General features: G+C 42.3%; 3 protein-coding genes across 3 annotated transcripts in view; 1 reads left to right on the top strand and 2 right to left on the bottom strand.

Moving 5' to 3' along the window:
- Positions 1–13,570: 13,570 nt before the first annotated feature.
- col2a1b (collagen, type II, alpha 1b) lies at positions 13,571–52,466 on the top strand. The gene is made up of 54 exons (XM_053411378.1): positions 13,571–13,906; positions 17,245–17,454; positions 18,822–18,838; positions 19,230–19,262; positions 20,111–20,143; positions 20,405–20,458; positions 21,810–21,911; positions 22,966–23,043; positions 24,935–24,979; positions 26,356–26,409; positions 27,915–27,968; positions 28,532–28,585; positions 28,969–29,022; positions 29,125–29,178; positions 29,307–29,351; positions 29,450–29,503; positions 29,747–29,791; positions 29,991–30,044; positions 32,806–32,904; positions 33,122–33,166; positions 33,410–33,508; positions 33,652–33,705; positions 33,969–34,076; positions 34,340–34,393; positions 35,029–35,127; positions 36,410–36,463; positions 37,282–37,380; positions 37,576–37,629; positions 38,056–38,109; positions 38,634–38,687; positions 38,990–39,043; positions 39,275–39,319; positions 39,414–39,512; positions 41,207–41,314; positions 41,452–41,505; positions 41,706–41,759; positions 41,969–42,022; positions 42,243–42,296; positions 43,968–44,075; positions 44,205–44,258; positions 44,358–44,411; positions 45,501–45,662; positions 46,951–47,058; positions 48,070–48,177; positions 48,393–48,446; positions 48,782–48,889; positions 49,229–49,282; positions 49,443–49,550; positions 49,660–49,713; positions 49,826–49,933; positions 50,315–50,603; positions 50,884–51,071; positions 51,631–51,873; positions 52,050–52,466. The coding sequence occupies exons 1-54, from the start codon at positions 13,816–13,818 to the stop codon at positions 52,194–52,196; spliced, it is 4,473 nt and encodes a 1,490-aa protein (XP_053267353.1). The 5' UTR covers positions 13,571–13,815; the 3' UTR covers positions 52,197–52,466.
- A 4,427-nt stretch (positions 52,467–56,893) lies between these two features.
- On the bottom strand, positions 56,894–57,751 carry LOC128456875 (leucine-rich repeat-containing protein 3-like). Its single transcript, XM_053441280.1, has one exon. It carries the CDS (start codon positions 57,749–57,751, stop codon positions 56,894–56,896), a length of 858 nt encoding a protein of 285 aa, XP_053297255.1.
- A 6,949-nt stretch (positions 57,752–64,700) lies between these two features.
- myg1 (myg1 exonuclease) overlaps positions 64,701–72,089 on the bottom strand; it is a 16,133-nt gene continuing 8,744 nt past the window's right edge. The window contains exon 7 of the mRNA XM_053411547.1: positions 64,701–65,177. Within this exon, the coding sequence (XP_053267522.1) occupies positions 64,988–65,177 (190 nt within the window). The 3' untranslated portion in view covers positions 64,701–64,987. The remainder of the gene's footprint in view (positions 65,178–72,089) is intronic.

The following is a 72,089-nucleotide window of genomic DNA, read 5'->3' as shown; positions in this document are numbered from 1 at the left end:
CAACAGGCCGTACAGCGGTGGTCCTCTAACCAGTAGGTCAGCGGTTCAATCCCAGTCTTCCCTATTTGCTTGTCTCAGTGTCCTTGGGCAAGACACTGAACCCTGAATGGCCCCTTCTTATAGAAAAAAGTGCTGCACATAGATGCACTGCATGAATGTGTGTGTGTGAATGGCAATACAACTGTACTGTAAAGGGGTGAAAGTGGTCATCAAGACTAGAAAATGGTTATATAAATACAGAGCATTTACCAGTTTGATCTCCTTCACTGTCTTTTCTCCTCAGACCTGCAGGGGCACAGCCAACTGCTCTGTGCCACAGCTCTTTAACAGAGTGATTCCAGCTGGAAGTCAAGATGAGCTGAGGTGGGAAGATGCTTTGCAGATTTTCACGGGGAATGGCAGCTCAGACCTGGAGAGCTGCGGTGATCCGCTGCCCACTCAGTTAATGTGGGCGTCTACAAAGAGTGCAAGATGGGAAGAAAGAGAGAGAAAACAAACAGACAAACAGACAACAACAAAAAACTGGGGAATAAACTAGAGTTTGTTTACTGATCACAAAACCCTCTCAGCCAATCCAGGTGCAGCGACACTGAAGATGTCCCACAAAGGACAGAGAGCATCCACCACTCTTCTGTTTTTCATTAACACTCAAGGTTACCTTTTTTCTGTGAGTATCATATAGCCCAGCTTGAGGCACCAGTTCATCTTTCTTGTGCTCAATGCGTCTTTGTTTTCCAGCGGAGAACTGTCCCCATTTCCCTGGACTGTTTCTTTTGGACCATGTCCCTCAAATCAATGACCATTTCAAAGCTGACACTCGAACTGTCCCACGGGCTGATCCATTTTCCACAACACCTTTGACAATTCGAAATAACAGCTATTTACTCTCCTCTCTCCGTTTCTCTCGCTCTTCACCGATCCCCTTTTTTCTCTCCCTGTCTTTCCTCCTGGATGTGTGACGATCCCATGATTCATGGTTTTTGGCCAGGAGCTGTAGCTGTGCAGTTATATGTGGAACATTCCGTTTACAGCAGCGAACTGCACTGGGATTATGCAACTCTTATATCAACCAAAATAGCTGCTCCTTAAAGTGATGAATATTATATAATACTTATCAGCATTTTTGATAAAGTTGTACTGCTTCAGATAATTTGTTATTGGTCATCCAATCCTGTTTATTGCAAGCAAATAGAAAAGTGATTAAGCATTACTTAAAATGTTCAAAAAATCTATCAGCATCTACTTTATAACACTTACAGCTAGAGGCTATTTATCTTAGCTTAGCACTAAGGCAGAAAACAAGAGGAAACCTGTCGGATAATAAAAATTAAAGTTTACTAGGACTACATATGCCAACCAACTACAATAAGTCAAATCTCTTTTAGCTCTGTTTCAGTCCCCTCTTTTTCGATGATTTTAAAGACGTGATTGTTTGCCAGGTAACCAATGGGGACACCAGAATGTTAATATGGAGACACAAAGGCCAAACCAACATGTGGTGATCTGGTCTAGGATTTCCTATTTGCATCACCATTGTCTCACCCTTACTGAGCTATTTTGAATATTTCCTGCTACTAATCGCAGCTTGGTTGCCGTGTAGTCAGATAAAAGATAAGTAATATAACCCCTTTGGTTTTTAACTTTTCATTGATTGAAGCCTGATAACTACAACTACAAATGTACTCTGCAAAGAATCCTGGGATACCTTGGCGAGAGAAGGATCACCCATTCCAACCTTTGTTCCTTGGGAATAGAAAGAGACATTTTCGGAGCATTTTGGATCTTTAAAGTGAGACAGCATAATTGTGCCTCTGCGACACAACTGGTCCTCAAAACCAGCCTCAAATGGATGTAGCCCTTTAAGTTGGGACACAGCTACAGTCTGGCACATTACTCCATGGGAGTTCAATACAGTTTCCCAGCACAGTCCGTTTACACGTCTTGTTTATACCTACTGAATATATAAAAAAGTTAAAGATGGAAGCACAGATAAAGGGCTACCTGCTAGACATCGCTGTCTGACTCACCCGGAACATCTCACGGTGGTGGAGCAATGGCAGGGACGTCTCCCTCCCGCCGCTGAAGGACCCTTGCCTTCCCCATGGCCGGTCCTTTCTTCTCAGCCAAAGCCCGGAGCTCCCTTGTTCTGCTTCCTCGGACAATTTTTCTCAAATCATGTTACACGAGTCAATTGGGTCAACAAGTTGGAAAAAGAAAGTTTGGAGTCAGAAGAGGCTACAGAACATTGTTAACTTCCCCATTCCCTCTCTGTCTGAAGCTAAAAGCTACGAGCTACATCAGCTGCCAGTAACATAACATGTCGGTAACTCTGACAGAACTGTCAGGGGTCAAGCTTGTGAGTAATGTAGGCATTCATTTTGACAAGGCAGATGAACGTGTAGAGGAAAGCAGGTGACTTAACATTCTTGAGAAATGTTAAATCGGTAACCATTGCACAGAGCCAGGGTCGCTGCTTCCGTTTGCTTCCAGTCTTTATGCTAAGCTAAGCTCACCGGCTGACTCATCAAATAAGCATTTTCTAAAATAGCGAAATATTAAAGAACCACATTTTGGTGTATTTTTGGAGTCGTTTTTTTATTTGAGAAATGATATTTTGGGATTTATATTCTTGCCAAAACTGAGTTTATAAAATTGGCACATTTATAATTGTACAACTAGTCGAGACAAAGTTGTTTCCACAGAGCCCCATTTAAAGAACATGGCATTGACTGAATAACCCCCCCCCCACACACACACACACACACACACACGCACACACGCGCGCGCACGCACACATACGCTTCAAGGAGGAAAGAAACACAGGCACACTTTGACTTAATGGCATGTTTTCGGTCAAATGTCTGTCATCTGTAGTGCTGGCGTGCGTTAACCCCACTATTACCCCACTAAAAAGGAGACTCTGTGATTGGTGGATTACCCGACCTACTGTGGCTGCTGCATGACCCTATTATCAAAATATACAAGGGTTTGACTCACTGCGTTGGACGACACTTCAAGAAAAGTTTTTACTGTATGTGAACAGTACATAGCGTGTGTGCGTGTGTGTGTGTGTGCGTGTGTGCGTGTGTGTGTGTGTGTGTGTGAATGATGGAACTACAGAGAGACAGATGAAAGGAGACAGTGTGGGAGGATCTGAATCTGTATCCATGCTTACTGTATGTTCCCTGCAACTTGAAACCAATTAATTTGAATGATGGCCTTTTAATTATTACCAAATGTAGGTGTGACAAAATCTCGGCGGCGTCTTCCTCACATATGATGGGTAATTTTCTGGCTACAGACGCGGTGGTGGTCTCACTTTGATATGTTTCCGTTTCAACACTGTAATTAACAGTTTCAGAATGATCAACAGCTCGGAGATCAAAGTCACACAGAAGACGGATCCATACTTCAGATTATTAAAAAAGAGAAATGAGATATAGGGCAAGAATGTCATTTTTCTTCAGCTGTTAAACTCCACTGACTTGATCTTCTTCTCTGTGACCCTGCTCAAAGTTTATCGCTGCAACCTGCGAGAGGTGTGGAGGTCCAACATCGGTTAAGAGAACCTGGCTTGGTCGGATCTGCAGATTCAGCTGTTGCTGTGAAAAGGAGGGGAGGGACCAGGCAGAGCTTCTGCAGGGGTTCCTGAGGGCAAGAATGTGGAAGACAGAAAAGTGTGCTCGGCGACACAGCTGAGTTCAGCACCAGACCGCAGCTGCCCTTCTTCTCTGATTCTACCTGACCTTCACACAACAGCACTGAACGTATAATTGTCACTGACTGTATCTTGGCTTTGGTCTTTTTTTCCCATCTGCAGCCTTGTGTGCTACTGACTGAAGCAATTCATGAATTTATCAGTTAGTTGCCAATGACTCACAGGCAAGCAACACAATTGATAACCACGATTTAGCTGCTTTCATACAAGCACTGAACTCTGAGTATTCCACTGAATCCGTTGTCTTTTTTTGCTTGTTTATTATGTTTTTATTTTTATATATCTTATGCTCTCTTAACTTTCTTTTATTGTTCTCTGTTAGATTACTGATTGCTCGGTTGTATCTAAATCCGAACGATTCACTGATTTTTTATTTATTTATTTTCAACATCCTCCATCACCCGTTAAGCACATTGAAATGTATCTGATTTGTTTAAAAGGTGCAACATAAATAAAGTATGATTGATTGATCACTTCAATGCATTAAATAAGTATTGATCTGTCAGTTCTGTGTTGTGTATGATAGTGTAAATGCACTGCTGTCTCCCACTCAACGTACCACATATGGAGATTCTATAATTTTCAATAAATCTCTCGACCAATCAACTCCCAGAGTGTTGCAATATTCTCAATTGGACCCATTGTTTGCACAGTGAGCAACACAAACTGCCTCTTCTCGCATGAAATCCCTCTTTTCACCACCCTCGGGATTTCTCCACCTACAGTTCCATCTACACGACCGCTCAGCTCCCATAAATAGGCCTATTCATGGCTCTAACCTACACTGACACACTGCAGGAAATGAGCTCCATACGTGCAGGCCACCGGGACTCCACAATACAGTACCCCTCCCTCACAAATATGGCCCCCGGTGTTTTGTCTGTGTCCCAGCCGTCAATTATGAGACGCACAACGAGCAGGACATGTTTATAATGAGGCGCAGTGTGTTTCTTCCCATAGGGAAACATCATCTGAAACACGCATAATAGGAGAAGAAGGCTGGATTCATTAGTGACATGATCTTTTTCTGTTTGTTTATTTGACCTACACTCAGCTGGTAGGAAAGTCAACACTTAAGGAATTCATTCATTCAGTTGTGTGTCTCTCTAAGAACATCAGTCATGAATGTGTTTCATTCTTGGGGAAAAAGAACTAACTCACGTTGATTGGAGAGTACTTGAGGGAGGTTTACAGAACCCATGATGACACAGTCGCAGTATACTTCATTTAACGGCACTGATTGAGGTTTTCAAACTGAACGGTGAAAAGTATTTGATGAGGGAAGACATCCATGAGGACAATAAATGCGCAACCAGCATCTCTTTAAGTCGAGTGAATCACTTCCAGACGAATCTGGACGGATCACAATGAGGCTGTTTGTCGCTCGCTCCTCCTGGCTGCCTTTCTTCTGATTGTTTGTTTGGCCTATTAAACTGGAGATTGCACATTTTAGCACAGTCGGCCTCTACACATAAACCTTCATGGCACAGTCGGTGGGTGTAGCTGAGGAACTTTAGTAAGAGATAACACTAACAGAAACGTTAATCTTTTGATTTCTATGCCTCCGTAGAAGTTCAACTGGAATAAATTGTCTGTGAAAACACATCGTAAAAGGTTTTAAAAATTGTAAACCTATAAGTTTCAAGCAAATTATGAAAAGACAATGCAAATCCACACGGGTAACCATCCACTACTGCCTCATATGTCAATATAAACAGATGCTGACATACATGAAAAAGTAAATCAAACCTCAAACAAATGAAAACATGATGGAAATAGATGTTTTTGTCTGCCATTATAAATAAAGTGTTTAGGTAACATGGTGCATGAACATCATGGTTTATTCATTACCTCAGTTTCCTTTTGCACTTTGTTAAAGTTTCCTTCATTGAAGGTTTCTTATGTGCTTAAATCCGGGCGCTAAAACAAAGGGAAAGACTTTTTCACAGCTCTCGATTTAAGCCTGCCACTCAGGTAGCATCTCCCAGCTCTCTTCTCTTTATCTGAGTACTGAGACTTGCTTGGGGAGTCAACTTCTCCTCCCCAGTTCAGTTTAAAAGCTTTCTAGAGACTCGTAAACCTCTTTCTCAAGTATTAGATTTTTCCAATAATGTTTTTAATGCACAACTTAAAAATGCACGCAGAACTTTTAAACTGTTCAGTCTAAAACGGTTGGCAAAACAAGTCATTTGATTAACTGCACTTAAAGTAACGATGGAGGACAAAGCAGAAAGGGAAAGGAAGCGAGCAGAGGGCAGTTTGAGGCTCAGCAGGTTTCCAGGTGGGTCCTGTTGGAAATTTCAAGAAGCCAGAGCAGATGTGAGTGTGAGACTGTGGGTTTTCACGGATAGTTGAACTGTCAAGTATCTTTCAGCAACTAACTCTGATGCCCTCCACCATAATGGATCCCACAGAAGCAGGAGAAGCAACACAAATGATACACATCTTTACATTTTAGTTTCACCGCAATTCAGTAAACCAACACAGACCGTTCAAATGAGAAATATACATTAACATATAAGAATTGTAGAGAAGCTTTTTATTTCTCAGGCATCAGTCTCAGTTATCTTTGGCCCGACATGTCATTGTTGCAACAGGATACAATGTTCAGAGAACCTGCCGATGAAAAATGTTGGATTCTTTTTGGATGTGTTGGACATATTGAGAACTGCTCGAAGGATCGTCGACAGACCTGCCCAAAGAAAAAAACCTTCCCAAGGAAAAAACTTTCCCAAATCTCAGAGCATGGGCCCGTTAGAGGTGGAAACATTGATCACACTGATAGACAAACCAGAAACATTCAGAGAAAAGGGGACAGAACTGAGAAACAGAAGAAGGAGCAGAGCTGCAGAGAAAACCAAAATGATTAATCAAAGCTTCATGTTTTTCTTGATGTTGAAAACTGTATTTTTCTTTTCACTCTCATACCTGGAGTGTTTACTACGGCTGACGGCCAGTACTACCTTCAAATACACAAATCCGCTCCTAAATTACAGTGTAAGTGCATCGGTTTATCCACCAATACCATCCAGATCAATATTACACTGAATATCCAACTATGAAATGCTTAGGAAAATACATTCTTTTAAAAAAATATGTGAAGCAGTTCAGTTATGTGGACGTCAGCTTTCACAAATGCTCATGAAGTTTCCACTCCCCCCCCCCCCATCATCGTGGCTCCCCTCTCTCTGTCTCTCTCGGTGTGTGACACAGTGGAGGAGTCTTAAAAACACGTGCCCGGACCACTGCAACCAAGCTCTTCCAGATATTTGGACTATTTCAGTGCGCTCCCCAACCCCCCGACTCCTTGAAGAGATTTCCACAGGCGCTGCCACATTCTACCTCTTTACACTCTTTTCCTCTCACTTGCTGACTCTGTCTTTCTATCTCTTCCGTACAGTTATTGAGGTCAACACCTGAAATCTGTCTCTATATTTTCAATTCAAAGTTTACGCCTGAACTAAAGTAGAAATTGTCTTTTTTTCTTGTAGCGAGCGTAAGGGTTTTATCATTTTTCTTTTTTGGACTGGGGCTCACGCTTTGGTGTCAAATGCTGCTAATTCAAATAGTGAGGGCTTTGTGCGAAACGCTCATTGACTTATGCAAACATAATTGGGCCGTGCTATTGACTGATGTGCTCAGAGCCAGACAGAGGGGTGTCTCTGTGTCTGAATCACCAGGTACACAGAGGTGGCCTCGCAAAAACACACACAAATGTGCAAAGACCTCATTCACAGCCAAACACACATACATACAGGTAAAGTGATGAAAAACCAATGAAAAGGTGATTTATTATTGCTTCAGTGCATATTGTGATGATAACCTTACATCACATCACACACTGTTGGAAAGTTTAATCCTGATATTGAAAATCAAATCTGGAAATAGTCAAATATCCTAAATATGTTTTTCAGAGTCATTATTGCACTTGTTCCCATGTTGAAGCCAAAGTGAGACCTTTCTGATATCTGCATCGGAATATTAAACAATAAAAACGCTGGAAGTTTTGATTTGGACGAAACACGATACATTTCCACACGCTAATATCCACATCAGGGCAGTAGAAGGATCTCAACATCCTGTTCTCTCATGGCAATGTTCGAAATCAATACACCATAGTTTGTTTGGAGGCTACCGTTTATTTAGCCAAGCTGGAAACACATCAGGCAGCTAGTTCCCAGACTTTTTTTCACCCACATCAATAAACATCCAAGTTCTTAAGTCGAGGTCGTGGATTTATTGTCACTCATTACTAGTTACTGGCTGATGTAGACATGATGTAAGTTGTGGTGCAACAACCAAAAGGCCATCGCTTGTCAATGTTAGTCTGAAATGGGGTAAATAGTAAGTCTAGTGATGTTATTCTTAGAGTCTAACAATCCTCCAAAAAGCCCAAAACCTGCATTTGATACAATCATTGATCTAAGTAACTCCAATGTTGCCAAAGCCGTTTATTTATCTGTGCCCTAGAGCTTTACAGTTGTCCAACCGTTTAAGGCTTTGGGGTCAAGAGCGAGCTGGATCCAGTCCCAGCTGACCACCGGTCGAGAGGTACACACTGGGCAGGTCACCAGCCTATCACAGGGCCAAGGAAGAGAGAAAAGCATCCATTCAAACTCACATTCAGATATCAATTTGACCAATGAGTACCCGGAGAAATCAAAGGGGAGAAGATGCAGGCTGGCCGAACCAGGATTCAAAATGAGAACGTTCGTCACTGCTGATCATTGCACCACCGTGCCACCCTCCGTAAAACAGTCAGTGTTCTGAACCATGGTTACAATCTTTTCATTTTGATTTAATTTGACTGACCTTGGAATGATAACTCTATAGTTTCAGCTTTTTCCCAACTTTAGTGCTTTGCTTCATTGTCACTGCTCTCGTAGCTTATTTTTAGCCAAAGCTAGCAGGAGTTTAGCAGCTATAAAGCCAGATGTTTTCGTATGGAGTTGGTAGCTTATATATATAAGTTCTAATTTGGCGGTAAAACATAATGACAGACAGCAGAGACTGACTTGGTGTTTAGACAGGATCTCGATACAGCAGCTCCATGCCCCCTGATCACTACTGCCCAGATATTTTGGCTTCATTCTTGGATAGTCGGAAGAAATGGAGACACATCATCCATCTTTATATACAGTCAATGTTTCATCACATTGGCTTAAACGGTGATGATATGTGAGTGCTAGTAAATTTAGGTTATCCCCATTTGGCCCAGTAGTAGAAACCAGACTATTTGAAGTAACGTTATTATGGTGGTACACAGTCTGACGGCAGCTTCTCTCAAGTCCAACCCATCCGTGACGTCATGACTTTTTGTGATGTCATGGACTCAGTTAGAGCTCTCCCTGTTGTGTGCACACCTCTCTCTCTCCATTATCCATCTCCTTTCCAGCCTCCGGGTCCCACCCTCTCCTCCTCTTTCAGCTGTCCCCTCCCTCACTCCTGCATTCCATCTTCCCCACCTCCCTCTACCTCTTTTTCTATTTTTCTGCAACTCCCATCTCAGTCCGCCTCCCGCTCTCTCTCTCTCTCTCTCTCTCTGTCTCTCTCTCTGTCTCTCTCTCTCTCTCTCTCTCTCTCTCTCTCTCTCTCTCTCTCTCTCTCTCTCTCTCTGTCTCTTATTTTTTTCCCATACTCTCTTATTATCTTACCAGACACTCTTCATTCCTAAACAGCTACAGACCTATATTCACAGACTCTTCCCATAATTTTCTGCCTCTTCAAAGCACAGGTCTTTGGCGTGCATCCTGTACGAGGCGAATCAGACTGAACTTCCTGTAGCTGTAGATTTTCACCACATCAGAATTGCACTGAAAATGTTTCAGTACAATTCAATCAGTGTTTATAAAAGTAAAACTTCCTAAAAGTATAGTGAGTTAAGGACATGAGGAGAAAGTTGTTAAATGTTACTGTTGTCCTGTGTATGAATGGAAAGCCCTGAATTATTCCTGATCTCAGGGCTTTCCATGACACACATTCGATACCTCCTGTGCCGGTGTTTATTATCTCTATCTCTCTGCAGCTTCGGGGACTCTGTCACCTTTAACCCCACACCCTGTTGGAGAAGGGGACATGACTGTCAGTGCAGCACAGAGAGGCTCTGAAGAAGTACTCACAGTCCAGCCACAGGACACTGCAGTCTTGTCTGGACTTACCTACAGTGATCCTAAATGCTTAAACCCTCCGTGCACACGCACCGACACCGAGATGAAAATGAGGAACTTGTCAAAGACGCAATGTGTCATTTCCTTGGGAGTCGTCCTCAAAGGCGTCTTTGGTATAAGCATATACTGAAAGAGATTCTACACACATACAGGGCAACACCTATGCTCAACAATACCTCACACATTCATGCACTAGGACCATGAATCGGCAACATGCACTCTTGTCAAGCGGCAGTACGTTATTGGCCTTACAGCTGCTGACAAATATACAGTCCACTAAACTAGAAGCTACAGCTGATTTTCAGTCCCCCGCCTATGAATAGATAATTGGTAGTTTAGTGATCCAGGGTGTTTGATCCCTGGGCTGCACAGAGTTTAAGGCCGAGCCACAGGATCACAAAAAGAAAACGATTATGATTTGCAAGGAATTTTCATAGTTCTATTCATAGTCAGACATGAGCTTTATGTGCAACAGCAACCGCATGAAATGTGTGAGACGGCAAAATGACAAGTTGTTACAAGTTTCATGTAAGATTGTAGAGTCAGAGTTATATGAAAACACAACGCTGATTTCAAATGTGTATGAAAACAAACACATGTACATGGTTTATGAATAAATGGAAATGAAAGGACCATAATTAAATATGACTCAGTTTTACTTTTGACCACGTTTGACTCATAGCTGAACGAGTATTTGAGTCAAGTCATCATTCTGTATCCAAAATATACTTTTTACACTGCACACTTTATGTTGCAGTGTTGAAATTTGCAGGTGTCTGTGTGTAATTTCCAATTTTTTGTATGAAAAACAGGATTTACCTCTGATCAGAGATCAACTCTGATTCAATGAATGAGCCTCACAAACATACTAACTCACAGAGATGGACACAGTTCCCCACAGACGACGGACAGACAGAGAATGGCACAAATACTGCATGCTCAGGACGCACCAGCTGCTCCAGTTTCCAATAAAGTGTGAAGGGGACAAAGGTCAAAGCTCACAGGTCAAAACCTGCTGAGGGGTGAGGACCCTAAATAAATGATGCAACCAAACTGCCACTTGCCATTTAAATATAGTAAGAGCTGTAGCTGCAGCATGTGAGTGGCTCCGCATGGCATGAGCACTGAGGTACTGTAGCTGCTGTGAGTTATAACCTCAGCTACATGTGACGGGGTTAGAGCAGGGGCAGGTGTCATGTGGACTCTGTGACAGCTCGGATGAGAGGATCAAGGCTTCTTGGTTTGGTCCTGGGTTTCCTCGTCTGGTCCATTAGATTATTAAAGGTACTGCAGCTACTGCTGCAGCTGTCACAGTTTAAAGTTTTGTTTTGAAAAGGAGAATAAAGATCAGTGGTGGAATATAACTAGTAGCATTTACTCAAACACTGTACTGTGGAGGTACTGCACTTCAGCATTTACATTTTCTGTCACTTTATGCGGCTACTACTTTTCAGAGGGAAATATTACACTTGTTATTCCACTACAATAATCTGACTCCCATGTTCGTTACAGACTACATTTCATATTAAATATGATGGTTTGCTTTTAAACCAGTCAGTCTTGTTATTATCCATTATTACTGAAAATAAAGTGTGAAAAAGGAGGGGGTGGACCACAGAAAAGCACCTGCATTCTCTAATTTTCTACCTAACTTTATATGAGTAGCTTCATCAGTAAAATGCTTTATTTTAGATTATAGGATAAGATGGTGAATGTCGTTTATACAGCAGTAATACAAATCTACTATTAGCTGATATATTTTGACACTTCCTCCATCACTTCTAAGAATAAGAATAATCCATCTCAGTCAGAGGGGGGAGCTTTTGAAAATCTTCTCTTTGCTATTTAACATTTCTTTACAATTAAAATGAGTTTATTATGAGTTGACCATGAAGCTGAGGTTTGAGGTGACACTGCCGTGGTTCTGGTTCCAGTATTAACATTGGACAGACTACGAAGTGTCTAAAATTACCTAAATTAAAACATTAAACATTTAACTGTGGTCAAAGCAAAGTTTTTATCAAATCAAGAGTTTCTGAGCCATAGATCTGCTGCAACTGTAATGGTTCTGAACAGTTAGTCATTCTCTCTGCACATCATGTTAACACAGAAATGTACGTTTACTTTGCCAGCTTTATCTCATTATACACAGTATGTGTACTAATATATGAAACAAGTTATTGTTAAATGATTGCTTATCACTGTTAGTGAAAGAAAGCAATCCTAATACACCCCTGTTTGAAATGAGAGTGAAACTGACAACTGAACAAAATTAAGCGCTTCTAATAAACGTCCCTCCTTGTAATTTTAACACATTAGTTCTCACTGGGTTCTCTTCCAAAGAATGTAGCACACTGCACCAACACACACATCCACCATTAACAAACTGCATAGAACCTCTTTAATCCCTATCTGACCTTGGTGATTGGATAATATCGTGCAGTGCTTACATTAACTTTCTATCATTCCTGAAGGCAGTCAGAAGTTCAGGAGAGAATCTGGTTTATTAATAAAACACATAAAAGTGGAATCTTTTTACCTCATATCTTGAATCTCAGATGGATTATGAAGCTGACGGGTGTGAGAGCAGTGATCTATGTGCTGGTTGTGCAAATGCTAAATGAATAGAATCACAAGCCATTCTTTTTTATTGCATTTACTTTCACAGACAGGTCCATTACGGCAAATGATTATACTAACTGTCAGTTAATCTGCTAACTATTATCTGTATTAATCATTAACTGAGTCTGTACAATATAAAAAAAATGCCCAATTTACCATAGCCCAAAATAACATCTTCAAATAGCTTGTTTTGTCCAAACAGTAAAATTAACCTTATCTATATATACAAAAGAAATATAAGTCTTAACCCATAAATTGATGGAGCATTAAGTGATGAGTAAGTAAGAATGCTAAAAGTATAACGATATTGGATTGTGGGACTTCATGATACATTTTAAATTTATATCATATACATCATTGTGACTTATGCAGTTCATTTTTGGCTCAATGAGAAGAAAATATATGAATTTTTTGTTCCACTTTTTTATATTCCACACTTGCCTCCTTGTGGGTGGTCACAGTATAAATCAATATTTTGTTATGTTGTTATTTAAAGATCAGGAGAATCTTTGAGTGCCAGTTATATTGAATGAGTTTATTTTACCAGAGTATAATCTTGTCCACTCTGAGTTTCACTACAGGACCTCTATCTTAACAATATACCCAATATATGAGAGTGACTCTGTAGTACACACCTTTACTGGTTATTAGTTAATATATTAATAAATCATATTATCCTGGGACATCATTTCTCTTAAGTTTCCCTGCAGGTGTCACATTGTAATTCATCAGAGACACATGAAACATGGAGCTGAAGTGAAACTCTCCTCAGGACAACTTTTCTGTGAGACTTCACCTGGCAGCATCCAGAAGAAGACCGAGCGACCCTGCCATCCCTGCGCTTTCGAACAAGGCAGGCGAGGGGGGGGCACCACCGAGAGAGGGTGGAGGAAGAAGAGGGTCTGAAGTTTTTTGGGCTCAGGAGCAGCACGTGGAGAAGGGAGTGGTCTGGGATAATGGAACCTGGGAGACAGAATGGGAGGGAGACGGGGCTCAGGTTTCAGCCTGACAGGGGGTAAGGGGCCGGCCTGATATTTGGGAATATACGAAGATTCATTGAAGGCAACGGGACACATATAAAACTACAGCGTCTGGCCTGGAGGCGGTCGGTGCTGAGTTTCTGCTGCAGGTCCGGGTCCTGCCGCTGGATTGCCCCATCGGTCCTTTCGTGTTTTTTTTGGAAAGGGTGAATGTCGAGTGGTTTGGCTTTTGCAACTGGGGACACACGCACCAAACACTGAGAGAAGCCTCCGCTACCTTCGCACCCGTATTTCTCCCCCAAGGGCCCTGCATGTCTAATATTTAGACATGTTCAGCTTTATGGATTCCAGGACTGTACTGCTGCTTGTAGCAACCCAAGTCTGTCTATTAGCCGTTGTGAGATGTCAGGAGGACGACCGTAAGTGATACGTTTTGTTTTTATCCCAGAGCTATAATAAAACAAATGTTAAAGTTATCGTAAGATGCATGTGGAGAGCTTGTGTTCTCACATTGATCCGAATGTGTTCGGATCTCGAGGCATAGCACGTGAACTTTGATCGGTATTAAAGCTGCTCTGGTGCCACTCTGCAACTTTTACGCACAGAAAGTTCAACTCTGTGCAGCAAACCTGTTGCAGGTAAAGTTGTCTGATTGATGATACGTTGTGGACGGTGTGTCCGTCGGAAATACAGATGATACTGTGTCCAAAAGATGCGATGAAACTCAGTGTGTCAGAGCTGTGGACGTGCGTAAAAAGGTGGAATGGATCGTGGGAGGCTGTGGGTCGAAATACGGTTCATTTGTTTTCTTTGGGGCGCAAAGTTATTTTGTATCCAGATTCATTGTGATGACAGCTGTGTTTATTCATTCTTGTCAAAGTTTGAATTCTCAGTCATAGTTTGAATAGGGGGAAATCACAAGAATCAGATTTCGATCCACTCTAGTGGAGCTCTGTGCCTTATAGCCTAAACCTCCCCTTTCTCGACACCTGTGGGCCCTTTAGGGGCCTTTAACTGCAGATTCACTTAACACAGAGGGGAAGGGGGGGAGGGAACGGATAAAAAGTGAAAGGTGGTCAGGCTCAAGGGCCTTCGGTGAAAAGTGCTCACATTCCTTTGCTGTCAGAGGGCATCCAGGCATCTCCTGGCTTGTTGAGGGGATAAGGTGCACAAATAACCAACATTTGCATAAAAATAACCCCAAGAATCGGTTGACCCTTCAAATATCTTCATACCTGCAGAGTCTCATACTCTCTGACTGTAGTTTGGTCTGAGGTTATCCATCATCACTATTGATTTGAGTATCCACTGGAGACACGTGAGAGTGAAGGTGTGCCAACAGAATTTGGAGCCAGAAATAATGTTCCATATGATTTCAGGGTTTCCATCTGCTCTAAAGATTACCCAGAAAGCAGTGACAGTCAGCCCAGAGTGAGAGAGAGAGACAGAGCCAGGGTGCAAGGGAGAGGTGACTGGAAAAATATAAGACGGAAGAAGAAAACTTTACTGATGTAATTCTGAGTAGTGAAGTCTTTTCTCAGTATGAAATAAGGCATGCTTCCTAACCTTTCAGAGCAAAGGAAAGGTGGGTGTTTTTTTTAGAGGAATGAGAAGAAAAAAAAGGGTGGAGGGGTGCTCATGCCAAAGAATCTTAGTCTCAGGTTACCCTTTCCCAGACGAAAGCCCCTGGTTATAATGCAAATCCTTTCCTCTGCGCTAACTGGAGGCAAGGTTGTTTTTTCTCTGGGAGACGCTCAAGTGGTGAAGAGGTCTGATTGTGACCTCAGCGCCACAGGTTCGATGGCCCAGAGACACTCAGATGGCCCAGAGCTCAGTTCTTCAGTCAGAGGCCGCTGACTGACCTGTTAATTTAGGTGACTGGGCCAGAAAACTAATCAGACACTGGTCAGAGTTAGATCGAGGTCTAAAAGTAGAAAAATACAGTGAAATCAGATTTGATCCTACTGTCCTCGACGTACACCTGGGTTCACTTTAAAATGCTCATTGTTCACTTTACTCCCCCTGGAAAACAGGACGTCTGCCAACACATGGGAAAGGAGACGTACAAATGATCTCCAGTGATGAAAAGCCAGCTTTCTATCAGCTCTGCAGCAGATAGAGGAGCCCTTGTCCCTGAATATCCAGTATCAGAGGAATCTTTCATATCAGAGTCAGTGAAAGGACAGGTGCAGGCCTTTGACAGAGCGTCCAGGCCTGCAGAACTACACGTCAAAACCGCCAAGTATGTGCATGAAAGCTGTCCATTTTCCTCCTCTTTTTTGGGGGTGGATGTGTTTGAACTGGCATCTGACACTGCTATGGCTTCCAGATGGGGTTTAAAATGCTTCCCCCGTGTTTATACAAGGCAATGGTTTGTGAATTGCCCACTCTGTCCCCTTCCAGAAAGACCTCATTCATTGCCCCTGAGGTCCGTTAGGTTACCTAGCGTTGAGGTAAATATAGCTACTGTACTCGCTCCCTCTCCCCACACCGCACACTCTCGGCCTTGCGCACCTTGAGGCCTCTCTCCTGGCGGGTGGCACACTCTCAGCCCTCAGTGCAGGTTCACTGGCTCCAATCAGAGCATCTCTTTGAGCTCCTGATTGCAAAGTAAAGTGCCAGACTGGCAAACAGACTGGAGTATGGCTAATGACCTGCGTCTATTGTTAGGTTTTCTTGAAGTGGGGTAATTTAGGCAGCGTACAGTAGCTGTATTGAAACCCCCCCACCTCCATCACGTGATCCTCAGCTCTATTTGCAAAGCAGTGGTCCGAGAATTCAAAAAAATTCATTCACTGAAAGCAGAGTCTGTCTGCATAGCAGTTGATGAGGGTGTCTCCTACAATGTAAACTGGCCCTATATTTATCTGGTCGAGGAATTCGGGGACATGGTCTCCAGCTCCTGTTCAGTTATTGGAAGTTTCTTACAGGTCTCAGTCAGATTCACTGTGAACATGTGATGTTACACTGCCGCCCTGTGGCTCCAGGAGAGGTTGCATCGATCAATAACAGGACTTGATGTTGTTAATGATAAGAGATGATTTCACTTTTGTTGTTGTTGTTATTTGAAGCTTATTTTTGGATCCAGACAATATGTTTTTTAAACACTTTTGTCAACTGTTAAGAGGCAGATAAAAAGAGTTCTATTGTTTTGTTTTATCCTAATAAATAAGACACTCTCAACCAATCGTCTGTAGCCGACATTAGTTTATAAGGATCAATAAGGATGTTTTGTTCGGAAATAAGATAACATACATTTTGGATATGATAAGTTTGTATAAGATAAGATAAGATACATTTGGAAAAGATAAGATAAGTTAAGTTAAGATAAGTTAAGATAAGTTAAGATAAAGTAAGATAAGATGTGATAATTATCTTTTTATAGAAGCAGATGCAATGGACTAAACAAGAAAACACATGGAAGAATAAAATAGAATAAAAAGTTGAAATAATAATATGCACCTTCACGACAGGTGGAATGTTACTTGCAGAGAAACTTACTTAATTCAGTGGCACAGGATGATTGCATGAAGATCAATACTGTATTTGTGAGTTCTGTATATGAGATTTAGAAACTATATATTCCTGTTATTGTACTGCATATGTGTTTTGCATGATTTTCTTCCCATTCATAACTTAAAGTAAAACTTGTTTTGTTACACATTGCTGTGATTTCTATTCACACCTGATGCCTAATCCTTTTTTTCCCCTCCCATCGTCCACCTGCCTGTGTGCCTCACTGTAATCTCACGCACAGAGGAGGACCCTATTAGCTGTCTACAAGACGGACAGAGCTATAATGACAAGGACGTATGGAAACCAGAGCCGTGTCGCATCTGTGTGTGCGACACCGGAACCGTCCTGTGCGACGAAATTGTCTGCGAGGACCTAAAAGACTGCCCCAAACCCGAGATCCCATTCGGAGAGTGTTGCCCCATCTGCGCAGCCGAACCGTCCACGCCCATCGGTTGTAATTTATTTATCTCACACCTCTCATAAATAAATTACTGTGCCACGTCATGTTGTTTACTTTGGGGGAGGAGAAGGACACATGGACAGTTTTGGTGTCAATCAAAGGTCGATTCATCAGGCCTGGACTGCATGTCGCCCTTTGATTTGATCCGGTGTCCTGTCCCCAAAGCAAACAAATGATAACAAATGAACGACAGCAGTGACACTTCTGACCTCACTTCAGTGAAATGCTACCTCATCCTCACTTGTCTTCTATATAGCTGGCTCACCTTGGCCCCATCTTGTTTGAATACACTGTCCCTCCCAGAGTATCATGAAGACATATGGGAGTCATTAAGGAAATACCTCAGTCAAGCAGACATGGCCTCACATTTCTACACTATATCCTCTCTGTGGACTTCCACAGATCAGATGGCAAGAAAAGACTACTGAGGCTCTTTCAAGGAGTCTCTGGCCACATTTTAAAACTGCCACTGGCCTCATGATGAGCAGGCACCTCATTGGTCAGCTCTGGAAATGAATTTGGATGAGGAGCATTGGATGGAATCAGAAGTCTCACTGTTTGCAATGCATGCTTATTGATCAAAATGCTTTATAAACTGCTTATCCTACATTCATGGCAAAGATCAGTGCTTAGTAGTAGTTTATAACATTGAGATCATCATTTTAAGTTATTAACCACCTACAAATAGGGCTGGTAATGACTGAAATGTGTCTGACTCACCTTTTATCAGGTCAGTTAAACTGTCATTAAATCCAGAATCTAAAAAAAAAATTAAATTGTATACAATTTTATGAAGCTATATCTTTTATGGCCATTAACAGTTGGAGAAGATTTGATTTTAGTTGTTCATTGTTATGGAATCAGGACTTTGTAGAAGGGATCCTATTGGAAGTTACACCCAAAACTAAATTTGTTTCATTTCAGTGATCAGCCCAGACTAAAAAGGATTTTTTTTTATATTGATACTTGCTTAGTGCTTATTATTGCTTATTAAAATGCTTTGAAATATGACAAATACAACCCAGCTTGGGCCTATATTTAATACTGTGATGAAAATATATACAGTATATATAACACAGTCTACTTCAGTACCTCTGCTTCCTACTGTTCTCTCTGCTTTGCCTCTGCTTTGAGCTCTTAAAAGATGGTGATTCAACACTTTCTCAATCCAGATGGGCTCTTTGGGCTCCAGGAGTGTTGGTGGTGGTCTTCAGAGTCCTTTCATTTAGGTTGTCAGCCTGTATGGATCCTAATGGGCCTGTGGAAAACACTGTGCACCCTTGATGGATTGTTTCTGTGTCGGCCAGTTGCTAACCATGATCTGTTTTTCCCCTCTACCCATCCTGACCACATGACAGGAACACCTGGAGCTAGGGTGAGACCACATATCTTATATTAGTGTGTGTGTGTGTGTGTGTGTGTGTGTGTGTGTGTGTGTGTGTGCATGTGTGTGTGTTTGTGTGTTTTTGTGTTTTTGTGTGCGACCTGAAGCTCCCCAGCACCTGCAGTTAAAGTTGTATCTGTCCCAGGCTCAGTGCTGAGTGTCCCTGTAGTTTATGGATTTGAAAGACACTTTGATGTGAAAAAGCTTTTGCCAGAAGGATAACAGTCACATCCTGCCCCACACTCTGTGCAGCATGAATGTGTTTTCAGCAATATTTTGCTGCAGTTTCCTGATAAAATAGCAGAATTTGCCATCACAAGCTTTTAGAAACTGTAGCTCTAATGTTAATTGCTGTTTTTACGCTTTATCTTTTCAATAACAGGGGCAGAAAGGCGAGCCCGGAGACATTACCGATGTAAGTTGACATCACACCACTGCAAACTACAACTCTTTTCATTTGAAGATGCTCGATAAACTGGTTTTATCGAAGAGATCACTTTCAACCTCACATGGAAAACGTCTACAGTTTAAATGCACAAAATGTAAAATGTCCACTGGGACTGACTGTATGCAATAGAAAGTTTATTTCCCCATAAAATACAGTCTCAACCGGAGTAGAAGGAGCATTAATTGTAAAAACTTAAGTGAAACTCTTGAATAAATGTACTATATTCTCCCACATTATCCCAGTCTGTGGATGTGTTTAATAGATTTCCCAAACTACTGAACTAGATACCATCACGTAGTCTGATGAAATAACAGAAGAATTTAAGGATTGTTTGGCCAGTCTGAGAAAGAAAGAAGAAATTTGAGTGAGGAGAGAAGGCAGCTCTGTTTGCCCACGCAGCAGGAGGACGACCGAGCAACGGCTTCCATACAATCCTCCATACAGTTTGTCAGAGCCGAGAGAGAGAGAGAGAAAACTCAGTGCTGCACCTGGAAATGCTTTACCCATCTGAGGGAATACAACTTCACGGCAGGAAATAAAGAAGCCATTGTTTATTGCACGTTCCTCATCATGCTTTGCCCGATGAGATCGGCAATTAACAAGTCTGCTCTGATGGGAGCGAGATAATGTTTCCCCCTCGACTGGGAGGAAATCTAAACCTCACGTGTGCAAGAGCATCTGGGAAATGTACATTGTAGTGGTTGTGTTCAGTTTTAGCTCTGCAGCATTCCTTCATATGCCACATTAAACATTGATGGTAGCATTCAATACTAATATCTTCATATTTTCCTCTTTTTTCTTTTCTCTACCTGCAGGTTGTAGGACCGAGAGGACCATCTGGCCCTATGGTATGCACCTATTTCTGGATTTGTACATTTGTCCCTTTCCTGAGCTGCTGTATGAGAAGATTGTTTTGTACTTTCAAGAGTCTGCATTCACAGCCTCCGTATAAGTGTTAAATTGATAAACCAGTCGCAGCGACAGGAAATAGAAAGGTATCCGACCTCAACAGTAGCATAGTTCACAGGCTGCAGCTGTTTCCTCAACTCTCCTGTGCTGAGGTAAACGCCTGAAGTCACTGACTGCTTCACCTTCTCTCGTTTACCCAGGGCCCACCAGGAGAACAAGGAGCCCGCGGATCAAGAGGAGACAAGGGAGATAAGGTCAGTGTGAAAACTCTTCGTCTTACTCTCGCCCAGGACCCTTGAACTCTACACGCACACTCCGCTCCTTTAAGAGGCACAGTGCGCCCTATTGAATGTGAGAGCTTTGGGTCTTTGGGGAGGGCGGCAGAGAGAGAGAGAGGGGGGGGGGGGGGGGGTGTACCTGCTATACTATGCAGCTTTGCAGAATGGCAGCCTTTCAGCGAGCTGCTCGGTCTGACTAGTCATGTGTCGTTTCCATTAGGCGGTGTGGTCTGGGTTGTTTAACAGATGTGGGACTGTCGGAGTCTCATAACGTAAAAATCTGATGCTCTCCGAGGCCTCACACTCAGAAATCAACGTCGTCACGTTCGCCAGGCTTTGATCATCCCATTAAGTGATCCAGTTTGTTCCTTGTAGTCGTCTTGTGTTTTGGAGAGTCGAGCACAGGGAGGATAACAACTTTTGGCTAGCAGAGGTTGAATAGTCTTCGAGGTGTTCAGCACATTCTTTGTTCAGGTTCCCCTTGCAGGGTAGTTTGTCACTACATGCACAGAGGTATGCCAGGTAGTCCGGGCTGATAAATCATCAGCATTCACAACAGCCTCTCAGGGGAAGAATTATGCAATTGTGTTTTTGAAAAAAAAAGTTGATCCTACTTGTGAAGTTTATTTTATCTTTAAATGTCCGTTCATAAAAGCAAACTTCACTTCTGATGGAGCTGGGTTTAATACCAGCTGCTCAGGTGCAGTCACGTTGGAGAAGGTTCAACTCAACATTAAGCTCCTGTCAACAGTATCTGCAGAGAAACGCGTGTCGTCTGCCAACAACTGTGCAATGATTTATTCAAAAGGACTTCTAAGTTGAAATATTGGCAACATGAATTAATGCTAAATGGTGATGGCCAAGGTTATTGGATAAGTGGATTTGCAGTCGTAAACAATGTGGTCAGAACAAAGGGGGAAGATTTTTCACATGTATGCATTTTGTTGTCAAAGAGGCCACTGCCGAAAGTGAGAGCAGCGACCAGAGCAAATTGATTTTAGGTTAAGACAGAAAATATATTTTCTTCTATAAAGTGAACATAAATTCTCAGAATCCAACATCTCAAATGTTGACATTTGCTTCTTTTCCCCATTTTCTTTCATAAGAAGTTAAATGATTTAAATTTTTTGAAAGCTAGTTGGACAAATTAAACATTAGAATATGTCAACATAAGCTTGTCGAAATTGTTATGGCAACTTTTACCACATTTGATGGATCAAATTATTAGGCAAATGATGGAGATTCATTAGTAAACGACCCTCAGTTGCAGTGGTTGCCTGTGGTTGATTTTAAATTAACTCCCGTTCTCTTTTTTTAACTGTTCCAGGGACAGCATGGTCCCCGTGGCAGAGATGGTGAGCCTGGCACCCCCGGAAACCCCGGCCCCCCTGGACCTGCAGGACCGAACGGACCCCCTGGCCTTGGAGGAGTAAGTGTCCCGTGACGAGCAGGGGCGGTGGACTTGCATTCACTGCAGACGTAGGAGCTGACGGTCGAACACTGTTGCAGGAGCCAAATGTGGGCTCACTTTGAATGGCGCGGCATAAGCAGAGAAAATCAGGGAAGAATTTAAGAGCACAAAAGATGTGGGGAATCACTGTGAAAATGGGAGGAGGCAGAAAGACAACAGCGAATGGATGCAGAGAGAGAGAGAGAATAGATCGAATGCCTCCGATTCTTTGCAGGAGAAAAGACGGGAGGAGGTGGGCTGCGGGGAGTGGGAGGTGGACGGGCAGGAGGTATTATGATAGACTCGAGGAGGGGAAGGGAAGGAGCTTTTCTGGTTGGGGGTGGGGGCGAGGACACAAGGAGAGTCTTTGTGAAGGAGAGAGAGATGAAAACTCTTCTCATGCCTCTCCGTCTCGACTGCCGTCTGGGTCAGGCTCCGCGTGAAGAACTTGGATCATCTGTTAAAACGCTGATCCTCTCCTGACAAAATGTCACTGCATCATTCAAAAGTCTGCAACAAAAACCTTTCACAACTCAAGATACACATTTAAAGTTAACATCACAAACTCTAGAATAGCCAAGCCTCAGATTTTTCATATAGAATATTTGTCAACATTTTCTTTTCATTATTTCCAGTCTGATCTAAATGACTTCAGGGCAAAGTTGTTGGCTGATAACTTTAAAAGCTTGATTCCACTTAGACTTAATGATGAATATAATAAATTAGATATATACACATATCCCCTTTAAGTTTTTTATTATTCCATCTTCATCAGTTTATCTTTTTTTTCTGGTGTGTTTCCTAATTCCAAATGTATAAGATTTACAATAGTGTTTCCTCACTCCCTGTTGATATTGTCTTGCTTTGTGTGTGGATGGAGGTGGGTGGAGGGGTGGACGTTCATTCTTACTGATTTTATAGTTTCTAATGCTTTTATTCTGTAAAGCTCTTTGGTTTATATGGAAAGGTCTTGATAAATAACGTCTGATTGATTGGACAAACTCTTACGCTCTCTGTCCTCTGCCTCTTTCAGAACTTTGCAGCTCAGATGGCCGGTGGCTTCGACGAGAAGTCCGGCGGCGCACAGATGGGCGTGATGCAGGGACCGATGGTGAGCGAGCGATGATGAGCCGAGACCTGCTGCTGCTCCCATGTTCACTTGTCTCACACTGGGCTGCTTATGAATCTGCTAGGACGCAACAGTTTGATCAGGAGCAGAGTGTTAAGAAGAAGAATTCTCCATCAGCCCGACATCTGCATCTCTGCTTTAAGTGTCGGGAGTGAAATACTGAATCCCCAGCTACCTCCAAAGTTTTTTTTAATGGCTGATTCTGCACGGAGAAACAACTTCCTCAAGTGCACGAGAGAAGCATCCCACTTTTATTAAATGTGTTTAATGTGGACACATCATCAGCATCGTTCCTCACCAGGAGAGAAAATACCCATGTAGGATTTAAAACCGGAGAAAAGAAACGACACATTCCTGCATCCCGAAGGAAAATCTACGCCTCACTTGGAGTACAGAGCAGTCATTTCTATAAATTGAGGAAACAGCCATTGAAGGTGATTATACTCGAAGCCAATGAAAACCCACCACCGCTGCCGTCAGTTAGCATGGCAGCGTGCCTGTGATGGAGGAAGGAGCACACTGGATGCTATTTTGGTCTAGAGAGCCACAGAGAAGCTTGGCAGCCTCTCAGGCCCGCGGAGGTTTGAGACACCGCCGATCAGATCCGCCACAGCTGGCAGCAGCGTGTGTGTGTCTGTGTGACGTGTGTGTGTGTGTGTGTGTGTGTGTGTTTGGCATCACTCCTCCTGACTGACTGTCCCTTCACAAGTCTGAGAGCACTCCACATCACTGGGACCTTTTGAAGCCAGCTCATTTTTAATTCGGGAGCTTGTCGGGGGAGGGACTGACTGCACTGATGTTAAATCACAAGTCAAGCACACAACCCACTCATATACACACACACGCATGTCCCTTAAACACACATTCTCAGATCCTGGACGTATAGAGCTCCATTGATAAGATCCTACCGACCTTGGTGAAGGCTTTCCAATCCCACTGAAAGGTGACTTTCATTCCCCTTCTGAGGACCACTGTGCCGGGCGGTGACATTTTCTTTGGCTGCCATCCCTGAATCATATTTTTTTTTAAAGCATAACCATGAAGCTGAAATGAAGGTTTACACAGGAGAGCCCACTGAGAGAAATATGTATTTTACCCAGGAGGAAAGCTGCCACAACCAATCAAGTGTATTCCCGAAGAACTTGGAATCTTGTCAAACTTTATTGTGAAGCCTCATTATTCCTTTTACAGCTAATTTATATACTTGTGTGTGTGTGTGGGAGTGTGTGAGAGTGTGTGAGTGTGTGAGAGAGAAAAGCAATTAAGATTTGGCTCATCACCTCCGCAGAATGTGATTTTTCTCTTGTGGAGCACCGATGCATGAAGTTTAAGCAGAAATGACTCAGGCATGTGACTCCAGCCGGAAGCACTGGCTGAGGCGATTAGGGTTCAGCCAGAGGAACATTTACTTTCAGAAATCTCCCCTCGTCCTGTTGTGATGACGTCTCACAACCCTACTGAACCCAGACAGTTCAGTACTGATGCTGTTTTCCCATCCCTTGTCAGAGTGTAAGAAGTCATGTGGCGTCCAAGCTACTGCTGAGGACCTTTGAACTATAGAAACACACAGCACGTGGGATAAGAGCAGAAGAAGAAGAAGGGATGAACAGAGAGAGGGATGGAGAGTGAATGCTGCTGAGGAATTTGAAAACGATTTATGGATTTGACAGGAGGAGATGATGAGTTTTGTTTAGCTTGAGGGCAAAGCAGGTGAAATCACAGAGTTCCAGTGGACAAGACTCAAACAGAATTGCTAAATGTGTAAAATAATTGTGCACCAGCCTGTTTTAGGCCTTTGTGTGGTTTTAACAGTGATAACAGGATGTGACAACACGTTGTTAGCCTGATGTTGTTTCTCTTTTCTTCCCCCCAGGGCCCCATGGGACCCAGAGGACCACCTGGCCCCAGTGGATCACCTGTAAGTACCTCCTCTACTCCCTAGACAACACACGAGCCAGACACACCTGCAGACGACATCCTGTGCGACAGGATGCAGAAAACTAAACATTATAATTGTTACGTGCTCGATGGCACATTGTCTACTTCCTCTGCGTGTGAGGATTTATTATTTATTCTCAGATAGATAACCGTAATGACTCCAGAGAGAAGGTCAGGCTCTGTCAGGGATAGATGTGAACACACGGCTCAGGTTCTAGTGTTTTTCGGAGGAAGGTGGCACACAGAGTATAAGCCTGTGGGGTATTTTCCTGTATGCCACAACCCAGATGTACCGTGGAACACCTGTCAGGCTTTCACAGAGCCCACCAGGTTTAACCCTCCAGCCCTGATCTCCTCGCATATTTTCTGTTCCTGCCCGCAGCCGAGATCCCACAAGCTCTTAAGTTGTAGGCGATGCCAGCCGACTTGTCTCAACTCGATGGTTGATGGTTTAATCACCCTGAGCCCTCTCAGTTTCTTTTCACACATGTGTGGCTGCTAAGATCACATTCAAACACATTACCTGACATTTGTAAAGAAAAGGCTCAGTTTACAAATCTGCAGTTTGTAATCAAGACAAAAAAACAAATACAAAGTAGCTTTGTAATGATTTTTTCATATAGATTTACTCATTAAAGGTGTATATGAAGAGGATATACCTGAATATAGAGATGTGCTCTGTATTACAAGCCTTGTTTTAAGATTTGAAATTAGATTGAAAGTGATATCTGCTACAAATCACAACACAAAGCAATTAGTTGATTAATTGGTCATAAGAAAAACAATCAACAACTAGTTTGATGATCAATTGATTATTTCAGTCATTTTTTAAGGTAAAGTATTGAAAAGAAAAGCTTCACATTCTTGGTTTCAGGTTCTCCAGAGTGAGAACTGGCTCCTAAACTAAAAACAATTTTGTTTGTTTTTTTTGGACAGACAAAACGGAGCGGAGCAGATTTTTGGGTGTTGTAATGAGCATTTCTCACTATAATTTGAAGTATCTCAGACTAAACTAGACTGAGTTTATCGAAAAATATCTCAAGACGAATAATGAAACTTTTACAGCCATACAAATGACAACGATTTAGAAAAATCCAAATCAATCCAAACAACGCCGCCTCAAACTAAGAGTTAAATATATTTAGATTCAAATTCAAATCATTTTGAATATGTCAAGAAATGTTTAATATCAAAGCTTAAATCAGAAAATGAAATCTTAAACTACAGTTATTCCATTATTAAAGTAGTTCAGGTTTAATTAGATGTTGAATACCTGTTTTTTAGCCTTTTCTTTGCCACTGTTTATGTAAAAGAAGTTTTTCACTCATCAATCTCTCTCTTTTTTCTTCATCTCAGGGCCCACAAGGTTTCCAGGGTAACCCAGGAGAGGCTGGAGAGCCCGGTCAATCTGTGAGTGTCCCACAGAGAACGATTCGTCCTCCCCTCCACTTTACATGCTGTCTTATAAATCCTTGCTCTATTTGCCTTTTTCATAAACTCCTCAGATGCCCCCCCCCCCCCCATCCTCCAGCGTTATATAAGCCTTTTCTTCTTCTTTTCCTTTTTCATACTCCTTCGTGGACTCATGTCTGACTTTTTATAAAGGATTTCATCGTCGACAATTACATTTCTTTGTTTTAAATGACTTTAACAGACGATATAAAGTATATATTATATCGTTCATACAGTATCGTAAAATAACTAAAACAACAGTTTAACTGAACTGAATATCAATCAGTTCAACCTCATCCTGCTCAGTTTTACTACCTCATTCTGAAACTTCATCCACAGCTCCTCCTTTGTAACTTCACTTCACCTCCATTAACACTTTCTAACCTTTCAATGCAGACCACTCACTTTATTTACAAGCATTTGTTCTTCTGATTTCATCTCTTTCCTCGCTGCACCCACTTTACCCTTTCTTAAACCCCTCCAGTTGTTTTCCAAACTCCAGACTGTCCCCTCCTTTGCTTCCCGTTCCCTCAGCAGGTAGAAAACACAGGGTCTCCCCACTGCTGTGTTAATCTGCCCCTGTGGAGTTCAGATAAGCTGAGGTGCCCTCTCTGTTCGAACATGTGCCGGTCCATCATTAAGCGTGATTAAAATCAAGCTTCTCACTAGAAAAGAACTTGACAGTCGGGGAAGGGTCACGGTGTCAGTGCAGTGTTTGTAGAGCGCAGAGAAAAAAAACTTTTTATTTATACTCCTAAAATAAAAACAACTTATATTATTACAGGTCAGTGTTTCCAACAAGGATGAAAGTTTTATTTTGTCTGTAGATTCGCTTCATTAGTCAAGACACAGTAATACAGAGAGATTAAGAGAGAGAGAGAGAGAGAGAGAGAGAGAGAGAGAGAGAGAGAGAGAGAGAGAGAGAGAGAGAGAGAGAGAGAGAGAGAGAGAGAGAGGTAATTTAAAAGGAAAAACTGTATTAGGACCAATGATAATGTCATAACACATTAAGTTCATAGCCTAATGGAGAAACTGGCAGAAAGAGAGAAAGATTGAAAACAGCTGAACTTTATAAAAAGGATAATCAGGTATTTGTTCCGTCTCTTTGGCAGAATCATAATTATTATTGTTTAGAAATGTAAATTCTTGTTTGTGTATTGTACTTGTATACAAATAGTTACTTACATTGATTAGACTGCAAAGATCAGCGAGATAATAGGATCTGATTAACAACTGTTTTTGATCCGCTGCTCTGTAAACACATTGTTAATGGCAGCTTATCTCAGCAGGCTCCATGTTGAAGTGGGTCTTTTATGATTGATCAAATTGTAAATTGAGAATAGGAGTCTTCACCACAAGCTTTGAGTTAGCGTATGACCCAAATTCCAAAATGTTGCCCCCTGTTGGTTTAACCCAGTAACTGTGTCTCACCTTGGGTTGTTTTTTTCTCTTCACTAATATAGGGCCCCATGGGCCCCCGTGGCCCCACTGGACCTTCTGGAAAACCCGGAGATGATGTAAGTTTCTCACACCTTCATAAAACAATAAATATACATTTATAACAACAGTTACTCTGAGGAGGATGCTTGTTAAACTGGTGTCCTCCGTGTTTACTATTGTGTATTGTGAAAGATAGTGTCAACCTCTCTACTGGATGTGCTTTCAATTTGGTCTGAAATAAATTAAAATCATGTCCTCACGTGTGATTGTGTGGATGTTAAACTTTTTTTTAATTTGTCTTAATACTCTGAGAAGTGATTATCGGCCAGCCTGCACTTTGAATAATGTAAAATAATGAAATAAAACGGGATATATTCTGATATTTGATATCCATATGTTTTTATCCGTCAAAAACTTTATCACAGATTTTATCCACCTGCCTATATTTCAGACTTTAGAATGTAATTCCTTCTTTTAGCCACATGATGGCAGCAGACATGACATACCCCGTCTATTCCACTAGGAGCGCTCACTCTCACATCTACAACTAACCAACTGTACGCTGTAATACATATTTAAAAGTGCTATAAACATGAAGTTTGACATATTTTCTTAATTTCATCATGTTTTTTTGTTTCAGGGTGAAGCTGGAAAACCTGGCAAATCAGGCGAGCGTGGACCTTCTGGACCTCAGGTGAGATTCCTCCGGCTGTCCACTCAGTGTTTTTTCATTCTGGGCATTTTACTGGTGGGAGATATCACTTGATAAACTTCCACCAGCCTGGTATCGACTTTTATACTCAAGTTGTGTTTTTGTAATTTACTTTATATTGTTTAAATGGCAGCATCCAGACACAGAGAAAAAAACATCATAGATAATGTATGGATTAATATTGATTATGCAATCAAATGTATATCTACATGACTGACTGCTGCATCTATATTTTAGGTGCTCAGAATATGAAAGTGACTTTAATGATGTTTAGATTTTGTTGAGATAAAATCATTCATCATCTCATACCCAGAATCGGAAAATAAAAAAATAAAAATCTATATATATGCATCATATCTCTGCAGGGAACTCGTGGATTCCCAGGAACTCCCGGCCTGCCCGGCATCAAGGGCCACAGGGTGAGTGTTTGTTGTCTGCAGATGGAGAATGGCTGCTTGTCGTTTTTTTGCTCTTAATGTCGGTTTCCTGACTCTGCGCTGTTTCTCCTTGTTATCGTTCAGGGTTATTCAGGTCTTGATGGTGCAAAGGGAGAGACCGGATCTGTCGGTTCTAAGGTAGGATTTTATTTCTGTACACGAACAACATCTTAGGTCACAAGTGGTTTAATATATCCCCCAGAAGGTTTTGCCAAGGGATCAAGTTTGACTTGCCACACTAACAGCTCAATCTGTCCTCTCTGTAGGGTGAGTCTGGAGCTCCCGGAGAGAATGGCGCCCCTGGACCTATGGTGTGTATATCTGGACGTCACAACAACCAAACCTCACAGCGGAAAAGATGATCAATGTGATTGTTAAGCTTTATTTTTCCTCTCTCTTGTCTGCGTAGGGACCTCGTGGCCTGCCCGGCGAGAGAGGTCGTCCTGGATCCAGTGGAGTCGCCGTGAGTCTTAAAAACTCTTATTGGACAATACATTAATAACTGGTTCATAAAAGATAACACTTACCTGTTTTAGTTTAGTTTCTACTACATAGACGGTAAGTATACTATTAGAGCCAAACAGGAGTTAACTTCAATTTACAGCTTTGATAATTTTAAAAGCGCGTGTGAAACTATTTATGTCTCATTTGTTTGTGTAACGTTTTTTCTGTTATATGCTGACGATACTCTACTTTCTTTGTCCAGGGAGCTCGTGGAAATGATGGCTTGGCCGGCCCTGCTGGTCCTCCAGTGAGTCTCATCTAATTCATTCTCAACCTTTAGTTTGAGATTTATTAGTGTATAAAGTATAAAAACACCATGAAACCCGGTTGTTCTCTTCCTCTCACTTTTCCACGTCCACTCCTGTGCAGTGTGAGCCTATCTCCCTGCAGCTGGAAGTCTCATTGATTAATAGCTGAGCTGACAGCCTGTCTTTTCCTTTCTGCAGGGCCCAGTCGGTCCTTCTGGAGCTCCTGGCTTCCCTGGCTCTCCTGGTACAAAGGTAGGTTTGTCTGTTGTCACCGTTTCCTCTCTCTCTTCACCGCTGTTGTGTTTGAGAGAATACGTCAGTGTTGTCTCTGTGTGCGTCCCCTTTTTCTTTCTGTTAGAGATCAAACCTAAATTAGTGAACTTGCAGCTACTCAATTTTTCGGATTTTTCCTCAATAAAAATAAAAGCTGTTTGTATAAAACAGAGCTTTGTGATCTCTGTGAGGTTCCAATAAGACTTTATAAATCAAATCAAAAAGTTTATATCTAAAAAAATGGCAGCATGAAGCTCAGGGAGGATTTGAAATGCTTTGGTGAAATCAGAGAAGGCTGTGCTGCATTGAAAAGTGCTTTAAGCCTCCATCTGTGTGGAAAATTAGGAAGGAGGGGGTTTAGAGTGTTATTCCCCCTCACTCGCTCCCTCATGCTGTCTCTTTCTTCTTTTCCTTCTCTGCTTTGCATTTGATTTATGCCTCCTGCATGGCAGACAGACTCAGATCTGTGATCGAGGGCCCATGCTGAGGGTTCGCTTTCTTCTCGGAGCCCCTCCGTAGTTTGGGAAATCTTTCAGGAATTGCAGGCGGAGGATTTCTTTTAAAGTCCAGGAGTTTCCCGTGAAATTATCACGGCAAACTAGGCTCACAGTGTGAATTTGTGTGAACTTGTGGTTTTGTCTTGGTTCAGGTTACATCCATGAACACACATAGTGCAATTTAATATGTGCCTGCAGGAGAGTATGTCTGCCTCTAGATAATGTGTGTGTTTGTGGGACCCACGGTGAGAAACATTAAGAATCTCATATTATGTTATTGTGCTCTACCTTCAGTTTAGTTCATTTTATGGACCTTATGAGAAATGCTCTGCACTTTTAAAGAGGCCCGACACTCACGCTAATAACCTTTGCATAAACTGCTTATATAAGAAAGTCTAATTGGGACAATATAAACCCAAATCACACTAGTGATTTAACTTTAAAGTTTTATTTTGCAACCTCAAAGCAACTGCCTCTAAAAATACTGAGAATTTTTTCCATAAGCAAGAAAACAGATTTTCCTCCTTTTGTCCCAGTTTCACCTCCGTGTCAGAGCCAGCAGAATATTGGCCTTGTCTCATTATGTGTGGGCTCAGTAAGAAGAACTCATCAGTCTACTGCATCACCGTCTTTGTAAACAATTACAAACTCTATTATGTCATACTGAGGAGAAGGCCGGGTTTATACAAGGCTGCAGCAATAGCAGAGGAATTCCATTCACCAGCACAAGGCTGCATACCATCAGTGTGGTCACATCTCTGGCAGGGAAGCAAAGTATGGACTTGAGTTTCTCTGAGGCCTAACTCACTTTTTATACTGAATCACAATATGTCAAAAACATTATGCACTTGGTTTTAAATAACAAACCTCAAAGAGACAAAGAACAGACTGCAAACTGATAATTTTCTTCATTCAAACGCTGCCATTTGGTAAATCGTCCACTTTAAGTGTAGCTTTCTGTTTCACTAACAAATCCAGACAGTAAGGAAATAAGAAACTGCTTTTTTCAACCAATCAAAAAAGTGAATAATGTTCAGTATAGAGAGAGTTAATATTTGGTTTCTGAGCACTGACCTCATCAGATTAACTCAATAAACTGAGATGGAGCTAAACCCAGTTTTCATCCTGATATTCATCAGCAGGTGGAGAAAAAACTGATAATTGTTCACTTAAAACTCAGTTTATCTTAAAAGCAGCAGATGGCAACAGACAGAAGCTTCAGTCATAAAACACAGATTAGCATATTTTAGATTTACTGTAATTTAGCTATAAAAAATAAACAGATTAACTGAAGTTTTCGCTGATTCACTGTTTATGAAGCACTGTGATTTTTGGACTTCTCATTTTAGAGTTTAATATTGAGTCACTATTACAGGAAAGTAATTATGAGAATAAATTAGTTGTATACAACACACGTCATGTTACAATCCTTTAAAACAAAGCAACAAAACAAAACATACATGGCCAACAGCACTTCTAATAATAATCTAATAATATAAAGAATATTTCATCACTATGTGAACAGACAGTATAGGAGAGTGTACACCAAATACTATCATTGTAGGTAAACAACAACCTCATAAAGTTATTAAATTATAGCTAGCTGAAGAAGCTATCACCCACAACAGAGGACAATACGAAAGAAAATATATATATACCTGTACATGTAGTTCCACAACGACCACAAGGGGCAACAATGAGCCCATTACACACAAAAACAAACGTAGACTAGTGTCGCAAAAGTGTAAGTATTTACAAATATATATATACATATTATTTATATTAGAAGAGAAAGTACGATCAAGGTGATTTGGCAAATTAACCTTTAGTTTGCTACACAACCAAAAGATTGAGCTTTATATTGATTTCATTCATATCACCCTAACTGCTCCTCTGTCACAGGTGATCATTTTCTACACACAAATTTCTTTGTTACATTATTGGTCTGTTGTGATTATGACTCAAACAAGCCTCATGCTAATCCACAAAAACTGACAGCATGTAAATCCAGTTCATCTTCTGGTTGAATCCATCTTCTGGCCTTGCTCTTGTGTAGATTTAAAGTGTGTATGAGACGTTTGTGGCCTCTCACAGTGCTCCAGTTGTTTCTACAGCTTGTTTCCTGTTGGATTTCTCTGCTTATTTAGCTGATTGACAGTATATGTTTTTACACTTCTAACGATCTTCGGCAGTATATTAATACATTTATCATCTTCTTCATTGTCCTCTGTGCTGCTGACCAGGGAGAAGCTGGTCCCACTGGTGCTCGTGGACCTGAGGGTGCTCAAGGACCTCGTGGAGAGTCAGGTACACCTGGATCTTCTGGACCTTCTGGTGCTTCTGTAAGTGATGCTCTAAACATTTATTTTTTGACATTGTTTTGAGGAGGTTCTGATCATTTGACTCAACACTCTGCATTTAATAAAATTTTTTATAACAGACCTACTTAATATATCTATATTTTCAATACTGTGATAAGACCATCAGTCCAAGAACACTCACTGAGTCTGGATCTGTTATTGCAGTGTGTTAATTGACTTTGTCTTTGTCTCTTTACAGGGAAACCCTGGTACTGATGGTATCGGTGGATCTAAAGGATCAGCTGTAAGTGATGTTTACCCAATTAGCAACACAAGTAATTTACACTGAGCTTTCTATTGCATCTTAAATACATGAGACAAGATCACAATTGTAGCCATTGACACAGTTGCTTGTTTAGTGCAGAATTTATATCTATATCATCCATCAGTTATTGATGTCTAAATGTACATCCAGTTAGATGGATGGTTACGTGTCCAATCATCTGACAGACTTCCTTTCTATCTCTCCCCCTCTCTCTCTCTGTAGGGAGCTCCTGGTATTGCTGGTGCTCCTGGTTTCCCAGGACCTCGTGGACCTCCCGGGCCTCAGGGAGCAACTGGACCACTCGGGCCCAAAGGAACATCTGTAAGTACTCACTGAATCATTAAGTGAGCTAAAAAAAAAGAAGAAATACGGAACATTTAAATGACAATTAAAAAATAAAACCAATGTGCTGTACAGCTCTATCTCTCATTCTCCCTTTCTCTTTTCTGTCTGGTGTTGTTTAGGGGGACCCAGGTATTCCAGGTTTCAAGGGAGAGGCTGGACCCAAAGGAGAACTCGTGAGTTTTGTTTTTCATTTAATTCTCCCTGAATTCCCTGATTGTTCATCCATTCCACAAAATTCATATCCACTGATAAGTGAACACTGTATTTATCCAAATAATAAGCACAGATATCAATCACCAACAAAATCAAGTCAATTTGAGCTCGGAAGTTCTGACTCTATCTGAGAAGAACTATGACCCCTGATGATTTTTCAGCTACTTTCAATGACACATTATGTCCCTGTTTTAACTCAGTGTGTTACGGGTGTGTTTTCCAGGGACCCTCAGGTCCTCAGGGAGCACATGGCCCACTGGGAGAAGAGGGTAAGCGGGGACCCAGAGGAGAGCCCGGTGCTGCTGGTCCACTTGGACCTCCTGGAGAGAGAGTGAGTAACTTCAGATTTAAACCAGATAATTCTCCAGTTTCTTCTTGTCCATTCTCACTTCATGTTACAGGCCAACTGTATCTATTAATATACACACATCATTCTGAAAATTTTTTACCCACAAAATGTATACATTTACAGTTTTTCAAGTTATGCAATTTCTAGGTATTTTCTATACGGATCATTTCAATCCAAATTAATTTAATTAAAATAAAACTTGTTGTAATCATAAGCCTAACTCTGGTTTCATGTTTTCTGCGTAGGGATCCCCTGGTAACCGTGGTTTCCCCGGTCAAGATGGTCTGGCTGGTCCCAAGGTGAGTCACAGTTTTACTGGTTCCTGAGACAGTTGTTTTGTTTTACTGTTGTATTTTTCAGAACAGAAATCTGATCTAAAAGATAAAATAAACACAGATATATTTTGAAGATAAAGATCTGGGTCTAAAAAAGGGATACAGCTGATGTGTCAGTAGTCACACGTGTCAATCTGTGAAACTCACATATACCATATAGAATTTTGTTATTAGCTTTTGTTGCATTGAGAACATTTCATTTATTAATCATGTATTCAAATCATATTTTTATGTTGAATTCAACATTCAAATTCAACATTCCAATCCAGCCATAAGATAAGACATTTTGTGTTTGTGGTTGAGGCGGACATGCAACTCCACTGTGTGGCCTCAGGATGGCAGCATAGCCTATAAACCCATCATGCACCAGTGACCTACATGTCCCCCTATCCCCATATCCAGCAGTTCATTTAACATTATCTATCCAGCTGCACAATTTCATTTACACCAAAATGAGTCTGTCAAAATGTAATCTTCCCACCTCCACTAGGTCAATGGAGGAAAACTCATTTCCTCTGGGCTTTGAGAATTGAAGTGTCAACTCCTTACTGATTGACTGAGTGACCAATTCCTGTTTTAATCTCTTTCTCCTCACACAGGGAGCCCCTGGTGAGCGCGGACCTGCTGGTGCCAGTGGTCCCAAGGGAGCCAATGGTGACCCCGGCCGTCCTGGAGAGTCTGGTCTGCCCGGTGCCAGAGTAAGTTTCATCCTTTACCCACACACACAGGTCTGGATGTCAGGGATCTGCAGGAAAATGATTTAAACCAAACACAAATAATACTTTTAATAAGTGTGAATATTGATACAATATGTACAATGTCATTTTTAAAAAGATTGCAAGCTGTAATAATATGTTAAATGGTAATATTCAACAAATTATTATCCAGCCGTAGATCTGGGTCAGTCCACTGCGACTGTCCTGTGAAAATCATTTTCTCCAAACACTCCAGTATTTAATGCTCTAAGAAAAATATGATATAAATAATTAGATAGAGAAATATAATAAATATATAAATATTCCACTGCTATACATGTTGCAGGTTAGCAGAGATAAGCTGCGAAATAGCATTTTAAATCCTATAAAACTCTACCTGTTTGTTAAAAATCGAAATCTAATTCTTCAAGCTACCATTTGCCCTGAAACACCAGTATTTATTATAATTCATGCAACAGAACCAGAGATTCTATTGTCTATTCATATTCCACACGTTCTTCATCCTGGTCAAAACCTGGTGCCTACATTACCCACAATGCCGCTCGAGCATCAACAGTTTGGTCAGGGATTCAGGTGTGTTAGCGGTGAACGTAGCCTTGAGCGGCTGCTCTCCAGGAGAGATAAGCAGTGAGCACCAGAGGTCTGGTAAGGTCACTTCCTTCTTGATCCACACAACCAGGTTTTCTTTCATTTCCAAATCTGTAGTCAGACCCAGTCGACGCTGGTTGTAAAGGACACCACTCGAGGCAGTTTATCAGATTTCAAAGTCTTTACAGAACTCCCCCAAGTCCTTTTAACATATGGTTTGATGTGTAAAATAGGTGGAGGTTCTCTTTTGTTCACTTATAAAATTACTCTAAACTAAGCTGACGTGTCTGTTTCATAAGGAATAAACAGATGTATAATATAATATGTGTAAAATCAGGGGAGATCCCCTTCATCCTTCAGTTTATGTATCTGACAGATCTCTGACATTTCACTGCACAGACTTTGTGATTCTATTTCCCGACACTGACGCACATGGTTCGTGCTCATCGCCAAAGAGCAAGAATGAAATAGTTACCTGTTGTGAGCGGAGCACATTCGCATCAGTGGTCTCTCTCTTTCACACATCAGTAGATGTTGAGCTGTTGCTTCTCACCAATCACACGTGCAAATTTAATTTCCCACAATGCCATATTCCCATCTTTTTGTCTTCTGCACGTGTCTGTGTAGAGATGCCTGATGATGACTCACCTGGCTCTCAATTGTGTTTCTCTGACAGGGCCTGACTGGGCGACCTGGTGACGCTGGTCCTCAAGGCAAAGTCGGACCTTCCGTAAGTGAACTATTTTATAGACGTGGCCACAATGATGTAGTTGTTTTGTGTTTGTGAATCCAGGAAAACAATCATACAGCATGTGAGCATGAAGAGGTTTTTATTTCTAGCAGCACATGTGGAACATCCAGGGAGAGATTGAATAAAATTGTCTCATCACGGAATGACTCAGAAGTGGTTTCATCAAATTTAATTGTGGGAGATTTGATCTATTTATCCTCCTGCCTGGTCCCCGCTGGTGTTTGTGTTTCTAATAAGCTCAAGTGTCCTGGTTCTTAGAGACGGAAGTCTGACACACTGCAGCTTATTTTAAATCAACATGCACTTTAAATACATTTTCGTGATGTTTACACAAAAAATCTTCACTGAAACCTCCATCAACTGGTTTATGTTTAACGAATTGGCTCCATTTTATAGAAATGTGAATATTTCGTTACCACTGTATCAGACAGTGCATGTTTGTGTATGTGCTGCTCTAATATTTCATATTTTATATAGGCTGTATGAATATAATGTCCTTTAATTTAAACATAAGTCACGTTTTCTGTCCAGGGACTGTGTTTTTTTTTTTTAAACATTACTGTTCACCGGTAGATTAAGCAGTTGTTAAATTACTGGACTCACTGCTTCAGGGACAGTATGTGGACACACTGATTACTACCTTTATTTGATCTGTTAATTATTCGCTTCCTGGCGTCTCCAAGTTGACCTCTCTGGGGTTTAATTTATTTTGGAGCAGCGAAATTACATTTTTACATGGGGCTTAAGTTTTTATTTGCAAACATGTTGTGGAACTAAATGGAACTTTTCTAAACTAGGGAGGTTCTGGTGAGGATGGACGTCCTGGACCCCCTGGCCCACAGGGAGCCCGCGGACAGCCTGGTGTCATGGGATTCCCCGGACCCAAGGGAGCGTCTGTAAGTGTTTGTTTGCAAAACTAAAGATGTATGTGAAAGAAACAGGATCTGTTGTTTTAATGTATTGCATGTGGACCAGTAGAGCTTCTAGATAGGACCTGGAGTACTGCTGAACAACGTTATGCTCATTGTGGATCAAGTGAATCAGCAGTGACTTGTTAACTAACCTCTGTTTCCTGTTTCTGTTGGGATCAGGGTGAGGCTGGCAAGTCTGGAGAGAAGGGACTGGCTGGAGCTGGAGGTCTGAGAGTAAGTTACTTCAACTTTCCTGCTTTAACTTCAAAATACAAAGAATCTTTTAGATAATTTCATGTCAACCATCCAATGATCTAGTGGTATGTGAGTGTAGGTAGAAAACACTATTTGGATACCTGACAACTACTAAATAAACACAATAAACTTGTTATTAAATTAAATGCTCGTGTTTATCAAATGATTAAACAGATCAAATTCAATCTTTTTGTTCAAATACACAGTTTTTTTTATTCTGCAGCTACCATTGATCTGCTGTTAAGTCTTTAGTTCAGCTCCCACGTGAGAAGCCTGTTGAAAAGCTCAATAAAGCTATCAGATGTCTGTCCAGTTAATAGCATCACTTTTGGTCTAATAACTGTCTATCTGTCCAACCCTTCCCCTCCTCCTCCCTCCGCCCTCCCTTTTGATTCCTCTCTTCAGGGTCTGCCCGGCAAAGATGGAGAAACCGGCGCTGCTGGACCCCCCGGCCCCGCTGTACGTATCCCCCCCCCCCCCCCCCCCCATCCCACTCCATATAGCTTCAAAACTGATATTATCTCTCCCCTTTTCTCGGCCTGCACTCAGAAGCAATCTTCAGTATCCCCCATGTCCCAGAGGGGCTCGTTGATGGAACTGTCTGGGTTAAAAAAAACGTCCATGACTCTAATCTCTGGAGTTTGTATGATGGCATCACTGACCTGAGAAAACCTCCCTATATACAACAACATTATTCCAATTATATATCCTGTTGTTAGAGCTGTATAGTTGCTTCCACCATATTAACGCTCTAATTGAGGTAAAACTGTTGATATTAAGTTAATGTAAGAAGTTGAGAGTCTGTACACGGGGGTCACCTGCACAACAAGGGGAGTACTCAGTTACACAGGCTTGAGCCCCGCTCTCTCCCGCCCCCCCTTTTACACCCAGAATCTGTCCTGTGGCCATTGTGCCCAAAAACATCCTAAAGGAAATGAAGAGAAGTTGAATTGTGATTTATGATGATTTATGGATCTGTGCAGGGCATCGCTGGAGAGAGAGGAGAGCAAGGACAGCCCGGACCCTCCGGCTTCCAGGTGAGTCTCTTCACCTCAAACCTTCAGCTTGTTTGAGTTTAGTTATGTCTGTTTCTCTACCTGTGTCTGTAAGTGTAGTAGTAAAGATTTACAAATGAATACATCAGTCGCTCAGTTTGTCTCTAACCGGATTTAAAAATATTGTTATTGTGATATAATTATTACTATTGTGAATTTCTTGCTGTATAAATATTCTCTTAAGACTGTTAATACAGTATTGTGCTGATTTATGTTCTGTGTTTTTCTCATTTCTGTTTCATCTGCTTTTTTAACTAGTTGTTTTGTTTCTCTCCTGTTCACAGGGTCTGCCTGGACCTCCAGGCCCCCCTGGAGAGGGAGGCAAGCCCGGAGACCAGGTGGGTGCCCTTTCTTACTGAAAGATCACTTAACGTGATCATCACATCGCAGTGGAAATAGAAAGTATTTTTCTGTCATTTGCTTAATAAGAAAAGATCCTCAAAGAATCGAATATGTACACGTACTCTGACAGCATTAGTATTTTTCTGTAAATCTGTTAGCTGGATGTTGTTCCTATTCTGATCCTACACATCTATTCTTTAACCTCTCTTCCTTATTTGTCATTACAGGGAGTTCCTGGAGAGGCTGGAGGTGCCGGTGCAACTGGACCCAGAGTAAGTCCACTGTCTTTGATTCGATTTTTTAATTTTTCTTTGGTCGGCTGACTGTCGGACCCGCCCGCTGATTGTGGATTGTGTCTCTGTTCAGGGTGAGCGTGGTTTCCCCGGAGAGAGAGGAGCTGCTGGTCCTCAGGGTCTTCAGGGACCCAGAGGTCTGCCTGGAACCCCCGGAACTGACGGACCCAAGGTGAGTCCAACAGACCGATTCAAACAGTTAACTCCCATGAAGTTTTCTCACAACACTGGCAGGTGCGATTCTGTGGTGCCTGTTTCAGATTTCTGCGAAATTCTTATCACCGTATGTAATTGTATAGAACTATATTGATTCTGGGGAACCCTGGTGGCATAGAGAGGTCTCCAAATGAAGGTTAAGACCCTTACAATGGGTCACAACAGTCGTTAAAATAATATAATAATATGTCTCCCATATAAAGTAGTGTTATTTCAGATTTATTGTAATTGCTTCATACTTTAACTGCTCCAGGGCGCAATAACTTAGTATAGAGGATAAAAGTAGACATCGTTTTGATTTCAGGGGTCTAAGCATAAGAGGTTGGGAACCTCAAAAACAGGTTAGGTTACAATTTGTCTCAATGGTCCTGAAGTGACCCCAAAGAATTATATTTATCTATTTTTTAAAAGGGAAAATATACAATGTATTTGATCAACTATACTCCAAATGTACACTACCTGTATACCCACACATAGATGGATATTATTTATACAGCATATACACACTGCTTGAAGGATTTACACAATTCAAAAATGTATAAAGACAAATAATGTCTTCTCTACTTTTCATAACAGCTGATATCCACTCTGCACAGTCACTTTTTTCCTTATCATCCATCAACCAACCCCGGCCACTGCAGTCATTTGTCACAACTGCAGAGCGAGTGGAGGAAGAGCTCAGAGCGACGGCAACTCCCCATTTAGATTTTGTTATCTGTTCAGATTTGAATCGGAGTTCACAGGTTTTCATCCCCTTAAGGCTGGACAGGCGCAAATAGAGAGGCCGAGGATTAGAGGGCCGACACGAGTGGGTGATGGAGGAGGAAGGGACAGACAGTTTGTGGAGGGGGAGGAGGAAGTACGAAGCTGAGAAAGTTGTGAAGGGATATGTTGCACGAGACGCATCCCACATCGCGTTAGAACCCAGTTTTGATGTATTCAGATCCAACGTGGAGGCTGTGCCCCGTGGTTACGTTTTAATGACTGGAGATAAGCAGCAGAATTGGTTTGTGAGCGTCTGATCTGGAATCTGAGGCTGCAACAGAAAGAGTTGCAGATAAGCCTGACAACTTCTGACCAGAAGTTGGCCTGACGGAGCCACTTCAAAACCAAATCAAAGTCTGCATTTGATTCCAGTCGTTGGCTGTGATATGTGGAAATGTTTTTTGTAGATTAAACTCCCCGTTAACGAGTTAAAATACAGAATGAAATGTGGCCCCAGCCTCAAAAGGAACATGTGCACTTTTAGATATGTTTGGTTCTAAGTCTGATTGACAGGTGAGCTGGTTGATTGATCTAAACAAGTTGACTTCAACAAACAATGACGGGTGAATAAGATTTAACAGCAGTGTTACAATCATTTTTTCTTTCATTCTTTCGATCCTGTGATAACCAGAGCAGAACACGCCTCAGACACAGACGAGCATTGGTCTGTTTTGTTGAATACGTCCATGTCTTCTTGAAATGTTGTGATTAATATGTAAATAAATACAAAAACATCTGAAATACGTTTTCTTTCAGCCTCAAACCTCGACGGCCTCCTTATACTAAAATATACAATACACATCTGTTCAATATTCACGGACCTGAAGTACCTCTCTGTCTGTGTCTGTCTCTAACCCATCTGCATTTATTTCTGCTCCATAACAGGGAGCCATCGGTCCTGCTGGTGGTGCTGGAGCTCAGGGACCCCCCGGCCTGCAGGGTATGCCTGGAGAGAGAGGTGGTGCCGGCATTCCCGGACCCAAAGGAGACAGAGTAAGCCACGACCCGATTTAATGTGCTAATCACTAAATATCCATGTGTTTGATATGTTAAATTTTTTCTTATCAATTTTGAAATTTTATGCAAATAACTGCCAGGTGACTGACTGGTTTGTTTTTTAATTCCTTTAGGGTGACATTGGAGAGAAAGGACCTGAAGGTGCTTCCGGCAAAGACGGTGGAAGAGTGAGTCATTCTTTTCTATTTTGTCAGTGTTGATAACAGTCAGGAGACGACGCATTTCCCCATAAATTGAGCTATTAAATCTAAATAAAAACTTGAAATGAGTTCTTACGAATGGGATTGTTACTTTTTCTCGGGCATTATTGTGATGCTGAATCAATCTTTTGCACATTTTAACACTGACTTCCTGTTTCCTGTCCCAGGGTCTCACTGGTCCCATCGGCCCCCCTGGTCCTGGTGGTCCCAACGGAGAGAAGGTTAGTGCCCTGTCATCTTGTTTTTTAAGTATAAAGTTACTGTCACCCTGGCATTGACAGGTTTTGGAAGTGAAATCCTCTTTAGAAACTGTAAATACCATAAGGTAGTTTCTGTCATGACTTTCTCTGAGACATGATGGTTACTGAGTGTGTATCTGATTCCAGTGTTTCCAGTATGATGTGTGTTAATCGCCTGTGTTTTCTTTCAGGGTGAATCAGGTCCTGCTGGTCCCTCTGGAGCTCCTGGTACCCGTGGTGCTCCTGTAAGTATCACAGTTTAATCAGTATGCATCCATTCACCTTGTGTGACAAGTCAAAATGATAAATGTATTTGTGCAGAAATGATTCACCGTTGATATTATACAATTAAATCAGTTCTCCTTTAGAGATATTTTCAAAGATTAGTGATTATCATTTTAAAATCTGTGTTGATGTTTAACGGATATTTATCTCGTGTCTCACCTCTCTTCCTCCCTCTCTCAGGGTGACAGGGGTGAGACTGGACCTAATGGACCTGCTGGATTCGCTGGACCCCCGGTAAGTAACACAAACAGATTCCAGTGAAGACTCCTTGAGCGACGTGCTGACTCGTTAGCAAGGTTAAGAAAGTAAGAGCAATAAAAATTGAAATCTTAATAAAATACACTACTGTAGATTTATTTTTGGAGCCATCCAGTCATAAATATTTCTAATTACACTGATAATTCAAGGAAGATAAGTCACTTCAGCAGTGACCTTAAGTAGCTCCATGTTAGTGGAAGTAAAGAGGTCAGAGCAGCTCAGGGTTTTGAAATAGGTCTCAAGACTCAAAATTTAAATGTAATAGACATACAATACACTAAAAGCACGATAACTATCCGTCTTAGTAAAGTAACAGCCATTACTGAAGCCTCCATTATAAATAAGATCTAATATTTGTATTTATTGGATAACAGATAACACCTTCATAACGATCAAATCAAATAACTGTGTAGATGTGGGTCTTTTTTGACATGACCGCGTCAACCAGACGCAACTTCTGTCTTCTTGCTTTTTATTATGAACTGAAAACACTTCTATTTTGACTTATTCCCTCAGTCAATCATTTGTCATTTTATCTTGGCACACGTCTTGTTTCCTCGTTAATCTGTGTGGAGAGATCAGTGTGTGGATAGTCGGATTCCTCACATCACTCATCCATTTAAAATCTCCTGAAGTCTCCAGGCCGTCATCAGATAAAAGTTTTTAATAAGCTGCATCCTTCCGAATGCAATTTCATCAGTGCTTTTATTACAGCACACTTTATCATTCGTTTTTTTTTTTTATCTCCAGGTTGCACTAATCAATGACTTTATGTCAGAATGAATAATGCTTCGAATAATTAAATAATATTTTTCGGTGCACAGCTCACTTCCGCGTGCACAGAGTGAAAATAGACTCGGATGCTTCATAAAACATCAGCAGTTTTAATTGAACAAAGGAAACTGCTTATATGATCATTACAAGCAGGTGATTATTACAACCAAAGTTACGAAACAGACCTTGTTATTTACTGATTCAGCGATGAAATGACAAACTACACTGTGGTGGTGAAAACACTCTCATTTTCCAACCCCTTTTGTTGTGTGAGGTGTTTGATTCGCTGACAATAGTTTCACTCTGTAAAAGTACCAAATGTGAGCAGAGCAGGAACAGGAGAGGGAAGTCAGTGACTGAGCTACAGATCTGTGTGTAAAAGAAGATGCCTCATGGCGTGTGAATGTTGGGAGAACAGGCCGGGATCAATTAGGTTATTTGTTTATCCCTAATAATACATTATAATTTATTAGCTGAGGTCTAAATAATACATTTTTACTCCATTGACTTGGAAATTCTACTTCCACGAAGGTGGTAGTCATTGAGACACAATCAAATGGATCGGTCAAAATCCTAGTTGCATATTTTCAAATACTTTCCATTCCACACAACTAATTTGTAAAGCAGGCTTTCTATTGGAAAATCAATCATAAAGAGACATTGTACATAATAATTGTTATATGCACGACGAGTAAACCGATCTCTATGTATCCTGCCAAATATATTTATAAATTATATAATTGAATATGTATTTATTGATAATTTATAACAAATCCCACCGTTCTTAATTTAAAAAAATATATCTAATTCACATTATAAACATTTGTTGGTATAATGACACATTTCCTTCATGTCTCTGTCTTGTTCTTTCAGGGCTCTGATGGTCAACCTGGAACCAAGGGAGAGCAGGGAGAGTCCGGACAGAAGGGAGACGCTGGTGCCCCCGGACCCCAAGGACCCTCTGGTGCCCCCGGACCTGCTGTGGGTGTTGCTCTAGATATTCATTGATTTTACAATAAATGTTTGCAGCAAAAACAACAGCAAGTCATACGCCGACTAAAACTGCATTAAACTGCATTCATTGATAGTAACGTGTGTTTTCTTTGACAGGGTCCCACGGGTGTGTTTGGACCTAAAGGTGCTCGTGGTGCTCAGGGACCTTCTGTAAGTGACTTTATGAAAAGTTTATGATATCTAGACACAGCAAAGATTGTTTTTGTTTGATTACTTCTGTCTTTATCTAAATGTATCTTTCTCCATCAGGGTGCCACTGGCTTCCCTGGAGCTGCTGGCCGTGTTGGTCCTCCTGGTCCCAACGTAAGTTCAGTCTTTTTATACCTATAGCTGAATCCAACATCTGAGTTCACAAAAATGTGTGTCGTGTCATTACCAAAAACCAGAACACTGATGTTACTAGTGTCTTCAAAATATCTTTCTGCCCTACTTTGACAGACTTCCAGACGTCTGGTTATAAACAAAATATAAGAAAAACCTTAATGTATGAGAATCTAAAGGAGAAAACTGGGCTTGATTCATGTTTTACGAGAAAGAACCAGGTGCAGCAGAAGAGACACAAGAGAATATCTGCTTTCTGTGGTTGTCTTGTCTCTGAAGGTGTTTTTTAATTTGCACCTGTAAAACTTAGCACCTGCACATTATCAGATCAGTGATTCTGACACTGGGAAGGATATTTTTACAGACATGTGAAAAAGAAGTGTTACAGTGTGAGAAACAGGTCTGAGTGTTAATATGAGATGTGTTATTAAGAGTTATTTAAGGATCCAGAGGCAACGCAGGTGTTTACATCAGCCACAACTTAGAAACAGGTTTTCACATCACTGATTCTCCAGAATGAACTCTTTCAGATCACAGACGTACGCCATTATGTATGTTTGCTCACCATAGAATTATATAGAAGACGATTTTTTTTAAACTCACCTTTAAGACCTTAAATGGCCACGCCCCTGATATGTTCCATCTCGACCAATGGGATTTGCAGATGGAATCCTGCTGGTCACTTCCAGGTTCCAGTTTGTGACAAAGGGAGATCAAACTTTAGCTGTTAGAGCGGAAATCATTTGAAACTCTCTCACTGAACTAAGACACACCACCTCTCCGGCTTCTTTAAAATGTCTTCTTAAAACCTTTCTCTTTATGAAAGTAAGGTAATAAGTAAACATGCAATACATGCAAATGCATAAGGCCTAAAATACTTTATACAGTGTAAACAGAATATATGCAGTGTGGGAATATTTACAATGGAACAGATTGCTCTTTATAATATTGTTAAGTGCTGTATAAGTAAAGTTTCTTATTACTATTATGGGATTGCCATTTTATTTAAAGTTATATTCTGCATGTGATCCCATTTAAAGTACTTTGTGTCGTCTTTCTCACACTTCTCAGGGTAACCCTGGACCTGCTGGGCCTGCTGGTCCTTCTGGCAAAGACGGACCCAAGGGTGTGAGGGGAGACGGTGGACCTCCAGGCCGACAGGGTGACGCTGGGCTCCGCGGCCCCGCCGGAACTCCCGGAGAGAAGGGAGATGCTGGAGAGGACGGTCCTCCTGTGAGTTTGTCTTCATTGAATCGTTCTCCTCCATACAGTGCTCACAACACTCCTGGGCTTTCACATGATCTGCAGCTTCTTGACAGACACTCCAAACAGTCTAACCCCCCCCCCCCCCCCAGCATCCACTGGCACACATTATTTAGCTGCTCTTCAGGCCGCACACATGTCAAGGTGGACAGAGGCTACATTATGGAGAGAAGAAAATGATTAAGTGCGTTGTTTTTCTACATTTGACGTCGACTTTGAACGTGGCTCTGTCGGCACAAAGAGCCAATTTCAGCTGTAATGGACAGCAGCTGAGCACGTTCTCCACTAATACACAGAGCTGTCAGTGTCCATCACCAACTCTAATGGCAAACCAAGACATATGACAGCATGGGGGGGGGGGCACAGGCCCAGTGACAGAATGATGAAAAGACCCCAGGCTTTTATCCTCGCCACGCATTTAGCGCCACACACACCTTCAACCTGTCATAAACACAGGGCGAGTCCTGTCAAGGTAATGACACATCACAGATGATTACACACTCAAACATGAAGATGGCTCCCCGCTTCTATATTACATATATGAACCCTGTATCAACACATTAGAGTCTATGTAAGCTGAAAGGCGCGGCTCAGGTGTCACTGCGGGACATGAGGCAGAGTGGGCCGAGGTGGTACAGATGGACACCTGAGAGGGTTTAAAGGAGTGTGATGTTCATACATGGAGCTGCAGCTGGGAGTTGTGAAACCTCAGCGGGAGCAAGTGACAGAAGAAATAAATCAGAAAAAGATCTTTGAAGAAACAGAAAAACAATGGAGGAAGGAACAGGACACAATGACACGTCAAATAAAAACACAATACATCAAATAACTTGCTTCGTATTCCATGAATCCGGGCTCTTTATGCTAAGCTAAGCTAAGCTAACTGGCTGCTCAATGGAGTCTTTCCGCAAATGTGTGTCAATCACCTCCTAATGTTAACTCAGTTGATTCAGTTCAGATGTTCTGATGTCAGCATCCGTGTTTTTCTATAAATATTAAGAATGTCTTAAGGGTGCCTTGTGAAAATTGTTTATGTTATTAGTTTGTATAAAATAACTTTTTTTATTATAAGCATTACCTCTAAATCCAGTTTAAATTCATATTATTATAGTGATCATATATAATATAGTGATGAAATGTTGCTGTAATCAAATGACTTGTCTGTTGATTCTGTTATGGCACAAATGACACATGCGGAACTGTGAATGTGAGAATACATCTATCACACTTGAACTGTATTTCCTGTCTCTCCTCTCAGGGTCCCCTGGGTCCCTCAGGTCCTCAGGGTCTGGGTGGTCAGCGCGGTATTGTCGGTCTGCCAGGACAGCGTGGAGAGAGAGGCTTCCCCGGTCTGCCCGGACCCTCAGTAAGTAACGTGAAATAATCCAATACTCAAATTCAGGTGGAAGAAGGAAAGAGTTATTTTCTTTCAAAGTTATTCTGTCAAGTGTTTGTACTGCAACACATATATTAGACCTTTTTGTTATTAAAAAGGATTTTGTCTTTGGATTGAAAGGAGGATTCATTCACACAGGATAGTCACACAGAACACAGCAATCTGTAATGAGGGGTCTCTCTTTAATTGCTTCAACTGACATATTGTCCATTCGTCTTAAATAACGAAACAGGCTGTAAAATACATATATTTTAATCAGCCTCAGGAGCCCAATATCTGGTGTTTTATCACTTAGTGAAAAAGAAGATGTAGAAACCACCAGGCAGCCCCTGGTTTGTCATTGTGTGTCCTAATTGGATCACAGTCAAACCACATCTCACATGAGCCATGAGTCGATTTTTTCTCCGGTTGAGCTGATTCCATCTGATGTAGGCAGCGACATGAGACACGACGTCTCCCCTGCTTACATCTGCCCCGATCTGATACGTGACATGAGCCACATCTCCCACTTACAGCATCTCGGGCAGCCGTGTCCTTAACGTTAATTATTCATCAATACGCATGACAGAGATGCCAGGAAAGCCGCAGTGATACCAACCTCCGTGGGGAATGTTAATAAAGCCGGTGGAGTTTGAAGTGCAGATACAGTCTCAGATTTCTGCAGGTTTTAGCCTCTTTGATGGCAGCAGGCGGTCAGAGTTTGATCTTTTTTTGGATCAGGGAAATGATTCAGTTTGTATCGTTACATTTGATCGTTGTGGGACTAAACCTGCCTGTTGCATCTGTTTTTAAAGCTTTATCAACCAAAAATATCATCTACAGGTGGTGATTTCACTCCATCTGTGTTCAGTTTTCTACAATGATTCATAGAGATTTTAGCAGGAATATAAAATCACAGAAGCCTGGGTGAATCATTTGATGGCCTGTATTTCTAGGTCAGTCATCACGTCTTAGGTGTAACAACGAGCTTTCTTCCCTCAGGGTGAGCCCGGAAAGCAGGGAAGTGCTGGTGGCGCCGGAGACCGTGGACCCCCCGGACCTGTCGGACCACCTGGACTCACCGGACCTTCAGGAGAGCCCGGCAGAGAGGTCAGAGAATGTTCAGCAGACAGCGTGACACATCCAGTGGCTCTTAACTGGTCACATCCCATGATTTAAGCTGCAGGTTCACACCATTCACATACACATCTGTATTGTTTTTGTCAGAGCCGGGTTCATTATGCAGCTGGTCAGTATTCAGCAGATTTCCTGGCTCAGTGGAGGAGGAAGCTGTTAACACTTGATATTGTTCTGTCATCCATCAGGGCAACGCTGGATCTGATGGACCTCCTGGTAGAGATGGTTCTCCTGGAACCAAGGTGAGAAAATCACTGCATCACATTAAATTACAAATAATCTGTATTCCATCTAAGACCCTTTGTCAATCAGTGTTTGATTAGCTTTATGAATCCATTGAACATTTGTGGTTTTACTTCGGTATTTAATTTTAATTTGGCTTGATGGGATGATTTTTGTAGACTCAGTCAACACTTTGCTGGAATTGATAAAGCTTTTAAACAAATAGAATCTGCCTTTTTTCTTTTTTTCTTGTTTAAACTGTTTGCATCATTGCATTTCGAAATACATTTTTTATCTGGGTCTTATTCTTGTCCATAGCTTCCCTGTCATAATTGTTGTCCTCTCTGTGCTGCAGGGTGAACGTGGTACCACCGGCCCTGCTGGCGCTCCTGGTGCTCCAGGCGCTCCCGGTGCCTCCGGCCCAGTTGGTCCCACCGGCAAACAGGGAGACAGAGGAGAGGCTGTGAGTAATGTTTCTTCAAATGTGACATCATTTTTCCTAATACAATAGGATGTGTCAAAAAAGTAAAATGTCAGCAGTAAGAGACATGAATTTAATGAGGTTGAAACAGGTAAAAAGCAACGATGCCTTACTAGCAATTTATAAAGGTGCCCATAGGTGATGGGTGTTCACACATTGACAGTCTGTACACAATCTGACCTGTGGTTATTGGGTGAGAGCGGAAATCACCCGAATACTAACAGAAATCTTGACAGCTCCAGTTCACAATAGATTGTATTATATTTTTTTATAAGACAATGTTTCTTTTATAAATCTGTTCTTATTGTTGTTTTCTCTCAGGGTGCCCAAGGACCTGCTGGACCTTCAGGACCCGCTGGAGCCCGAGGAATGCCCGTACGTAAAATTAACACACAACCACATGCACAACATCAAATTTGGCCTGTACTAACAAATATCTTAAAAATAAATTAAGCTGTGACGTTACGTTTCACAGAATAGAAAAGGGTCACCATGCGAACAGTGTTTAATCAGTATTCTGTCCACTTGTTTCCAGGGACCCCAAGGACCCCGTGGTGACAAGGGTGAGGCTGGGGAGACTGGTGAGAGAGGACAGAAGGGACACAGAGGCTTCACTGGTCTGCAGGGTCTGCCCGGACCTCCGGTAAGCATCCGAACTGGATCTAAATAATGTGTTGGTCTGACGAGTGGAAGTGTCTCATCCCAATGATGATTTTTAAGGAATGTCTAAACGCAGTCGTTCTCTGTTCTAGGGTCAATCTGGAGATCAGGGAGCTACTGGACCTAGTGGACCTTCTGGACAGAGAGTGAGTACAACATAATACAGTTTTAAATTCATAGAACATTTTAATTTGTTTCCTTGCCTGCGGTACCTTTAGAGCTTAACATCAAGTGCTTTCTCTCAATCTGTGCACGTAGGGACCACCTGGTCCTTCTGGTCCTGGTGGAAAGGACGGTTCAAACGGCATGCCAGGACCCATCGGGCCCCCCGGACCCCGTGGTCGCTCTGGAGAGAATGGTCCCTCTGTGAGTTCCCACCAAAACGTTCTCCATCCGTGTCATTGATCATCTTCTTACTCTGAATATTGACAGCATTCAATCATTTTGATAGAAACCATAACAACAAAAGCATTAAAAGTCAAGTTAAAGAGTTTTAAAGCAACTTCAGAAGCTGCAGCAGGGCTCATGTTGGCATCACAAGAACCAGTTTGCATTGTTCAAGTTAGAGTGAAGTTTCCTGGAGAAGGAAACTGAGCTGAGAGGAGACGACAGATTGCAAAACAGGCGGCAGCATTCCCAAACCAGTTTTGGGAGATGGATCTTGTTCAATTGGACTTGAAAGAATTATCCACCGTTAATGAGAGTGCCGAATTTAATCTTTTCATTTTCTCATTCTTCTCCTCTCAGGGTCCTCCCGGTAACTCTGGACCCCCCGGTCCTCCTGGTCCCCCCGGCCCCGGTATCGACATGTCTGCCTTCGCTGGCCTGGGCCAAACCGAGAAGTCCACCGATCCCCTCAGGTACATGAGGGCCGACCAGGCCTCTGGAAACCTCCGTCAGCACGATGCCGAGGTCGACGCCACCCTCAAGTCTCTCAACAACCAGATTGAGAACATCCGCAGCCCCGAGGGATCCAGGAAGAACCCTGCCCGCACCTGCAGAGACCTGAAGCTGTGCCACCCTGACTGGAAGAGCGGTGAGTGACAGCGGGAGGAATTGGTCAAATTGGGGAGAGACGATGAAGCGGACAGAAGTTATGTGGCATTTCAAGTTGGCAGCTCGAGTCTGGCCTAGTAAAGATTTGGGATAAATATAGATGTGTTTCCATGTGGCTGATTCATGTGTTCAACATAACATGAATGGAATTACAAAGCAAACTTATACACTAAATACTCAATTATTTATATTTTTGTTGAAAATCTGCTTTCTATACCGGAAAACAGGCTTTAATGTGTTTTCATTCCCTTTGTCTGTAGGAGAGTACTGGATTGATCCCAACCAGGGCTGCACTATCGATGCAATCAAGGTGTTCTGCAACATGGAGACAGGAGAGTCCTGCGTCCAACCCAAACCTTCCGGCATCCCTCGTAAGAACTGGTGGTCCAGCAAGAGCAAGGACCGCAAACACGTCTGGTTCGGAGAAACAATGAATGGAGGATTCCACGTAAGTCGTATGATCAGATCCGATACATGCCCTGCATTAACATTACTGCTCATTGTTTTGTATGCTGTTCATGCATAAATAGAGAGATCAGGAACTTTATTGATGTTGATGATTGTGCTCTGATTCAGAGTGCGCTGTACCGGGTGACTCTGCACAGTGGATATGGATAATAGAGATTGTGATGATTATAAGCTCATTTACGTGTTCTTCCCAGTTTTCCCTTTACTTCCCGTTAATAAACAGTGTCCTCATCACGACGTATAGATATCACAGTCCTATTGCTGCTGGTAATTGTGTGAATGTGAATGAATAAAAACATCTGGGTGAAAATTTGGGGAAATAGATCAGCGGTAAATCCTCAACGTGTAAGATTTGAAAATTGGAGACCCCCAGTGGTGGTTTGAAAATTGCATAAAAAATCCTTCTCACTGGGGTTTTACAAAAGCACAGAAACTGAGCAGAAAGTAGAAGTTCAGTCATCAAGCTAGAAAACTTGAACACCTTAATCTCATTGGAATAAACCGTCTCTCTTTCTTCCTCTTCCTGCGGCCTTGTGCAGTTCAGCTATGGTGACGACAGCCTGGCGGCCAACACAGCTGCCATTCAGATGACCTTCCTGAGACTGCTCTCCACCGAGGCTGCTCAGAACATCACCTACCACTGCAAGAACAGCGTGGCCTACTTGGACGCCTCGACAGGGAACCTGAAGAAGGCCGTGCTGCTGCAGGGCTCCAACGACGTGGAGATCAGAGCTGAGGGCAACAGCCGCTTCACCTACAGCGTGATGGAGGACGGTTGCACGGTGAGAGCGGGAGATTCATCACACTGTGCACACAGTTTTTTCTACATGCACTTGCACACATACGCTATTTGGCTTCTTTTTTACTCAGACTCCCCAAGTTGATCTCATTCCCTGCAGTTTTGCAGAGCTCAAAGGTCGTCTAACTTTTAATTTGTGTTTTATTTCCCTGTGCACAGAAACACACGGGCCAGTGGGGCAAGACGGTGATCGAGTACAGATCGCAGAAGACCTCTCGTCTCCCCATCGTGGACATTGCTCCCATGGATATTGGTGGATCAGACCAGGAGTTTGGAGTCGACGTCGGGGCGGTCTGCTTCTTGTAAAGAATGAGGGATCCGCAAAAAAAAAGAAGAGAAAGAAAGAAAGAAATTGGGAATTTGAAACAAAGCTAAAATGAAAGAGGCGCACACTTCAGATAAAGGAGGAGAGGAAGAGAGAAATCAAGACACTTTTTTTAAATGGGACTTTTTTTCTAAGTAAAAAGTGCTTTTTTCCAAGTCGAACTTCGTAGGATATCTGCACTGAATGGCACTAGCAACTGTCATCTGTGATTCATCCAGTCAACTCGCCCTGCCCCCCACCCCCTCCCGGACACCCAGCATCGCCCCCCCAAAAAGCCCCCCCGACTCCACCCCAGGTGAACAGCAGCCCCCGCCTACTCAAGCCCCCCCCCCACCCCACATCCATGAACAAGACGGAGGAAGTATGAGGAGAGTACGGGAAGGTACCAGGGAACTAGAGAGAGAAAAATGTCTTGGTGTTATTTATTTATTGTTTAGGTTTGGCTCCCGGGTGCGGTAGGACTGAGTTTGATGCTAAGTAATAAAAAATCCCACTTACACACAAAAAATACGTATCCACCAACCTCCACTTACATTCTCCTCTTTTCTGACCAGCCCCATCACCCCTGTGCCATATCCACTGAATGTCTCTTTGAAACCAAAAATCTTGCTACTTAGAAAGTGCAGGTGTTGCTATTTCTGCCACCACAGTGTGTATCGAAAAACGTTACTGTGTGTCATAATAAAAGTCAATGGTGCTATTGTTGTATAACGGTCTGTATTTTTTAACAACCAGATAGTCATTTGTAGTGGCTTGTACATATATGTGTATGTATATGTATATGTGTGTATACATATATATACAGTTTCTCTGAGCATCCTGGGATTTTGGATTTCAGGGTGATAACTGTCGCCTCCCGCTTCTTCCAGCCTCGCATGTAAGCCCACGAGTCCCTGATTGAATTCATACAACCGAGCTAATTGTCTAATCTGGAACGCATGGCATTTTTCTTTAGTTTTCTTTATATTTGTTTTGATATTATAAAGCTACCTCACACTAAAAAGAACAACTTCACAAACCAAGGTCTTTTTCCCCCTGAATCTTTGTCCCATATTTTAGCCAAACAACAAAACGACCAATATTTAAAAAAGATTTGGTCATGAAAGCCCAGTCTGCTGCCCCCCACCCCCTCTCAACATTTGCTGTGACCTTTGACCCCCCCCCCATCCCTCTCGACTTCCCCCCCATCAGTCCCCTCACACAGGCCGCGCCCTCTGCCTCGGTGCACTCACACACGGCTGAAGAGATTTAAAAGGTGTGTTTGACTTTGTTGCTCCAGCTCCACACGGCCAGCGCAGAGGGTTCATTTGTGTGAGGTTGTGTATATTTCTTATTATTAATAAAAGTATTTTTATTAATAATAATAGCATTATTATATTATTATTATGATCATGACTTGTTTTTGTTACGTTTTAATTAATGTAAATTGGAAATAAAAGACAAAACCAAGTAACAGGCTGACCTTGCTTTTTATTTGTATCCCGTTTTTTTTCTCCCGCATGATGAAACATCCGGGGGAAATGATTGGTCTTTATTCGTCCCCGAGGAAATTCCATGAAAATAAGTCACACCTAAACGTTTGGCTGTGCCCGGCCTCAACTTTGTGTTTATGGGGCGATATATATCTCAGATGTCAAGAAGAAGGCAGCGGAGAGATGGATGTGGGGCCATTTTCCTGTACGTTTGATATATATGTAAAATAGTATTTCAGGCTTTTCCTTTCATTTCACCGCATAGTGAAGTAGAATTGGAAAACAGTGCCGACCAATCAGCTCCTATCTGTGAACTGATAATGTCTTTCTGTATTTCTATTACGTCTCTTTATCTTCTTGCCTTTCTTCACTTAGCAGTGGCAATAAAAGGTAGATGCATTTCTATGAACAAAGTAGAACAATGTTTGTTTTTATTTTTCCTGAAATATTTATTTTTCATAGTTATTTGATTATTTAATGTAATGGTTACCGATCCATGACTTTATCCTTGTTTGAACAATTGTTGGCATAGAGACAAGAGAGAAAACAAAAATACCAAAACAGAAAAATACATCAACAATCAAAATAAATACCTACAGTAAATTCGACACACAACAAGTTAAGCTTGGTTATTGGGATTCTTGTGTTTCAAATAATACATTGGGTGAAACCGCACTCTGGCAACACCCACAATAAATAATCGACATGAAGCATTCAGAAAATATCCGGGGGACGTGGAGTTGCATTTTGTTTTTAAATTCACAGAAGAAATATCTACCTTTTTATGGTCTCATCTTTTAGCCTCTGGTCTAATACCAGAGAGGGTTTCACACTCATCACAACACCATACACATCAGTCTAGTTCTATAATTCACAGTATGTTTCATCCTGAACAACAGCGACTTGAACCAGTCTTTCTCTGAAGATTTCAACACACACACAGCACATTGAGCACAGTACAGGACACAGACAGTCGACCTATTCTAGGTTTTGCCTCTGCTCCTATCAACCTGACCGTCAGATTAAATGGGGCACAGTCTTACTTTACCATATCCATGAACACTTAGAAGTTACTGTACACATTAATCCGTCAGGGATTGAAGACACATGAAAAAGAGTTTATAGATGACATGCTATTGACAGCAGGTGTAATGCTTACCATGACCCTAGACTGTAAAGATGGACGACATGACAGCTCCCGGAAAGTAAAGCCAAAGCGTCATGATCGCCACCTCATGGCTGACTGCAGTAATGCACCTCCTCATGTTAGTGGATGGGACACATACCAAATTAAAAAGTAAAAGTACACGTCAAATACATTTTTAGATGGTTTCTGTCATTCTAGGTAGTTCTTATCACACTCATATGTCAATTTTTCCTTTAAGTGTGATGAGATATTTGTTGTGATAAAAACAGCCTGAAACCTCATGATTGACAGCTTAGACTGAGTCTCGATTGGTCGAACAAATGCAAGATGGCAGCGTTCGTATGGTGGATATTTTGGCTTCACTGCTGGATAGTGGGAGGAAGAGGAGACGAGTCATCCATCTTTATAAACAGTCTGTGACCATTAGCCTTCTTTAATTACTTTAGTTGTTAATTCGCCACTACAAGGAATTTTTAACTGGTTGCTTCTTTTAATTTTGCTGCCTTATGACCTGCAAAAGCAAATTATACAATCAGGGCGAAACGAGGCTTTTTCCATAGACTATACTCACTGTCTCTGGTCGGGACGGAGGACCCACAAAGTGAGAGAATGATTTACAACAGTCGGGAGGGGAAAGCTTATGTTTAGACGGAGGGAGAGGAAACAGAAGCGGGGGGAAAAAGCTGAGCTACATGCTAAAGTTCGTTGACAAGTTCCTTGTGGGAACTTTAAAACAAATCAATGGATATTTCTGAACCCTCATAATCTGTTACAGACCAAATCAACTCATCAAGAGTGATCGCCTTTCGCTTATATCGTCTAAATAATCCATGTGAACTTTGGAAATGTGGAAGACCTCTCTCCTTACAGGCCGACAACATTTTTGAGGTGAAGCCATTTGCTGTTTCTATTTGTGACGAACGACAAATACTCATGCGCCACAACACCCCCGCCCTCCCCTTTAGAGAGGATAATGCTCCAGAGGCAGCTCCACAGTAAATATGATTTGGAGGAACTCAAGCGAAATTAAAAAAGGTGGCTGTTAATCCTGTCAGGTTTTGTTTTCCGTTTAACTCTGAGCTGGATTTGCAGTGAAACTGCAGCACAAGCCCCCTGCTCGTCAGGAATGTATTACAACAAGCACTAAATGTGCTAACTGGGAAAACAGAGTGCTGGTTTCAACAGGAATAAATCAGCTACAGCCTGTATGGAAAAATGGGAGGAGGAACAGTTTGTACACAGCAATCAGTGCAGAGAGGAAGCTGGACTCGAGAGATTAATTAAAGCTGAACGCAGAGGTTCTCTCAGGATAAATGGCCATACTAATCTAATTCATACCCACGATCCATTTCTGCTTGAAATGTCTCCGTGCCGATCAGTACACTAAGCTGTCCAGATACTTTAGAGCTGATTTCCTGCAGCTTAGAGACAATGTAGTTCACAACCTCTGGCTGTAATGGCTCCCTGAGAGTTCATCTAGGTCGGCAGTTTTCCACTGGCTAGGACACAACTGGTGTTGTGGTCGTGTGTTGGGAAAAATGTTTTTGTAACAACGCACAAAAACACCACATAAACCCCCACGCAAATGAAACAACGATTAGTGAGGACACTCGTTTGAGTGTGTATGCTCCCCTTTTAGACCTGATAAACACACTCCACCTGATTAGTGGCTTTCTAGTGTTCATTAAGGGTCAGTCGGTCAAAGACTCCTAATTAGAGCTTAATGAAAGATAGAAGGCCACAGACTGGTGGGACAAGGAGGGGAGGAAAGACGGAGAGCGAGAGGGACACTTTCCTATTCCAAGTTTTAATCTCCGGCTGTTTCCTCCATATCTTCTCTCTCAGTGCAGATGGGGAAATTAGTAAACCGGGACACACTAATTCTTGTTCATTAAACGCAGAAAACTGCAGTAGGAAAATCACTATTAAGACAAACATGGGGGGAAATTAGTAGAAATAAATATAAAGACATTTTGCCAACACAGCTGTAAAAGGGTAACTTTGTAGGTAGCGTCCTCCATTATTGAGTATTCCATTTAAATAACAGCAGGGGACGAGTTCAGAAACCAGTGCTGAGAGTGTCTGTCTCAGTGGGGGACTTGCCAGGACTGGGTAAACTCTTCAGGTACTCCAGATGCCTGCGGGCCTCGGCTTGGTTCTGCCTCACATAGTACACCACGTACACGATGACCATGAAGAACCACACAAACATGGTCACCAGCATGGCCACGTCGGTGGTTTTCCTCTGCAGGCTGCAGAAGTTCACCCCAGAGTCCAGCAGCTTGACGAGCGGCTGGCCCGCATGCTCGCCCTGCGACCCCGGGTCCTCCCACCTGCTGCCCTCGCCCACCCCCCGCACGGAGCTCTCACACACGATCCCGTTCACCGTCTCGGGCTCAAGGTTCAGAGTCTCCATCAGCTCCTGGAGGGCGCAGTCGCAGTGCCAGGGGTTGTGGTAGAGGCGCGTCTTTGCCCTGGTGGAGCCAAACTCCTCCCTGTTGGCCTGTCTCAGCAGGTTGTGTGAGAGGTCCAGCAGTCGCAGCTCGGGGCCCAGATGCCGCAAGGCCCCCGAGGCCAGCGAGTCGATGCGGTTGTGGGACAGGTACAGGTCCCGCAGGTGGACCAGCTCGCTGAAGGCCCTCTCAGGGAGGTTCCGGATGTAGTTGCGTTCCAGGTGGAGGGAGACGGTTTCCGGTGGGATCCCCTCTGGGATCTCCCGCAGCCCGGCATCCGAGCACTGCACTGTGGCCGTGTCCCAGGCACAGTGGCAGCTGTCCGGGCACTGGGGCGACACCCGGCCCCACAGGGCAGAGAACAAGATTGTGATGCACAGCCATCGGTGAAGATCCACTCGTTTATCCCTGCGTCTTCCTCCACTGGCGCTGGTCCATCTCTCCTCACACCAGCCTGTGCACATCGCGTCACCATAGCCCCCCGACACCCATCAGGTCCCACTCAGGCATACACGCGGTCGCACCAGGAGATTCTGACAGGCTGAGAGAAACAGGGTCAGGGTGGAAAAGATGAGTCTGTGTATTTACATGCAATCCAAAAAGGTCAGTGGGTGAAGAGAGAGACACTGAAATAGACTTAAATCAGTGTATCTGCTAAATATAAGAGACTGTGATATGAAAAAGCTAAACATGTCAGAGGGGGACAATTTCAGAGCAACAAATACATCTCTTTTATATTGTACGATATTGACGATATTCATCACTTTTGAATGAAACTGCAAATTTTGAAGAAACCACAATGTTTTTTATTGCACTTATGAATCACTGCCTAAGCAACAGCAACGATACTTCAAATGATTTAATAAAAACTATACATTTCTGCATTAAAAGGACATAAATCTGCCGACCAAGAAGAAAAGCATCACATTACGCTTATCAATAAACGTTCCTCTTCTCTTATCCCCCTTTTTTATTTTCCCATCATGCCACGGCCCCGCAATCATATTCCACAGGGTGTGAGCAAGGGGGTTGGAGAGAGGTGGGATCGATGGTCCATATATTGCCTGCTACACTATTAACGGCAAGAACATCAATCCTGCCTGAGTCACACGGTGTCAATAAGTGGCACAGTTGGACAAAATAAATAAACCAGGAGTAGTGTGGGTGTACAGGATCTGCTCATCACTCTGGTGGAGAGAAGTTTTTAAATAAATGAATCCGGCAAGACATGCAAAGATGGGTTATGAGCTATTTGCGATCCGCTCAGTCTCATTGGCCGGCCTGAGTGCATTTCCCCCTCTGGTGTCAGTGTAGTTTGCTCAGATAATCCAATCAGGTGTTTTTTTTAAGAGGCTTTTTGTTTTTTGTTTTGCTGAGACAAGCAGAGCCCAAATGATGCTCCGCTTCCAGGAGAGAAATCACAATAGACTCCTTGAATCGGATTAAAAGACCATCCTCTCAAATGTCAACTGCTTTGTCCCCGTCTTCTTAACAGAATCACGTCTCCCCTGCACAGGGAGCAGAGCACACACTGAGGGCTTCTACACCACAGGACCGTGGAGCCTATCCCCAGATCAACAGTGTCCTAGATTGGGTGGATGTGTCTAAAGGTGACTGACAGACCGACTGACAGTCCTGTGGGGCCAAGAGGCTGCATAAACAGACGGGGTGATTTAGTTCACCCACTCATTAACCGTCAGCTATTAACATAATGGAGGTGTATGCAAATCCCCAATTAACAGGAATATTAATGAGCTGCAGGAATAAGAAAAGGAAGGAGAGAGGTTGGAGGACAGGGGAGAGACTCCCTGATCTGACTCTGTTATAGGTCATAATGCTCTGCTTTGAAGATAAATAATTAGATATTGATTTGAAAATATGGATGATGAGCAAAGATTGATTTAGCTGTTGATGTATGAAACATATAAATGAGCCAATTTTCTGGAGAAAGCTTGAAAAAGATGAAAAAAAGCTGTTTATCGAGTCAATTTATAGATATGGAATAGTCCTGTGAGTGAAATGGAATTTTTTTTTTTTTATTTCATTCTTTCTTTTTGTGCCTTTTTCTTTTTTCCACTTGTTATTATATATAATACCAGTACAAGACGATGTCTGTGTCAGTAAATGAGTTGGGATGGGCTCAAATTCAATACAATGCATATATGCAGCCTACAGCTGATGATTGCAGCGTTTGTATTTCTGATTCCTCATATTGCTCCACATCTGTCAAAGCAAAGGACATAACTTCATTATCAGATACTCTCCTGCTTTCTGAGTCTGACTCCATCTCACGCGAATCACCTTTTATCGATGGGATTAACCTGCACACATGCGAATCATGGCTTTTTCCGAGGAAATGCTATTTGGTGTAAAATGAAATGAATGTGAGAGGAGCAGGTAGAAGGAAACTCAGGGAGCAGCCTTTTGAACAAAGAGCCAATCAACAGTGGATCCTGCTTCGCTTTGCAACTTTTGAATAATAATGGTGAAGCTTTCACGCACATACAGTCATTTAGAAAGTTAACGCAAATTAAAAAAAAAAAAAAAAAAAAAATTAATAGAGTGATGGATAAAATAACTCACCTGTAGATGGTTTGAAATCCAGCAAGTATCCAGAAGGATGAGTTTCCCCCTTTTTTTTAGACTTTGTTTGCAATTTCTCGTCGCACTTTTCCTGAAAGGAGCCTGAACATCCTCATCTTCTTTGTGTACATGCAGTTTGGGGGGGGGAGCTGAGCGGAGAGAATCAGCTTTGGATCCGTGAATTGTCGCCTGCAGACGGTTTCATCACCGACAGTCTGACCGGAGGGTGGTTATAGCTGGAGAGATGTGGGACAACTCTCTCTATCGCTCTCTCTCTCTCTCTCTCAGTGTGTGTGCGTGTGTGAGAGAGAGAGTGTGCGATGTGGAGACGCGTGCGCCCCATCAGGCCGTCAACTCCTCTACACACTTGTCACTGGTTTAGAGAGAGAGTGTGTGATGTGGAGACGCGTGCGCCCCCATCAGGCCGTCAACTCCTCTACACACTTGTCACTGGTTTCTGAGAAGGCATCGCTCACTTCCACACGAGATATTAACTTAATTACTTGCAGGTTTAATTCGATTTTTCTGTCATTCGTCATATCTTCCTTCAAAACATTGAATTTAATCACAAGTGAGAGACAGACACAAACACACACACACACACACACACTCACACACACACACAATACAGACAAGCAAACCACGAACACTATATCAGTCCAGCTTTTATATAAAGGTGGGTAGGTAGGTGTCACACTGAGGTACAGATACATTAACTGCACATGTGCATCTGTCGAGGTGAGAACAAAGAAGAGTGGAGAGCTCAAACAAATATGATTCAAGGGAAGATGCACCTCTGACCACTCATGTGTGTGTTCCAAGGCTCATTGTTGGAGGTGAAGTGGACACACACACGTCATCCCTCATGTGATGTAAAGATGTAAAGACAGCACACATCAGGGATCCACTCGGCACCATGGTGGAAATGAAGAGTGATTTCAACGAATAATGTATCCATCAGATACATGGATGGATTTACAAACACAGGAAGAGAAGGGCACACGGAGACACACTTACCCGGGGTCACACATTTCCATACAAATAACAAGGACGAGACTTCAGCACACAATTCACACACTGTGTAGAAACAAAAATGATATCCAAGGGGGTTTGCTCTCAGCATGAGTGCCCCCGCTATCGTTTTCCTCCTCCATCATGAGCAGCAAGAATATCTGTCCATCTTCCAGAGGAGCCCTCGGGGGGGGGGGGGAGGACGAGTCTGACAGCCCCATTGGCACAACATATCCGTCCTCTGCCTGTCCCCCTCCCGTCAGCCTGCTGAGATAAAACAAACTCTGACGACCGTTTTGACTGCAAGTCAAATATAGAACAGAATGCTGCAAGTATTTATTTTTTTTAAACCTGTTTGAAGCAGGATTTCTGTGAATTTTTTCGCCCATGATTGTTTCCATCGGTGCAAAAGACAGGGCGGCGGACAAGCTGAGTTTTGTGGAACAAAGAAGGTGCATAATTTAAGAGCCTGTTATCATGTCCTCCTTTGATATGCTAAAAGACATATTTTATGCAAAATAAGAGGTCAATGCCCTGGTTGAGGTTGAGGACCAAATGCCAGTCTGAGGTTACACCCTTTTAGGTTTTTGTTTTCAAAAACTGCTTTTTCAAACTAAAACCATCTCTATTCACAAGAGTGTTTTGGCATCATATCAGTTTGAATCCCTAACACTCCTGAAAACATCACGTGACCACTCACTCACACTGGGCATGCGAGTGCTGGTGCACACAGGAATAACTTGAATAATTGTTTGTTTCCTTATGAATTCAACTGCATAACAGCTTAGAAGAACTCATTTTGCCTGTTGCGTTCTACTCTGGGAGCCGAGGTTATAGGGCCGGTTGTTCTGATAGGAGCTTGAAGAATCAGCAAAGTCTACATCCCAAAAAAAGACCCAATCAGCAAGTAGCTGTGAGTGTCGATGTCATCTATGTTTCTGCCCTTCTTTACAAAAAATGACGGTTGCAGAGTTTTCATTCTAAAACGGAGCAAACAGCGTTTTCAAACTTAGCGGCTCTAAAACTCCAGAGTAGTGTGGAAGCCAGGAGTTGATGTGTTTTTGTAAATGATGCTGAACATCTTGGGGAAAAAAAGAAACTATAGACAGCCATGGTTTGTGAAGACACAAACGTAAATTAACGCAGATGAGGAGTAGGTTGGGGCTAGATTAGCATATTAATAGATCCCAGTAACAAAATGAGGAGGGAAGGCGCCTTTACATTTAGTCCATTGTAGGACCAAGAGGAGAATTTCTTGTCAAGACAAACTTCTTGATTGTGTGATTTTGAGGAGCAGAGGAGAGTTGTGAGGGCTGTAAAGGTCTGCTGGAGTGGGACTGAAAAAAAATTGATTTGGTCTATTTTCCTGCTCAATGAACTGAGAGTAAAAGCCACGATTTTGGGTGAGTGGCTCGATTTACAGCTGGAAAAATACGAGTCCAGCCGGGAGAGGATTATTTCTTTTTCTTTTCGGGAAGCGACTGAAGAAGATGTTCACGCCTGGCAGCAGTTTGTTGATGACAGTGTGAACTCCAGTGAAGTAGAGCAGTTTGACATCACCGTGTTTTGTTTGGCTCTGGTCCTCTGTAAACAGAGAGAGGCAGAGGTGAAGATCCGACAGCTCGGAGCAGATATGCTCATGTCTGGTTGTGATATCCGTCTATTATCTGGTGCTGTGAAAAGAAAGCAGGACCAACAGCACAGGATGCACGTGCGGCCGTTTGTTGACTCCGCCTGGTGGAGTTGGTGAGACGCTGACACACAGCCAGTGGAGCATTTCTTGTAACCATCCTGACTCTCTGATGGGAATGAATCCACTAACAACAGGTCAGGCTGAGGGCAGGTGTTCTGCTGAGACTCTCAGTAGCCATTTTCCCCCCACTGTGGCCCCCAGGGACTTGCCAGGGCTGTCGTCTCAAAATTGCTTACAACTGAGGAGCAACACACAGTTTAATCTGCTGCTGTGTTGTGAGAAAACTACAACGCAGAGAAAAAAAAAAAAACACCCCTGCTGACAAAATACAGTATTAAAAAATAGTGCTTTGTAGGTGATTCGACGGAGAAGGATTTCACGCTGGCTCGGCCTATCTGGCTCAGTGGGGGGGGAAGCATCGGGTGGAATGAATAAAACAAACAAAAATGGGGGGGGGGAATGGCAGGGAAAAAACTTTCGAAGATTTAAAAATCCAGTCAGCAAGTGCACTTGATTGCGAAAAAGCCAGAAACTGTGCATGCGAGGGTAAAGTGGTGGCTGGAAACTCAAATCAATTCATGAGGCTACAATAATGTTTTTCTTTTCCCTCTCCTTCCCTTTCAATGTGATGTCTCTCCCAAAGCGGCTGCAATTACGCCGTCACATTGAACACACCTTCGCAATCTCATGCCTCCTTTCAGCGAGGGAGGCTGGAAGAAGAGGGGGGGGGGGGGGGTTATCATCTGTATCTCTCATAACAACTGACGGCTGGCTGGCAGAGATTACAATGAGAACCACGCCACTGTAAATGGCTGTCACAAATGTGTATAGATTGGATTGAGACCTTGGAAATGGTCCAGCAGAATAGAGCGCAGTAATAACACTAAAGTGTGTGTGTGTGTGTGTATATGTGTGTGTGTGTGTGTGTTTGTGTAAGAGAGACACAAAGCTAATGTCTTTTCTAAATCCATTACTGCTCTCTCAGGTAAAAGGAGACAATAACTCAGCACTTGAGACTAGCTACAGATCAGGTGACACACTGAGATCTTCATTGTTTTGACTATTGTGTTCGCACGTGATTTTATTTAAACTTGTTTAATGTTTCTATTTGTGAGCAGTTTTCACTCAGAGCACAAAAGGCTTCTCTGTTTCATAAGCAACAATAACCACACCTGAAATGTTTTCTTTATTCTCTGCTGCTAGGGCATTTGCACTGTGAGGTGAATAAAATAAAAATTGTTAAGAGGCAGTGAGGGAGGAGTAACAGGTAGAGCGACAGGGGAATGAAGATTCGGAGTATTAATGTGAAAATTGAAGGCTCACCCCCCCCCCCTCCACAACTTTATTACAGGGAAATTGGCTGTACGCGGCGTCTCACTGTGGAGGTAACCTTGTCACAACACCGGCTGCCCCAACGAGGACCTCTTTGTGCCGCGTGCAAATTGAATTTTCTCAGAATTAAACAGGCCTCATTATTGAGGCTTTGATCGTGCAGCCAGCGGAAGTGGCCCCAGCATCTCTTTGTAGTGCTGCAGTTCATTTAGGCACGTCTGCAAATGAAAGGACAAAACCGCCGTCCAGGTGCGTCCGTGAGTGCAAACCCACCCTTGAAAGATAAAGTCTGTGGTAGTCACGGGCTTTGAAGACGCCGGAGCTGGGAAGAGACGGCAGCTGATGTTACACTACTAAACCAAATATGATAATAACAGGAATACAGCTTATGCTAACAGCTTATTATACTCTGAATTAAGTCTTAATCAGAATTTTGCGTTTTCTGAAAGAAATGTTGATATTTGGATTTATTTGGACATATATTTTTGGAACGTGTATCTAAAATGTTGTGTCCAGTTTGTGATACACAAAGATGAACAACGGATCAGCTCCCCAAAAGTGAGGTTAGGGTTTCTCTATCGATAAAGATCGCTGCCGTTTGTTTATGTCATTTAAGAAATTCTTATGACACTGACATGTGCAAGTGTTAATTTAGTGTTAAATCAACTTTTATCATCATTTTTGGAAAAAGGGAACCTGGAATATCTTGTGCAATTGAACGTAGTGAGCAAAAATCAAGAGACTGGGAAACGGGGATTGGGATTTGTGGATTTAACCAAATACTGAGACCAGAATATAATTCAAATAGTTTTTTATTTCAAATGAATACCGAAACAGATTTTGATACAAATGGAGAGACGAATAACATGAGTGTTTATAGACATAGGTATTAGGGAACTGGTTCAAGGTTATTTGGCTGTCATTTCCATACCATCCCAACTCTGGCAAAACAGAACAAAACATTAGCCCTGGGTGGGATGAACAAACTGCAAGCTAGGAAAATAACATTTTAATCCTTGCCATCCTCTCTGAGGCCTAACCCCGAGATCAAAATGTGCTGTTGGCCACCTTCTCCAACCGGTCAGCTGCTTCCATTTGTAGGGGACTGGGCTGCAGCCTGCAGGGTCCTCCGGGCCATCTCCAGGGCGCCTTCCTGGGTCTTGTTCCCGCCAATAAAGCCTCCAGTGTGGACGAAGATGCAGCCCTCGATCCCGCTGAGCTTCGACAGCGCATCGTCTCTGACGCCACGCCACTCCTCCAGCAAGGACAGCCTGGGAGAGGAAGACAGAAGGGCAGGTTGGCTCACAGATGGAGTACGCTATGTGGTCAGCTGCTCACTTCCTGTTGACACACTGGGCTGTACAAGCAGACAACCAGCAAATATAACACCACTTCTAACCCAGGAATCCTATTAACAAAATATCAGCGTATGAAGGGAATAAAACCAAAGAAAACTACTTCTCTCATGTTCATTGTTTGAGCAAAAATACAAAAAACATTTCTGGTCATGTCTTCTCAAATGTCCTTGCTTTCTTTTATACAACAGGAAACCAAAGAACTACGGGTTTTGTGTTTCTAAGACAAACAAGCATAATTACATCTCATTGGGTGTCTGGCAACGATAATCGATAACGGAAAGAAAACAGACGTTTAAAGATAAGAACTAAATGATCATGATTTCCTTCTGTTTTTTTCTGTATGGCTTCCGCAGTAAGACTTGAATTGCTCTTTGTATTTTCAGATTCAATGACCTGGAGAATGGGACGTAAACTGCTGCCATTAAAGGTAAACTGCAGTAACCCTTGCTTTACAGCGCCACTGCACACCCAGCAAAATGACAACTAACATCAGCTTTGTCCCTCTTAAGCAGTGTGGAAACATCCCAGATTGGCACCGCGGTTTGAGAGACAAGCTGTTTCGGCGGAGACAACAGGCAATCTCACGAAGTAGAGAAAAGATTGGCTCGGCCAGGGCTTACGATTTGACCTCAACAAAGAGTCTTTGGATGACGCGTACACAGGCTGAGAATTCATCAAAATGTAGAGCAGCTCATTTACCACCCACTGGATGAAGCACCGACCTGTCTACAGCCTGGCACATGGTTTGAAACACATTACGTGATGGTGTGTGTGTGTGTGTGTGTGTGTGTGACTCCTGCTTCGATGGAGTTATTATCTCCTTCCTCTCAGACCTCTGTATTGTCCGTTCATATAATAATAGATCGATTTAGTAGTCTTTGATACCGATTCCATTCCGATTCCATCACTTCATCGCCCGCCTCTCACACTTCCACTGCTTCTGAAATAGACTTGAAAAGCCCCAAAAAACTCACTCAATCTGCTAAAAGGCATCAAGTCTCATTATAAAATGTCATGTCAACCTCGGGTTTCTCTTCCTCGCTGTCACACACTCGATGATGTACGGAACAGCTCAAACCCTGTGAGACTAAAAAGTGAAACGGCTGTCAGAAAGTTCGAAATGAGTGAAATGTTTTCTCTCCTGAATTTTCCTTTTAAAATGTCTTTCCCCACTCTGTATAACATACGATTCAGGATGTGAGGAGCTTCTAAATCCATCAGAAATCACACGGAAATAATTGTTGATGTGTACACGTGCATCGAAACTCGATTTCTCTCAAGACTCCTCTCACCGGCAGGCTGTACAGTCGTATCCCCATTAAGACTGTCATGAGACCACATGGGGAGGAAAGCATGACGAACCCGTAATCCCTGTTAAATGAACCGAGCAATCAATAGCTCCCCAGTATGGCTGGAAAACCAGCTCAGCGGAAAGGTCAACAGGGCTGGTAATGAGGAAAAGAGTGGGAGGGGGATGACTGTTGTTAGGACAGGCCAGGAAGCTCTGATTCTCAAGATGACCGATGTCTAAGAATAAGGCCATAATTAGAAAATTACTCTTTTCATTGGATAAGAACGACCCCCCCCTCCATCCCCACTAAGACCTTTATTAAACCATCATGAGACAGATATATGGAGAAGCTGCTTAATTAGGGAAATAAATGGGAGACTGGAGATAACGTGTTATCAAAGTGTAAAATCTGCTTGTATTTAGAGATGTTGTGTAGAATCTGATAATGACGGTCATTTGTGTGAAGGTATTCAATTCTCCTGCAGTTTGCTGACTCATAATCTATGGACACGATTTCTATAGTACAGACTTTAAACATGCTTTTTCCTTGGAGAGATGTAAGGCCTTTGCACACAAGATGGTATCTTTCATGTGATTCGTCCTTTCTTCATATCTTGTGAACCTATGTTACGAATGTTGAAGGACAATATTGCTGCTTTTGATATTTTTCTAACCAAGGTCGATTTTCCAAGGAGTCGCTTTCGATATCTAACCAATCAGAATGTGTGTAGTTGACGAAACTCTTTGAAGCAGCAGTAGAACAACGTCTTCCTCCATCTAGTCTGATATTATTCGTCTTTAGCGATTGCTCATTTATTGTTGCCTCTAAAAGGAGACAATGTAAGTTGAAGATAGGATCAAGCAACAGGTGACCCAGCTCCTGTAGTCAGCAGACATCCTGAAGTATATCATGAAGATGGTTCAGTCTAAGCTCCGGAACTCAGCACCTTCTTTAGTTTAGTTGTCCCCAGGTGTATGAAATGGGCATAGAAATATTCTTCGGATCAAAAAAAGCACCAGACCAGAATAGCTTTTTCTTTCCTGGCATATTTTTTTTCTTCAATTTTCATAATTTATTTGCTCACTCCAGGCTTAATGTGATCAGTCAGGTGCATAGAAATTCGTCTCATAATGCCGTTGATAGAAAATACCAAGGTACCAGATTATCCCACAGCCTGCTGACTACAAGTTCAGGGACACAATATATTTGCTAGAGAATTTAAACACTTTATTCTTCTTCTTTCAGCAGGAGCCATTTACCAGAGATTTAGTCAATTGATCTCAAAAGAGGGCAGAGTGGAAAAAAAAGATACGAATATGATCATGGAAAGAAAATGAGAATTGTTTCATCACGATTGTTTTTTTTTTCATAGCTCCTAGCTTGCGGTTTTTTCTTTTACATCTTTATAGCTTTTATATTTTATATCTCATCTTCAACTATTGGACAGTTAACCAGGGCTTTTTGAGGAAATAATAATTACTGTTTTCTGAGCATTTAAATGATCTTATTATCTCTTAATTAAAAATATAGATATTTATATATATTATTTACAAATTTTTCCAGAAATGTTCTGATTGAGCAAGTCATTTTTCATCATTATCCTATATTTAACATCTCAGAGGACGGACTGCTTCCATCACCCTCTTTCTTCTCCCTGCTCACATGTCCTTAGCAATGCAATGCTGATAAAAATAGACCCTGTTCTCCCCCAGGTGCAGTAGCAGGAACACGGGTGATAACAACACACCTTTCGCAAGGCGGCACTTGCACACTGGAAGGAAGCAGGCCACCCGGAGACAGAGCCATCTGGAGCTCTGCTTTTTATCCATCTCTGTGGCCATTGTTCTTATGTCGCTCTACACAGCAACCACCCTGTTTGCATTACATAAAATCTTTTGAGGTATGACTACACACGGGTGCCTGTGTCTCTTAAGTTGAAAGGGCTGCCGCCTGATGAGATTCTGCAACAGAGTGGGGGGGAGCTCAGCACAGGGATGAGGAGATGGAGGGGTGGAGGGTGTGAAAGGTGAGAAGGCACGATAGGGATGATGGAGTGATAGAGGAAGTGGGGGGAGAAATGGGATTAACAGGAAGGAGCATGGCATAAAGGGGAAAAGGTGATGAAATGGAATTGGGCGATGATAGGAATCAGACATGAATACTGTACGTTAGAGAAATGAGAGAATGAGAGGAGGAAAAGAAACACTGATAGGAGAGGAAATAGAAAGTAACAGTGCAGCCAGGCTGATATCAAAAAGAGATCCCAGCCTCCTCCTGTTTCTTTGGGCATGATGTGCTCTGGAAGCCCCCTACTGCTCCCAAGCAGCCCACAGTGAATCATTGATGAGACGTGTCAAACCAGGGATAAAAGCTTCAGGGCACATACTGTCAGAGGAAACGACACATTCTAAAAACATGGCGGGCAGGTGGACCAGCGGCTAAGAGACCATCTGCCGTGGTCGTCTGGTCTAATGTCTGAGCTATCGAAGATGCCAAGTCAATATTCATACAGTCCGACATTCCAAATTCTACTCAAAGGGATTTGGTCTGAACAACACAGGGTGTCTACACATATACACACGTTCAATTTATGAGTTTCAAAGACCTTTTTTACCAAATAAAATTAATATTAAGACAAATCTTGCATTGGAAAAAGTATTCTTGGCTTTTATCATTTAAAGCATCTAATTCAGCATATCTGATGGGAAAGCTTTAGGTTAAATATTATTACATGTGCATGCATGTATAAAATTATCAATAAAAATTTAACTTGAAATGTTTTGCAACTGAAGTGGTGAGAAGAGATAAAAAAAGTGTGATAAAAGCTTGTAAGAGAGGGAGCCAAACGAATCTGCTCATTTCTGAATCGGATCCAAAAAGGAAAATGGTTTTCAGTACTCTTTTTTTCAGTCAATATTTTCCATCTCTTTCGTTTTGTAAAGCACAAATCACAACCAATATTCTTTCACCTCTGTCACTGGTGATTCAGTGTAGAAGACTTTGCGGTGGGAAAGGTTTTCTATACCCGGTCATTTCCATACTTTCCATGATTTATTTGTGGCAGTCGGCAAAAAGAGCAACACTGACCTACACATGCTGATTTTCTCTCTCAAACACACCAACAACAAACCTGCCTGTGAAAAGTCTGAATCAAAGCATCATCATACCCATGAGGAAGGGCTGTTGTTAGAATTTGTCTGTGTAGTTGAGGTACGTTACACAAACTGCAAGTCAATGTTGACGGCTCGTCTGAACCTGCATGTCGGTAAATTGAAAAATGTTTTCAAAGACATAGAAGGGCTCGTCCTGAGGCGGCAGGAAGACAGTCTGGGCGAGAGGTCTTAGCAAAACCGATTACCTGGAAATCACACAAGGGAAAGCTGAACCGTGCGATTAGCTTTCAATTTAATTGGTTTTGAATATTTCCAGAGTTCAACCAGCGGTGCTACAGCAAGCTGCATGAAGCAGGGGGAGAGGGTCAGGAAGAAATCGAGGTAGCTAATAGTGAGAGAGATGGAGGAGAGGAGGCCATGCTGGTGTGGGAGAGCCAGTTAGGGCCACACCAAATATCCACTGGTTTGCACTCTGCTGTACACAGTGTAAAATGTTGTGAGCAGTTGCAGCATTGTGGGTCAACGTGCAGAAGATGCTAATCCGGTAAACAATTCCCCTCTAGAGGCCGGGCACACAAACTTGAGGTTTTAATTATCTGGGGAAATTAACACATCGGGTCTTTGTCTTGTCAACACCATTTCTACTGAGTGGCACTGGGTGTCACGAGTGAATATGAATGTGATTTAATGAGCACGGATGAGGGAGCGTTCCTTTAAGTGGCAGGCTTGTGGGGTGAAGTCCTCAATATGACAAGGAGATGAGAAAATGATCAACACTTAGGGACTAATGCACACAGCCTGGAAAGGTGAGATATGTACATGTATGGCACAAACAATCCAAAGTATCACAACATCAAAAAAGATTAAAAGATTGAAATGGAGAATAGTGATTCTAATGCAATGCTATTTTGTCCATTTCAGCGAGCGTCTCCTCACCGGCTGTGAACTGACCCGTCTCTGTTTGTGCTAATAAAGGAAAACACGAGGACCACGTAAGGAATCCAGGAGAGTGTCGCCTTCTTTGATTCGCTGGCTGTGGCCGAACCAACTTCAAGGCTGCACCAACAAAGCTTCGTGAACTGAATGACGTGTTTAGAAGAGCAGACTGGTGATGGTGATGTGGAAACAGAGTGTTCCCACTGAGTGACGCAGAGTGTTCTAAATGGGGATGGAATCATCTGCTAAAGGAAAAATTCCTCAGTATCACACTGATGAATGAGGAAAGAAAGACTTTGCTTCTCTTGAATTGCAATGAGTAATAGCACGATTCTGCGACCAAACAACTGCATTGACCCAATCTGCAACAACACAAAAAAATCGAATCATTCTAAAAGTGTACTGAACATGCAATGCTAATTTGGGATCAGTCCAGCAAGAAACACAAGACATGGTTAATTTGGTTTTCAGTCTTAAGGCCAAAGCACTTAACCACCACCACAATGGGACATCCTATGGTACTCAACCAGGATGTGAACTGATAGGTCAGCTGACAGGTCCATGAAAGAAGAGCATCCAGGAAGTTTATAAAAGACAAAAGTTGCAGTGTACTGAACTAGTGGCAGAAATAGACAGAGGAATAGTGTATAGATCCCAAGGGACATTTGGAATAACAAGAGAGAGACTGGAGAGCAACAACATCTCCAATAGAATTTGGCTGCTGAAATTGTGCATTACCAGTTGATATATATATATTTTTTTAATACATTTGTTTAATTAAAGCACATTCAAATTCCGAAGTACTGGTTTCTTCATCAATTCTTTCATTGCTATTATTTAAAGATAATTGGGAAAGCTAATCTAACAAGCCTGAATTGTATTAATATTACAAGTGGGTTTTGATTGTGAGACGTTGTGTTGTTCAATAGAGCGTGAAACTCACATTCATAATAATCCCCTTCATAAACATCTTGGAGTATGTTTAAATTAGAATGACCCAGCCTGCTGTATTTGAAGCCAAGCGTGCAATTAACATTAGGAAATCCAAAAAGGAAACACCTGAGAGAGAGGTGAGCCTGGAAAAAGTGCTCAGGAGGCTGCGCTGGGGTGTTGCGTTTGTTTACATCCTTTCAAACCCTTTGGGACTAGTGTGAGAAGAAAACAAACGGATATTCTCCCCGGATGACATGTCAGCCCTCTGTGGGTAGTTGTCAAATCGTCCAATACGTACAAAAGTGATATCATCTGTCACCAGGGCTCATCTGGGAGACTCCAGAGCTCTGTCTATCACTGTGTTTTCCACAGGTAAATACATAATAAATGAATAATAAAGAAATCAATCCCGGCTGTGAGAATCTGCTTGCTAGTCAGGGTCACAACCTCCCTGCAAGTTCTGCATTCTTGATTTCTGCCAAGGTAACTCATGACGCAGAAGTGCAATTTTATTATGTGTGTGTGTGTGTGGGTTGGGGTGGGAGGATTAC

The sequence above is a fragment of the Pleuronectes platessa genome, chromosome 2 (genome assembly GCF_947347685.1).
Source record: "Pleuronectes platessa chromosome 2, fPlePla1.1, whole genome shotgun sequence".
Taxonomy (NCBI): domain Eukaryota; kingdom Metazoa; phylum Chordata; class Actinopteri; order Pleuronectiformes; family Pleuronectidae; genus Pleuronectes; species Pleuronectes platessa.
The sequence above is the reverse complement of the archived record's forward strand: the minus strand, read 5'-3'. Positions and strand labels throughout refer to the sequence as shown.

Coding starts and splice junctions, on each gene's coding strand:
- col2a1b (XM_053411378.1), top strand. CDS start 13,816: ATGTTCAGCTTTATGGATTCCAGGACTGTACTGCTGCTTGTAGCAACC. Junction 37,630..38,055: donor CTGGAGCTGGAGGTCTGAGA/GTAAGTTACTTC, acceptor TCCTCTCTTCAG/GGTCTGCCCGGCAAAGATGG. Junction 51,874..52,049: donor TGATGGAGGACGGTTGCACG/GTGAGAGCGGGA, acceptor CCCTGTGCACAG/AAACACACGGGCCAGTGGGG.
- LOC128456875 (XM_053441280.1), bottom strand. CDS start 57,751: ATGTGCACAGGCTGGTGTGAGGAGAGATGGACCAGCGCCAGTGGAGGA.